This window comes from Asterias rubens, chromosome 17, assembly GCF_902459465.1.
Source record: "Asterias rubens chromosome 17, eAstRub1.3, whole genome shotgun sequence".
Taxonomy (NCBI): Eukaryota; Metazoa; Echinodermata; class Asteroidea; order Forcipulatida; family Asteriidae; genus Asterias; species Asterias rubens.
The window spans coordinates 6,747,964-6,800,642 of NC_047078.1; the positions used below are offsets into that span (position 1 = coordinate 6,747,964).

Genomic DNA, 52,679 nt, shown 5'->3' on the forward strand with positions numbered 1-52,679 from the left:
AAAAAAAATACCAGTTGATCGTACGGATTTTTCAAAAAAGAGGAGGATGAGGGCCTTACTATTTAATATTTACTCTTTTTTTTCAGGATGGTCGCTTGGTCATTCAAATCAAACAGGCCACTCATTCTTCAGTTAGAACCCATCGCAAACTTATTTTATATCTGTTTAATCAGAAAAATAAAAAAAAGGATGCGGCCCCAAAAAAGGATGCGGGCGGGAACGATAAACTGGTATTTTTTTTAATTTGGCCTTTAATCAGAAATCTCTGTCAACTTCTTTTTGACTCAACCAGTACATGTATGGTCCTCGTTTTCGAGCTGTTTCGAGCTTCGGACTCGAGCTCTAGTGTTTTTGATCAGCAGAGGGTGGGTTTGAGTACTTGTCCTGGCACTAGTGTTGTCGTACAGATGGGATATTATTTTAAAAGCTGTGAAGCTCAAATTCATACTCCCTGAGAATGCGATTGGGAAGCAAATTTTGACGTTTGATGGCTGTTTTTGCAGGGAATGTTTCGCAGGAGTTGCGGGCACAGCTCAACTGTTGCAAACTATTCGTTGCAAATTTGTGACATCAAAATTTGCTTTGCATTCTTAATCGCAGGAAGTATGAACCGGCTTTACCCTCATGTACCAGGATTGGCTGTGCATGTAAAATAACCCTGAACAAAAGCAGTAGTTATGTTTGAATGTTACAGAATCTTAAATTTTGAATTTTCTGTCCGAATCACAGTTTGCAGGTATATGGTTCCCACAAGGGATGACAGCTCAAGCCATGAGGAAAAGGGTGAAACAGAGGATGAAGAAGACGGGGAACCAAGCAAGAGGAGTAGAGCATCATGCAAGAAAGCCACACCTAATAAAGCAATGCCTAAAACTGCCACGCCTAAAACTGACATGCCTAAAGTAGACACACCCAAAGATGCTCGACCTGTTGATGAGGATAACAAGGAAGAAGTTGCTGCCTTAACAATGGCCTATCAGGTTGGACTTCTTTTAAACTCTTTTGGCCTTTGTAATTATTAATAAAAAAGAAAATCAGGATTGTATTGCCCTGCGGTTATAAAATCACTTACGTAAAAATAAGCAACAGAGTCGGTTAAGTTCAAAGTGTCTTTAATTATAGAGGGTTACACTTTTACGCCGTCTTTAACTTTGAAAAGTACATCGTTAATTTTTTATTCAGCCATTTACTAAACCTGGTGTTATAAGAAAATGAAAATTACAAGGCGCTGTATTTTTGACAAGGTGAGAGCGCTCTCAACATGAAGTTTCTCACTTCCGGAGGTATACACGATTCGTCCTAATCGTTTTAATAGGTGCTTTAAAAGAGGTGGGTTACAAGTTGTCTTTTTTCTGTGATGGATTTGATGTCTGTGGTGATAATGTGTTCCAGTCTTAAATAACCGTTTAGGGTATGTATGAATATATCCCAGGAAGTGACATTAATATGTCGAGAGTGCCCCCACATGGTTAAACAAAACAGCGCAGTGTGAAAATTTCCGTGGTTGTTATCTTTTTACATGAAATGTTTCTAAAATGCTTTAAACAGGTACTATCAAACGCTGTTGTAGGCTTCTGACATCGTTTGTATTGCCATTCATTTTTAAGAGCGATTACCATATTTTATGTATATACCTTCCCTCAAAGTGTCTTGCTCAAGGACACGAGTCATGACGGGGATTCGAACCCACAGTCTGCTGACTTGGTCTCTCCGAGTATGATTCGATCGCCATTCAATGTGTGTACACATTCAAAACATTGACTTTGACTCGTCTTGGCAAGCAGAACTGTTATTAGGTCCCATTCGGTTTGACTATTTTTGTTATCTAAGTAGGATTTGAAACTGTGCATGGTGGAACTACGACAGACATGTAGAAAGGTTTGCGGTAACACCATGTAATGACTATCTCGTTACCAGGTCACAAGAAAACAAGAAAGTCAAAGCTAAGCCAAGCTCTACAGATCCCTATGATAGTTCCACTGATGAGGAACCCGACAACAAGACACCAGACCCTCCAGTCTCTCCATCGTTGCCTACTGCTGTACCTGACCTGCCTGACTTCTTTGCTGGGAAGGTGTTTTCCTCTTTGGGATGTTTGAAGCAGAAGAGAGGAGGCAGTTGACAAGACTTATTGTAGCATTTGAAGGGTATGTGTACATGTAATTTGTCATTACAAAGTTTGAGTTGGGAAAGCCATATTGAAAAATCTATATCAGGTTTCTTGGCGGTGAGAAAAATTGCTGGAGAATTTATTGGGATCCTGGTGGGAGGTTGGTGGGATCATTTTATGGGAAGTTTGAAGCAGAGGAGAGAAGACAGTTGACAAGACTTATTGTAGCACTTGAAGGGTACAAGTGTACGTGTGATTTGCCGTTACAAAATATTTTAAGTTGGGAAAGGTCAATTTTATTATTATAAATGTTTTGTTTATTTCTAATGTTTTGTTAAATTATGATTAAAGGCAGTGGACACTATTGGTATTTACTCAAAATAATTATTGGCATAAAACCTTACTTGGTGACGAGTAATGGGGAGATGTTGATGGTATCAAACATTGTGAGAAACGGCTCCCTCTGAATTGCCATAGTTTTCGAGAAAGAAGTAATTTTCCTCGAATTTGATTTCGAGACCTCAGATTTAGAACTTGAGGTCTCAAAATCAACCATCTAATTGCACACAACTTCATGTGTCATGTGACTAGGTTGTTTTTTCCTTTCATTATTATCTCGCAAGTTCGATGACCGATTGAGCTCAAATTTTCACAGATTTGTTATTTTATGCTTATGTTGAGATACACCAACTGTGAAGGCTAGTCTTTGACAATTACGAGTTACCAATTGTATAGAAATGATGATTATGATTTGGTTGTCCTCAGGTGGTCACTTTGTCTTACAGTAATAGTTATTTATGTTACCCCTGTGGAAACATGTGAACATAATAACTTTTGGTCAGCATTTTTATATACTCTTTTTGTGAGGACTTTGGGTAAAGAAACGAGGATGGGCTGAGAAGGGAAAGGGGGGTTAGCCTGTTATCACTTCCTTCTTTTCTTTTGAAGTCAGAGTCCATGTTGATTGGTCTTTCGTGTGTCGGTCCAGGGATGACTCTGCCGCAAACATCTTTTATTGGCTTAGTTTGAATGATGCACCTTATCATCCAACACCGAAAGACAGTTCAGGTCAATTGTGTGGTCTGTTAAGTCTCTGATAACAACACAAAGCCTGAAACATGTTCTCCTTTGGTTGTCCCACATGGTTCCCTTCATTGCATACTTAGGTATTCCATTAGATGGAAGCTGTATTAAAATGTATTACAGACATTACACTCTTAAGTCATTAGTCAGATGTGTCTTTTTGCACCAACTGATAGCTCTATTCAGCATCTCAAGAACAATCTCATCTTAAAGCAATCCTATGTTGTTATGCTGATACTTTGGCCCATTGTCTTGTGGCAGAGATAGGGGAGGTAGTTTGGGTAGTTAGGGATAAGTCAATGCTGCTTGCATCATGGGCACGCTGGACCTGAACTGCAATCCGCAGAGCAGCGTCCAGAATCGTCACCCCCTGTTGTGGATCAAGCTTACCTGAATGGTGTGCATTAGTTTGATAGGGACATCCATGGCAGTATAGTATGGAAGTCATTCCAGTTCTTCGATGCCCTTTTTGCTCGTTGACTTCTCCAACTTTCCTTCAGCTGTCTTTGGCCTTTTTTGCGCTGCCTTTCCGTTTGAGAAGTTAACACCCTTTTGTGAAGTTCTGCCACTTTGCATAAGTTCTACAGGGACATCCATGGCAGTATAGTATAGAAGTCGTTCCAGCTCTTCGATGCCCTTCTTGCTCGTTGACTTCTCCAACTTTCCTGCAGCTGTCTAAGCCTTTTTTGCGCTGCCTTTCAGTTTGAGAAGTCAACGCCCTTTTGTGAAGTTCTGCCCCTCTCCGTCCATCACTGAGCTCCTTTTCTTTCAAGTGGGGAGGATGAGGGCCTCTTGTTTCAACATCTGTGAACTGGTCACGGCTCCGCAGATCATCATCCATACTAGGGTATCTCTGTTGTCCAGGTATAGAACTTTTCTGTACTCCTGGCTGTACTTCCCTATAATGATAAAAAGATTTCAATTCATTTAAATTTTTTATTGTCAGACAATAATACACATATACAGTGAAATTCCCTTTGGTTAGCGGGTCTAAAAACATTAAAATTACAAAAACGCACTAAAACCACATAAGGCTTACACAATAACAAATAAACAGAATCATCAACACTTTTCATACTGAAATACACAGTATTTAGAACTTTATTTATCAAATGCACGCGGAAAACAAAATTATATTATAAGAAATTACACCAATTTCATTTTAAAGAGAAAGCAGAGAAATCGATACAATTGTTGTTTTGTGTGCTGTGTCTTGTTTTCCCTACCTCCATAAACCAGGAACCTCATCATCTCTAATAAGGGATTCTTTCCAACCAATCTTGGCAAACTGCTGATGACCGTTCCCAGTTTGGCAGAGAAGGAAATGAAGAACAGGAACCCCCTCACCCAATCTGTGTTCCGGATTTCAACCTGTCGTGAAAAAGGCCAGCAACTATTGATGAAATTGCTGACTTGCTTGAGTCAACTTCAAGACAAGTGTATTTCTGACGTCTTAGGTGTTCCCTCTGTGCCAGAAACAAATTGTGCGCGACATCAGCAGTAACACCCTTCTTCCTTAGGTACAAGAGGTCTCCCTTGGGAATGGCCACTTCGACCTGGGGTCGTTTTCCTTTTAGAAGTTGAACAGTCCCGACTATAAAGAAAAATAATAAAATACAATACTTGAGAATACTTGTCTTTGACTATTACCAAATGCGTTTGGAGTTTTTAGTTGTTCAAAGAAATTTGTTTATATTTTATTCCACAAATGTCACATATTTACGGTTAAAGTCTAAAACCCATGAATTTTCATCCAATTCTTCAGGAACGGTGAACGGTGGCGAAAGATCCGAAATGGATACAATTGTGGTTTTGTGTATCGTGCCCCGTCCTCCCACTCGCCATAAACCTAGAACGTTACTGTCTTCAACTGGCGCCTCTTTCAATTGAATTTTGGCAAACTGCTGATGTCCAGTCCCAGTTTAACACAAAAGGCAGTGAAGTACCTGTCCTAAGGTGAGCCTTGGGCAGGTTCACTCTCCTCCGTTGGGGTGGATACTTCAATAACTTCATCTAATGAAGGTACCGGGATAAAGACTGGCGCACCTGGGTTGAGTGGGGCTGATTGTGGTTGGTCGATACTGCGACCTGTTACTCACTAACCATACGTCGTGTTTCCTCTTGCTCAGAGGTGACTGTTTCTTGGTTGGTTGATACTGCAGCCATTGTACGTCTTGCCGCAGTCTGCAACTCACTAACCATACGTCGTGTTTCCTCTTGCTCAGAGGTGACTGTTTCTTTGTTGGTTGATACTGCAGCCATTGTCTGTCTTGCCGCAGTCTGCAACTCACTAACCATACGTCGTGTTTCCTCTTGCTCAGAGGTAGCTGTTTCTTTGTTGGTTGATACTGCAGCCATTGTACGTCTTGCCGCAGTCTGCAACTCATTAACCATACGTCGTGTTTCCTCTTGCTCAGAGGTAGCTGTTTCTTGGTTGGTTGATACTGCAGCCATTGTACGTCTTGCCGCTGTCTGCAGCTCACTAACCATACGTTGTGTTTCCTCTTGCTCAGAGGTGACTGTTTCTTGGTTGGTTGATATTGCAGCCATTGTACGTCTTGCCGCAGTCTGCAACTCACTAACCGTACGCCGTGTTTCCTCTTGCTCAGAGGTAGCTGTTTCTTGGTTGGTTGATACTGCAGCCATTGTACATGTACGTCTTGCCGCAGTCTGCAACTCACTAACTGTACGTCGTGTTTCCTCTTGCTCAGAGGTAGCTGTTTCTTGGTTGGTTGATACTGCAACCATTGTACGTCTTGCCGCAGTCTGCAACTCACTAACCATACGTCGTGTTTCCTCTTGCTCAGAGGTAGCTGTTTCTTGCTTGGTTGATACTGCAGCCTGCATGTCGGGTGTAACTTGTTCTGGATTTAGTGGTTTCCTTCACCATCACATGAATTCCCTTGTATTTTGCTTCAATGACCACCGTATCGCCCACTTGCCAATTTGTTAACAAACTGTAGGTGATCTCTCTGGGAATGTGCATGCGTTTGACTATTACCAAACGTGTTTTGAGTTTTTAGTTGTTCAAAGAAATTTGTTAAGGACGTACATTGTACAGTTTATGGATTTATATTTTATTCCACAAATGTCACATATTTACGGTTAAAGTCTAAAACCCATAAATTTTCATCCGATTCTTCAGGAACGGTGAACGGTGGCGAAAGATCCGAAATGGATACAATTGTGGTTTTGTGTATCGTGCCCCGTCCTCCCACTCGCCATAAACCCAGAACGTTACTGTCTTCAACTGGCGCCTCTTTCCATTGAATTTTGGCAAACTGCTGATGTCCAGTCCCAGTTTAACACAAAAGGCAGTGAAGTACCTGTCCTAAGGTGAGCCTTGGGCAGGTTCACTCTCCTCCGTTGGGGTGGATACTTCAATGACTTCATCTAATGAAGGTACCGGGATAAAGATGGTGCACCCGGGTTGAGTGGGGCTGATTGTCTCCTAGCAGGAACTGGACGGAGAATTATAGAAATTATCATCAGATATATCGGAATCTAGGGCATGATCCATGTCACTCGGTGGCGTTGGGAGTGGTCTTCGCTGAGGACGTCTAAGGCGGGGCTTAGGCTGTGGTCGTTTCCTAGCGCTAGGTTCATCTTCACATGAGGGGACAAATCCACAAGGGAGGAGCATGTTGCGATGAAGTGTCTTTCGTGGACCATCATCATCGATCGGCTCTACTACGTAGACTGGAATATCTGGACTCAGTCGTAGTCGTACTCGATAAACTGTCTTACTCCACAGTCAGCAAGTTTGTGTGGACCCTTCAGACCAACAATGTTTCCCCCTGTCTTACTCCACAGTCAGCAAGTTTGTGTCGACCCTTCAGACCAACATTTTTCCCCTGTTTCAAGTGCTTGATCACAAACTCGTTTGTCATAGCGGGCCTTGTACTTCAGAGCGGTTTTCTCCATAGCAGCTGAGGCAAGTTCATGGGTTCGACGCATCCTCTCCTTAAGGTCAATAGCGTACTGGGCGTGGCTAGTTATACCTTGCTCTGTTGGCAATCCAAACTGAACATTGCAGCATTGATTATTGACCTTGGCATTAATTATAATCTCGACTGTTTTTTCTCTCTTTTTTTTTTAAGAATCATATACTTAGATGGTTTAGAGTCAGAGGGCATAACGGAAACCTTCTTTGGGGAGCGGTGAGCAGTCTTTCGATTCATCTTGTCCTCCAGATGGGACTCCGCCACCCTGGAGTTTGCTTAATTCATTTAGAATTCCTTCTTTGTTTTTCTTTTACTGTTGGTAGTTTTCGTATTCTCGAAGGAATTACAAAACTTTAAACGGAAGCATTTTCTAGTTGATTCTCATGATGACTGATAAATTGTCAACTCGACTCAAAGGCTGCTCAGACAAAAGTGATCAAGTCAGCACAGACCGGCTATCAAGGAATGCAAGGCACCGTCCAAGGGGTCAATTGGAGGAAAGGAGAGGCAAATCAAATGCCCAGGCCAGACTGGTGACAGATTGAGCACACAGGTCCCGCGACAAGCCCGCCTGACTGTCTAGCGGTAATAAAATATTTGAAGCACAAAGTTTTGGCCTCAAATTGAATATTATCACATACGACACAGAAACACTTTGGTTTGATCAACAGAGTGGCCTGAGTAGCCTTTTATTTGTTTATGCTGCAATGAGCTAAGCCATAACAAATGCTTGTATTTTATCAAACTTAACCAGATCTCCGGCAGTTGCCTGCCATCCGCAAGATCGTCTAAAATGTGTTTAATGCAAACCAATAAGCTGAACTGATTTTCGGTAGTCGCATCACCCGCGAAATCAAAAGTAATAAATAAAGCAATGAAAGCCAAACTGATTTCCGGCAGTTGCATAAATCCGCGAAATCAACAACAGTAAATCAACCAATAGCAAAAATGACCTCCAGCCGTAGCTAAATCCGCGAGGTCGCCAAAACTACTACTGCATACAGGTTTCCGGACGAGGCTGTACCGCGAAACCAAAAGCGTTAAAATAAAAGGTTTGCAAAGGAACTTGAAATTAAAGCAAATATAGCACAGTTAAATAAACAGCACACATTCCCCGGTTGTTGGCAAATTAAGCCAAAGCGCCTAAAATACGGTTCATCCCGTCAACGCAGAATACCATAGTTATAATAATGATAATACATTTAACAAAGACCCCAAAGTAGCAAATTATAACAGCTGAATGAATATACCTGAGGACTATTGAGGTGTAAACAATGAAATACCGCCACACGGTCATCGTGATGACCGCCGCCAAAATAGCCTCAAGATTAATTCAGTTGGGTATAACTTTTATGGAAATAAAGTGCGAAGTGCATCATTAAAATTAGAAATCAAGAAATGACAAGCTATGTTAGAAAGGTGGATGCCGTCGTGGATAAATAATTCACGATTTGACCACACTATTTGATGATGGTTAATGAAACCACCGGGCGAGGTTCTAAACAGACCACCCACATTACGATTGATGGCCCGTCTCGCCCGCTCAACCTTGTTTTGTTTGACCGCCCCAGTATAGGCAACTCGTGGTAAAATCTCAGACAAGAAAATTATGGCGTGCGGCAAAAGTTCTCTGGTGCCCGACAGCAACCGATGAATGTCATGCAACATGCTTTTCTTTGGCACCTTGCCGAGATCATTTGATCCCACATGAAGAATGATGGCGTCTGGATTGGAGTTTTCGCGAGACCACGTGTGTTGTAGAAAATCTCCAAACTGCTCAATGTGGAGTCCCCGCCTCCCGAACCATTGCACCTTCAAGCCGGGTATGAGTGAAGCATCCCTTACAGCTATTCGCGATGCCCAATGTACAAAAGAGTCGCCAATAACCCACACCAAAGGCTCACCGTGGTGTGGGGTTGCTCATAAAGGAAACAGAATGAAAGAAAACAAATTAAAATGGGGTTGTAATACTAAAATCAAATCCACACAAAAGCATTGACAAAAATAAAAACAAAAAACTGAGCAGGGGCAGGCTTTTTACAAAATAAAGCCGGGGTCAATACGAATGTCTTGGTTCACGACCAAACATTAGAAAATATGGGGACATGTTAGTAGAAGCATGCTTGTGAATATTACCGCAATATTGCGAAACTACATTAGCACAAAGTAGTAACCAGCAAAATCACCTATGGTTGAAATAAAAGAGTTATTTGGTCTTAGCACATCAACTACAGCAGCGATTCTAACGGCAACTGCACGTCTTAGCAGCAAGGCAGCTCAAAGTCAGAATGCATCAAATAATAAACAAACCTAAAATATTAAATATAATTGTAAACAACAAACAAACTAAATAAACTAAATAATAACCTCTAATAAAACGAGCAATCATAATTCAACCAAAGTGAATAAAAACCTATCAACTTAGAAATGCAAAATAAAGAAAACCAAAAGAACAAAGTTCAATGACCCAAAGAACTAATTGTGAATGTCCACTACACTCTTAGTAAAAACGACCTCGAAGACACTACACTATTACCCACACTAGGGACAGATTCTACCACTGACCACAGGATGTCATTATATTACATATTCCAAGAAACTTCCACTATTACAGTGCACAGTGTTGCCTTAGTAACCATTCACACACAGTGTATGTACACTCTGAACAAATAACCATGAATGAAATTCTATACTATGACTAAGAACAAATTAACTGTTATCAAATCAATGACTCTCAAAATAATCAACTTCAATCAAGAACATGAAAATGAAGCAAAGCAGGATATTAACTTAATCTTATGAAACCATTTTCCAAAACAATATTCACTGAACTCTCCCCTCCTAAAATCATGGCGTCCCGACATGGCACCCATAATTTTACACAACAAATTATGCAGGCAAAAGGCACGATTGAAGCAACGCTAAACTCTGCTTTTTAATTGCAAAGTGTTCTTCAATCAATTAGCTTCTGATTGACCCAGCTGACTGTACCCAAAGCGATCTGGTGGTCGTCGATTTCTGATGGGTCTGCTACGTCTCACTGGAGATCTGACTACTTCAGTTGTGGATTCATCTGATGACACAGGACTTTCGGTTGTAGTTGGTTTTGTCTCGGGGAAGGAAACAACGACTACATCATCTTCTTTATCAGGGCCTTTAACCTCATCTTGGGCGGTTTTCTGACTCTACACTCTCTGCAGATTCCATGGGTTCATCAGACTTTGACAATACTTCAATTGGCTTAAACTCAGGAGAATCTGGATTCAACTGGCCAATGAGATCACCATCTTCATTATTGGAACTCGAGCTCACAATAGACTTCCTTGGAACTGGTATCGGCCGTGTCTTCCTTTGAATTACGACGACTGATGAATCTGTCTCAGAATCGTGACTCGAACATAATAAAGGAAACTTGTACTGCGCCATGTCTGTCACAGGTGACACTCCTGGGGTAGGAGCCCTTACAACTGAAGGAACTAATTAAACAAAATAAACAGAAGGAGAAGCAGCTAGTGTGAAGAGGTGGGTCTTGAGTTGGTTCTTGAAAGTGTTGAAGGAAGTTTCCTTTCTGAGTTTGATGGGGAGTGAGTTCCATAAGGAAGGACCAGACCATACATATAATCATGAAACTTTTCGGTGACACACCATTTCAGAGCCAAAAACTCTAACTTGTGCGCTGGATAGTTAACTTCACTCTTTGACAAACCATGGCTTGCGTAGGCAATGACCATAAGCTTGCCCTCTTGCTCTTGGTACAATGCGGCACCCAAACCAGTCAAACTTGCATCAGTGTGAAGTACAAAAGGAGCACTGTAATCAACAAATCCCAGAACAGGGGCAGAAGTCAACTTCCCAATGATGGTCTCAAAAGCTTCTTGGCACTTCTTTGTCCATGAATCACCAAAAGGTTCATTGGCACTTCGAAAGAGAACTCGAGATTTCCTCTTTCCAATCTTGCGCCTCTTTGTGATATCATATGCAGCCGTCAGTTGGTTCAGCGGGCGGGCTATGGACGAGTAATCTTGGACAAATCTCCTGTAATATCCAGAAAACCCAAGAAAAAACTTCAGTGTCAGGGACTGTAACAAGGTTTTCTTACTAGTCCCTTCCCCCAGCCACGGAGCGGCGTCCCTGGCCGCATTTTGACAGCATGGCCAAGACGCTGATGTCGGCCACCACCTCCAACATCTTCCTCAACGTTGGTCTGATGTCTTTTGCTCAGGCGGACTTTACAACGAGGTGTTATGCGCTAGCATAATTGGTGAGGTTTGAGTCTCTGTTCTGCCAAGCTTCCGACCGCTGAAGATGTTTTTTCCAATCTCTTTTTGTTGAAGAAAATTAAGCTCAACATTCCGACTCATTTTTCAACTCTCAGTTGCATGCAATCCCAACATACAAGTAGTTCAATTCCTCAAAATACACGGCATACCAGGGCCAACATGGATTTGAAGTTTGAGTTGTTCTTAATAATAATAATAATTTTAAAAAAATTAAAAAAGACAACAAATAGAAATATAGAATACAAAAAGAAATTATACAATGAATAGTATAAGTCAAAACATGTTACGAGCTAAGTGTATGAGGATTTAAATAAATGAGTTTTCAGCAAGTTTTTAAAGTTTTTTTAACAATGGAAGAGCTAAATCATCTGATGTTATAATTGAATTGGTTGTCGAATGGGAAGCCAGTGAAGTTCCGTAGTATAGGGGTAATATGATCATGTTTTTTAGATATAGTGATAAGGTTTTCCCGAATGGTATTTACAGTTCTTAAGTAATAATATGTTGATTGATAGATCCTGCTGACTTGGTTATCCATGGATAGTGTGTTATCAAAAATAATTTCCAGAATTCCGCGCACATGGTGAGGTATGAATAGAGGAACTGTCAACGTGGATGTTATGATCAATGATTTTATGGCGATGATGTCTGGAATTTATCATGAGAAATTCTGTTTTGTGATGAGGGTTCTACAGGTTTTGTCTGAAAGCCTGAAGTATGGGGTTCTTTGCCATTAGACAAATTCATTGCTGGTGGTTGCAGTTTGTGGTATTTGGGAACTGTACTTGGATCAAAGGAAGTTTTAACTCCTGCCCCAATAGTAAATTCATTTTGAGGACGCACAAAATGCATTTTCTACTTTTGTGGGAGCCCTATGCAGTTTTCCCATCAAACTTTACGTTCTTCCGTTGAGTGGACTTGGAAAAACCCTTAACTGCTTGCTCAACTGTAATGCCACTTCAGTAAACCTTTCTGCTTTTGACACAACTGTCTCATTGCGAAGAAGTTCTTCGGAAGAACAGACAACAAGACGACCCTCTTCACTGTGCCCCAACGTCATCAACTGCACCCTTTCCATAATAATAAAATAATAAGAATAATGAAAACTTATAAAGCGCCCAAATCCACAAAGGTGCTCATGGTGATAAAAATACAAACAATAACATACAATAAAAAATTAAAAAACGTAAGCCCAAGTTGAGAAGAAATCTAGAACATGTGGTATAGATTAGAATACAATACAAATGCAATATTTAAGAAAACATCAAAAGGTAAAATAAAATAACAAAAACAAACTATTGACTCAAAATGCCTGTTTGAACAGATGTGTTTGAAGTTTTTTTTTTAATTTGTGTTGAAGAAACAGATGATTTAACTAGTGCAGGCAATTTGTTCCATAGACGAGGGGCAGCACGTGAGAAAAATCGGTCTCTCCATGAATGTTTGGATAGATGGGCTCAATAAAGAAGCTAGAATTGTTAGATCGAAGTTTGCGAGGAGGATTGTATGAGCTGAGAAGATCATCAATATAATGCACTCTCTAAATGTGAAAGAGTGAATAAACACTCTTCACATTTCGAGTGGTCCCTCAAATGGCTCTTTAAAAAGAGTGGTGGTTGTATCTTTCTGGCATTGCCAGTAGTGACACCTTTTCTTATTTATCAAGGGTTAGTTTTGATGCCCTAACATAATTTGCATCACCGTGTTTTGGATTGCCATGTCAGTATTAAAACTGGGGAATATTTCCAATATATTCTACTCTCGCTGTGTTAAGTTTGCAAATAAATTGTTACTGTCTGAACCATGTGATGCACCTCTGTAAATCGCTGTCTCTCTTGATGTGGAGTACATTTTCTTAATTATAACAATAATATCATTACCTGACTGTGGTTCGAAAGGTTGTTTGGGTTAAAGTACGGCTGGTCAGTGGGTTTCTTGGCAGTTTTATTGTCAGTTTTGTTGAGACTGTCGACGGAAGATGTATCTAAATTTTGGTCTTACCTACTAGGGATAATAAACAGTGCAGAACCCTTAAGAATCATTGACATTTTTGTAGAAATAAAAGTACTTAACTAACATTTACTTCACCTATGTCCTTTTTGGTCTTTGGGTGCCAGATAGTTGCCTGCAATGCCGCGTCATCGGTCGATGGGTGCCTTGGGTTGGGTTTTTAAGCCTTCATTAATTTCTTAATTTGCTTTCTCCTTATCTTTCGACAACTCCTTATCTTTCTTCTCTGTCCAAAATTTCATAGAGCTGCTTAAAATACTCAGGACTCTAATGGTAATTGTCAAAGACCAGTTTTCTCACTTGGTGTATCTCAACATGTCGGAGTTGTGAGATAACTATGAACGAAAAAAAAACACCCTTGTCACATGAAGTTGTGTGCTTTCAGATGCTTGATTGCGACACCTCAAATCTTAAACTTGAGGTCTCGAAATCAAATTCGTGGAAAATTACTTCTATCTTCAGAGGGAGCCGCTTCTCACAATGTTTTATACTACCAACCTCTCCCCATTGCTCGTTACCAATTGAGGTTTTTTCGCTCATAACCATTTTGAGTAATCCAATAGTGTCCACTGCCTTTAAGCATAAAGTACTGCTGAACAATTTTCTGCTAAGCAGAAATGAGCAGGATACCAGCCACAAACTGTACCTGTGACTTGAAAGTTTGGCTGGTAACCTTACTCTGGGATGCAACATTTTTCGTCCTCGACAACTTTTTTTCTGCTGATGCTGTTCTACGAAATTTGGCTCTGATCTTTACTGGCCGCCTCACCTGTGTGTTGGGAGGGCCGTAGGCTGTCAGTTCTTCCCCCTTTTGTTTGAGTTGTTGACACTCCTGTGTGATTTTCTCGTTAGATTCGTTCATAAAGTCTGTTTCAAACTTTGTTAGGGAATAGCCATTGATGATTCATGTTGCTTCAGTCGCCCAGGATACTTCATTGGGGTTGGGGGGGGGGGGGAGTCTCCGTTAGTCAGAACCTACCTCAAGCCTACTTTAAATGAGTCCAATAAATTGCCGGGAGAGTCCCCAAGCATCCACGTGTACCTTTTGTAACAAACAACACGGTATCGTCTTAGCAAAGCACATTTTCAATGAGGCATTTAACTGTTTGAGACATCTTGCCTTGTGAAACACAGCATTTTTCTGTGTAATTTCTTTGAAAAAATCTGTGTCTAGAGCATTGAAGAACAACCTCTTCCCAGACCACTGCCCTGCCGCTCATGTTACATAATTGCTAACATCACTATACGGTACAATGTATACCCTACCATTAAAACACTGCACAGAGATGGGCTTTCTGCACAAACTAGTATGCGAAATGTGGTGCAGCTGTTGTTTCTTACCACAAAATTAGGTATTGTACACATAATAATAGATTTACTTGTCAGGATGTTTGATATTATTCCTATGGTCAATCTTTATATGTACACAATACAACTTGTTCAATCTTGAAGGTTATAATTTGCCAAAGTGTAAAAACTCTGGTCAAATTGTATACTTTACTGTTCTACTTTGTAGTTAAACATATGTAGATAAGACATGACTATGTATGCATGGTGGATATATTACTAAGTACTGTTAAAGCTAAAGACACTGGACACTATTGGCAATTGTCAAAGACCATTCTCACAGTTGGTGTGTCTCAACATATGCATAAAATAACAAACCTATGAAAATTTGAGCTCAGGTGGTCATCGAAGTTGCAGGATAGAAGTTTTTAATTTGGCTGGAACCAAAAGTACAGTACATGTATATGAGCTTTCATCTAATTGCTGGAATCAATCTTAATTTCCAAAGCAATGTGTGATGGTGTCATAATACAAATCTCTGTGATGATATTTAATACTTTGTGAAATAAAATCTGGGAACAATGTTTTATTTAAAGGCAGTGGACACTATTGGTAATTGTCAAAGACTATCCTTCACAGTTGGTGTATCTCAACATATGCATAAAAATAACTAACCTGTGAAAATTTGAGCTCAATTGGTCATCGAAGTTGCGAGATAGTTGAAAGAAAAAACACCCTTGTCACAGGAAGTTGTGTGCATTCAGATGCTTGATTTCGTGACCTCAAGTTCTAAACTTGAGGTCTCGAAATCAAATTTGTGGAAAATTACTTCTTTCTCGAAAACTATGGCACTTCACTCAGAGGGAGCCGTTTCTCATATTGTTTCATACCATCAACCTCTCCCCATTACTCGTCACCAAGAAAGGTTTTATGCTAATAATTATTTTGAGTAATTACCAATAGTGTCCACTACCTTTAAAGCAGTTAAGTGTATACATATGTACTCTGTATTTTATTTTATTTTCCATGGTTATAAATTGAAAACACTTTGTCTTAAGGATAATAATAGAAATGTGTACTCATTTGTAAGAAGATGATTTTATATTTATCTTTGAATTGGATTGGGATGTAAGGGTTAGTATTATGTTAAAGCCAATGTCAGTGCAAATTTGAAATGTATTGTGCAACAAATAAATAAAATTAATGAAGACAATGCAAAGTAATGAAATAGCCCTGTCAGTTTCAGTTTGTTTGTGTTTTCCCCGTATGGCGTATCATTTTTCATTGCACCCACAAAGGTATTTTTCTCACAGTTCCTTTTACATTGATCATTGTTAGTTTCGAGTTAATTTCGAGAGATACAAATTGCTGCAGGTAAAACAAAAATATTTCTGTCAAACAAAAATATTTCAAGTTCAAACAAGGACCATTAAGGGACTATAAGGCTGATTTTGCCAAGGTCATCATAAAGCTGGTTTAGTTATAAGCAGAAAATATTGCTTGCCAAATTTCTTTGCTAAGCAAAAACTTAGTGGAGTACCAATCACAACAATGATTACTTCATGTAATTTTGGCTGGTAACCTACATGTATTTCTGTTATGGAATACTTTACTGTGCTTAAAGACACAGTCTTCTCACTTGGTGTATCTCAACGTGCATAAAATAACAAACCTGTGAAAATTTGAGCCCAATTGGTCGTCGGAGTTGCAAAATAACTATGAAAGAAAGAAAAACATCCTTATCACACAAAATTGTGTGCATTCAGATGCTTGATTTCGAGACCTCAAATTCTAAATCTGAGGTCTCAAAATCAAGAAAGGTTTTATGATAATAAGTTTTTTGAGCAATTACCATTCAATAAGTGTCCACTGCCTTTAACCAGTTTGTTGTGCTTGTACGGGCTCTGTGAAATAACGACCTGGTACCAAACACATTAGAGACTATAATTATGCATATAGTGGCCGCAAGCATTTTGTACAAAAACTGTCCAAAGCAGCCGTAAATGAACATTTTGACCAACTTGTGCTCCAACAGTGGTTTCAAAGAATAGGTTTGGGTCTGAGTCGACTCATAGAGCTATTGGTCTGACTTGATATTTCCAATGCTTGCCATGTTAACAAAGAATATTATATACACTATCTTGCATGCACCTGAAAATTGTGGTGCAAAAATTCAACAACAGGCGAGCAGGGTCTTGACATTATCTGCACCCATTACTTTGCAGATTTTGTTAACATAATATGTCTGTTCTGCATGAATTGCACATTTTTTCCCAAAAAATTTCGGAAAAGAAGATTGACCAAAGTTAGGCTACACATTATCAAAAAAGGTACTCTGTATATTTTACTATTATGTAGAACTTGGTGAAACAAAATTAGTGGAATTTTTACTCTATCGCTGGTGGAGCTGTACTTCCCCTATTATTAGCAAAAATGTTCGGTCACTGCGCCCTTTTTTATTGCAATCCTATAGACCTTTCTTTTGCAACGTCACAGCCCGAGTTTTTGCCAACCCAGATTGGAAAACTATGGAAAGCCATAAGTGCAAATCAAGAAAAGATCGCGTATTTTGGTAACAGTGTTACCAAATTTGTTGATTTTGTTTAAAACAAAACAATTAATTATGAGAGGTTTTTTGTTTAATTGAAAGTTTGCAGAAAATGTTGAATTTTGTTAAAACATCTGTTTTTACAATTTAGTGTTTTACTAACATTCGGCCGACCATGCCAACCAAGGGGGTTTGTTTATCAACAAAAGAAAGGTCTATTACGATAAAAAAAAACCAAGGTCACACAAGGGCGTTTCCCCTTACGTATACTTCAATCATGCTTCAATGACCTCTACCCCAAAAAGTTTACACAGGTTATTTTATGCATGCTGTGATACTACTATAGCATGACCATTAAAGAATATTATGAATACTGAAATGGAGTCTTTGACTATTACTACTAACAGTGTTCTGCTTTGAAGGTCAATGCTCAGCATTAAAGTGCTACCATCACTGGAATTAATTATACCAAAAGTTTACCGCCATGCAATAAATGAAAAGCCATGCCAAAATAATCGGCCGAAATCTCAGACTTGAAATCAAGTCTAGTACACACACAGGTGTACCACACCCACCCACACAACAAGTGCGGTCGTCGAACCCAGATGTTGGGATACGTGATCGATCCCTCAAGGTAATAACGTTTGTTAACCCACCTATAATGTGATCATGAGAACGTGTGTAGTCCACCTGCTGTTGCTGAATCAGAAAGTTGTTGATGCTCGGACGTGAATACACCTTGAAACTTTTCCACAACAGCTTCTGGCGTTTTCTTGCTGTAAATCCAGCGATATAGCGATCTTCAAAACAAGTAGGCTTCAGTAGCATTCCAGGTAAGTTTTATGATCAAATAAAGGCGCGGATTGAAATCAAATGAAGAAAATAGAGGGTCATTATATTCAAGAATCAAGCTATCAAAAACACTAACAAATACCATACGTGCTGCAAAGTTGGCCTATTTACTTATTTCCGGGTGTTTAACCACCACACAACACAAGCAATCTGAAACACATACATAGGCGCCGCGTACGTCGTGTAACTTCATTTTAAAACTACTGAACTAGTGTTAAAGTACATTCATAAATACCTCAGACAGTTTCGCTATTCCTATATTAGTGGAGAGCGCGTCACGTGGGTGTGTATAAAAACCTTTGTTTATGACCGGTAAAAAGTGTTAATTCACAGCATTCCCTTATAAGGAGTTGTTTACCCGAGGGCGAGGGAGGGCTTTACAATTTCATAGCTGGAGCTGGAGGGGTGTTGTGTTGAAGAAAATCATGTAACAATTATAATTTTTGCATTTATTTTACTTTTTGACCAAAAAGTTATGATGTTTTGACCGAAAAGGTATTTATGAATGGGAATCAAAGTGTGTTGAATCAGTTTTCAACTAGTGGTTTAAACCCGCCGAGGCCTGGTTCTTGATAATTTACCTCGACTTCGTCTCGGTAAAATTATCAAGAACCAGGCCTCGTTGGGATTAAACCACTAGTTGAAAACCTCTTCAGTATTTAATTCACCACACATTGATTCCCTTATTTAATTTAAGACATTGTAATGTTTGTTAGTGTAAGTTTGTATCATGACGAGCAAAATGGGCTGTCGGTGGATTCCAGAAAAACAGCAAAAAACCATTTCAACAGCTGGAAGCAATTTTTTAAATCAGGAGCCACAAATATTGTGTCGCTTCCCACTTGCAAAATGGCATTTGAAGTGTGCTTTCTGCTAATCCGCAATCCCAGAACTTGATATGATAGTTGGTTTGGTTTATTAAAGCGAGGGTATACTTTTGGTAATCGTCAAAGACCAATGATGATTGATGTAATCCATTTTGCAATCCAGCTGTACAGGTAGAACCCATAGTTGCCTACAGATGGTGAGACGCCCACAAAGTCTCAGGGATCTCATTGTCCGAGCAGAAGTCTCTCCCATTAATGATAATGTTAATCCCCCTCTACCACAGGGAACTTTTAGGTGTTCCAACATCTCCAATACTAATAGACAACACATCAGGGAATCGGACTCCTTCATCATCAACACCGATTTTACCACCCAAAAGACAAGGGGTCACCTGCACCACCACTCATCTCATTTATCTCATATCTTGCATTGTCTGTGGTGTTCAATATACATGTATAGGCTAGGTGAAACAAGAACTATACTCGGGAGGCGTTTCTATGGCCACAGATCTACAGTCAAGAGCCAAAAGCTGGATACACCTGTAGGACATCACTTCAATCTTCATAATCACTCAGTTTCTGACATGACATGACAGGGCATAGAGGCACTAGGCAACCACAGAGAGACTGTTAGGGAGAAACTCTGGATTAGACGCCTTCAGACCATTCAACCCCATGGTCTGAAAATCCAAGATATCCCCCTTTCAATTCAGCATGCGCTTCATTCACTAATTAGCTACCTTTTTCACCACCTCTTCCCACCCTTGATATTGTCCTTTGTGTTTCCATCTTCTTGTGGTCAAGCCAGTCCCTTCCCTTAACCCCCCCCCCCTTTGTCCCCCATTTCATTGTTTACACCTTGCTTTTTCTGTATGCTTTCTAACCCCATTCATGTATTTCCACTTCACTGCTTATGTTTCACTTAGTTACCTGTTCATGTTTGTTGCATTGACATTTAGCCTTCCAGAAACACTCCGTAGGGTCGAAACGTCAGGCCATTAACTATTTTTTGCAGTTATATCCTCGATCCATTTGGTTGGTAAGTTGTTTGCAACAGCTAATTCTATTTTCTCATCCATTATAAATGTTCCCAACCTGTGAAAATTTGGCTAAATTGATCATCAAAGTTTTTATAAAAAGACTGTAAAACATGTTTGTTTCATGGTTCACTTTTGATATGGCAAGTTGTATTCAATAACTAATATACCTTAAAGGATTTGGGTACTTTTTGCCACACAAAACACAATGTCCACAGGTTTACACTAAACCTACACAGTTTGAAGATAATGATAGTAGAAAGCATACCCTGAGGTGCTGTAGTTTTTGAGAAATTAGTAAAACAATGTCATGAAAATACCTTTTTACATGCTAAAATAATTTTCGTCTCATGATCACTGAGACGAAAATTGTTTTCATGGCTATTGTTTTACTCATTTCTCAAAAACTACAGCACCTCAGCAAGTAATATTTTCAGAGAAGCTTTCTACTATCATTATCTTCAAACTGTGTAAGTTTAGTGTAAATCTGTGGACAGTGTGTTTTGTGTTAGAAAAAAAACTATAGCCCCTCTAATCATACTCTATGTCCCCTTTTTGTAATTATTTGCAGGTAGGGATTTCCAAGATGACGTATTTCAGCAGTGACACTCCAACTATAGTTTTGAAGAGTATTTTTGCCAAATATGACAAGGACGGAAGTGGGTGCCTCAGCCAAGATGAACTGAAGGACATGGCACGGCAAGACTTTGGCATGACTAAGGCCCAGGCCGAAGCCTTCATCCTACTCACAGACAAAGATGGCAACCAGAAGATCAGCTTTGAAGAGTTCATCGAGTGGATTCGAAGCGGAGATCGTTTCTCCGCAATCGATGACAAGTCCAAATTTTACCGTCTGCAGAAAGCTATCACCTTGTTCAAGGAGTTAGACAAGGATGGGAGTGGTGTCTTGGAGAAGTCTGAAGTCAATTCTTTGCTTCTTTCCCAAGGGGGGAAACCAGAACATTTTGACTCTCATCTTAAGGCATTGGATAAGAGTGGAGATGGAACTGTGTCCTTTCCAGAGTTTCTTGATTATCTTAACTGGATTCCTAGAGATTAATTACAAGATTTTTTTATTCTCAGGCTTGACAGCTGCGCTTGGTGCATACTATGCACATTTCCACGGTTTAAAGGCACTGGAAACCTTTGGTAATATTGTCAAAGACCAGTCTTCTCACTTGGTTTAACTCAAAATGCATAAAATAACAAACCTGTGAGAATTTGAACTTAATTGGTCGTTGAAGTTGCGAGAGAATGGCAGAAAAATACCCTCGTCACAGAAGATGTGTGCTTTCATAATAATGTTTGAATTCAAGACCTCAGCTGAGGTCTTGAATTCAATTCAAGTATGTAAGTGAGAAACTACATCTTTCTAAAAAACTATGTTTACCTCAGAGGGGGCCATTTCTCATAATGTTTGATACTATCAACAGCTCTCTGTTGCTCATTGCCATAAGTTTTTATGCTAGCGATCGTTTTGATTAACTACCAATAGTGTCCAGTGGCTTTAACCTCAGCGTCCATTGCAATAACCTTTTTAGAAGTGAGTTCAATCAAATCTATTCGCATACATTCTATGCGCGTTGCTCATAATTTTTCAAACAAACCCACCATTGTTGGCATCATTTCATTTCTAAAAATAAAAAATTCTCATATTATTTTTGTAACTTTTCAAGCATTACTGCATTTTAAATTGTAAATATTAAGGAGCAAATGTGAACAATAGCCCGACAGACAATAAACAAGGTGTTTGACCAGAATCAAAGTTAGAGTCAGACTGAATGCTTGACGAAGAAGAACTCTGATGGGCCAATCAAATGTTTGGTTGCGAGAACGAAAATAAAATGATAGAAATGCACGCCCTTGATTTGTTGAATAGCTCCACGCAGAATGTGCTCGTGCTCATTCAACCAATCAAAGGCGTGCATTTTTATCGTAATCGTTTTCGTTCTGGTTATCAGCACCTGTGTGACTTGGCCTTTATTACTCGGTGATTTTAGCAACAAAGGAAGATTGCTCCATTTATAAGCCTTTTTGAGGTTTGGCGGACACAACGCTACAACACTATAAGGTTTGGGTAAAGTTGTGCGTATGACCATATAAATAGAATGTGTGTTATTCAGTGAAGTGCGCATTAATTTAGGATATGCGGCATTGACACCTAAACCTATTGACCACCAACATGGTGAGCGTGGAATCAGTGGCCGCGTGTGATGTGCGCGTATCACGTCCGCCATACCTCAAAAAGGCTTATAGGGGAACATAAGTGCGAATGAAACTTCTGTCCAAGCAGTTAGTTTCTACAGCTGTCAAAGAGAGAGAGAGAGCATGTTCAGGCAAAGACACACTAAAGCTGGTTGTACTCGATATGGGCTACAGTATAAAAAAAACATTTTGAAAGTACTTGTTATAAAATGAATGTACAAAAAAACTACATGTAGTTGGAAAGATGTTTTAAAAGTAGAATATTGTGATCCACAAAATATGCCTTGAGAGTGTTTAGTTTTCTTTTTACTTTGTGAACTTTCAAGGGCATGGCATATTGTAGTCGAAAATTTGGTTCAACAAAATGGTGGTACTAAGTTAAAGGAAAACAACACATTTTTAAGCATAATTAATTTGTGTGGCTCATAATTTTCTACTTTTAAAACATCTTTCAAACCACATTATTTTATTTCATAACAAAATGCTGTTGATAGACCATGCTGATTTTTATCAATTTTTATACAGTAAGATCATTTTAGGGTTTAAATATAACATTTTTATAAAATGACACCCAAAGTAGGAAAATCATGTCATAAACTAAAATAATATTTTTTAACGATGTTTTGTAATGCTCTGTATGCAAGTATGATGAGTTTATAATTTTGTATTAATAAATAATGGAGATGATTGACAATCATTGGTTGTGTGAAAATACAACAGACACAAATCCTGGATTGACTTTTCGTTATCTTTCAAGTTTGCATCTTGATTATTATGCCGCGATTTGTTTTCGCAGCCTTTATAGAACCTAGGTAAGGAACTGTTTCGGTAATTTGTCAAAATTAAACATAAAGTTTTCAAAAATACCGGTGGATTGTCTGTATATATATATACCTCTTGTAATATTTTAATGCTAAACACTTAAAGGCAGTGGCATTATTGGTTAATACTCAAAATAATTATTAACTAGCACAAAACCTTATTTTGGTAACAAAAAATGGGGAGAGGTTGATTATAACATTTTGAGAAACAGCTCCTTCTGGTATGCTCTGAAGTAACGTATTTTTCAAGTAAGAAGGAATTTTACAGAATTTGATTTAGAGACCTCAGAATTAGATTTGGAGGTCTCGAAATCAAGCATCCGAAAGCACACAACTTGAACTTTGTGTGACCATGGTGTGACAGTCGCTTTTGTGTCCAAGCAACGAAGGCCTTGACAAAAGGCTATAGGGCCAAGCTGTCCCGAGCCAAATCTGGAGACGAAACCGTGGTTTCGAAAAGGGCCGTGAAGCAGTATGAAGTGCGCCCTCAGTATGTGACACAACGCGAATGCCATAATACGTGTACACAAATATAAAGGAATGGAGGAAATTAGGGGTTGGTTGTTGAAGTTTTCTTCCAGTCCAGAGAAGAGAAGATGTTCACCACCGCAGGAAAGCCTCCAGCTTTAGTTGAAGGTAAAGTAAACTTCGTTGTTGTGAAAAAGGGTGTTTTTCTACCGCATTAGACCATGGTCATGGAGGTAACACATACGTCAGAACGTTGAACCTTTTGAGTTTTGTATGTTTGTGTCAATGTGCGAAACAACGCCACGCCCCCGATTTTTGACGGTGATTTTTGCACCGTTCTTTGGCCTATGTTTGCTATGATCTTGGGGATAACTTTCCGATCTTGGCCTTGGTGCCCCTTCTAAAGTGTCCCACATACTTTCATACAAAACTGTACAATCGTCAATGGAAGTGCCCTTTGCATAATGAAAATTGCTTTGGCCTCTCAAAGATTAAATTCCATCTTGACTGTACTTGCTTTAAATTTGGCCGACAGAGAAAGTCCAAGGCAAGAGTATTAAAGACAGAGGACACTATTGGTAAATGTCAAAGACCAGTCTTCCTACTTGGTGTATCTCAACATATGCATAAAGTAACAAACCTGTGAAAATTTGAGCTCAATCGGTCGTAGAAGTTGCAAGATAATAATGAAAGAAAAAACAACCTTGTCACAAGAAGTTGTGTGCTTTCTGATGCTTGATTTCGAGACCTCAAGTTCTAAACTTGAGGTCTCGAAATCAGATTCGTGGAAAATTATTTCTTTCTCGAAAACTACGTCATTTCAGAGGGAGCTGTTTCTCACAATGTTTTATACTATAAACATCTCCCCATTACTCAGAATCAAGAAAGGTTTTATGGTGATAATTATTTTGAGTAATTACCAATAGTGTCCACTGCCTTTAACTATAAATATAATGAATAGTAAACTTGCGGGAGTAAATCTCTTTTGAAGGAGTGGTGGCTCCGAAAAGAACCGGTTTGGTCTCGACGTTTCGAACAGTATACTCTGCTCGTCTTCAGGAGAAAGTCCAGTGGACCACATCACTAACTAATATAAGTGTTTTTATTTTTTTATTTTGTTCACACAGATAACACAAGGCAGCTGTGGAGCACCACTACATGAACTCTAATGGCTGTTTGCACATGTTTAGACCTCTGTGGTTAATACAGATACATGCATGCACCTTCAGTCATACTGTAAATGTTTGCAATGACACTTCATAAGCAGAATGGGAATTACATCTTTGTCATGTGAAGAACCCACCTTGCAGTCACACAAGTACTTTTACAATAAAGATTTGGAGAGAAGCTGCAAGTCAGTGACACCTCTTCTTCCTAGAGCAGCGTCAGGTGGTGTTAGGGCAGAGATAACTCTTAGTGACGACTCAGCCACTATTGTTTCACTGGTTTAAGTGTCCGATATGATGAACCTACATTCTACATGTAGCTCAGTGATCTTCGGACATAATAATGGAAATGAAGGGTCGATCTTTAACCACCAGTTTGCATTATCGTAAGATAAATGCAAATTATAGTAAATGAAACTGTTGATATTTTTGTGAGGAACATCAACTATGAAGAGAGCACAGTTTAGAACCCTACTTTATGTAGTTGTCTTTATGTACCTGATGACATTCTGTGTCGTTCTTCCCATTGCCTGCTGGAATCTTCCATTCTCTCGTTATTACTTTCATCACAAGAGAACAGAATCACTTGAACGAGCAGTCGCAAAGGATGTTGCTAAGGGTCAAGCTGCAGATACTTACTTTTCACAACTGAACCAGATTGAGTCTTTAGCATTTCATGCCGAGGCTTTACAGAGCTCTTCTCCCAAGTATGCGATAGGTATTATCACCGTCAAACGTCAATCTTCTGAGTTTGAGACATACCATCCACGATATCTTTCACGGGTTGTTGCAGAATTTGACAGATTATTGAAAATATCTAATCGAAAAGACATCATTCTGTTTATATGCAACGCTCAAACAGATCCAAACGACCATCAGGAGGCACAAAATCTTACCAAATACGTGACTTCAGTGGGGAAGATAAAAAACGTCCGAAAAGAACTTACCCCTTATTCCAAAATCCGCGAGCAGGAAAAGAAGGATTATGTGTTCTGCATGAATGAAATCCGGAAGTTCAATGCAGAATATTCAATCTTAGTTCAAGACGATGCCGTTCCTTATCCTCAATTCATCTCCAGGATCGATCGCCTTATGGAAACTCATATTGAAAACAAAATTACTAGGGGTCAGATTCAGCCGAACTACGAAAAATGGGTGGCTGTTAAATTTTATTTTCCTGAAAAGTGGCAAGGGTTCGGAAACGAAAGACCTCTAATAATAGAGTTTATTGCTGGTGCTTTATTTGGTGGAGGAGTTTTATATGGGCTGTGTAGACTATTTTGCAACTCTTACATTAGTTTTTCTCAGAGTACTGTAATATTTATTGTATTTTGCACGTATTGTGGTCTTGCAATGTTTATAGTTGGCAGGCCGTACCTAATGATGTTACGTAGGTTTTCAGTCGACTTGCATGGAGTCCGTGGGGCCCCAGAGTGCTGCATACCGGCGGTACTGTACAAGTCGAATGCACTGCCAGATATTCAACAACATCTCAAGATGATAACATGCACAGTAAAGAATCCCCTGGATGTTGCAATAAGTAGATTTTTTCAATCTAGGAATGAGAAGCAGTATTTAGTAATGCCAAACCTCTTCAACCACATTGGGTTGTTCTCATCACTTCATCCTCAAGCTAAAAGTCCGCATGAATTTATGGGCTAAAACCATAGAGTTCTATATAAGAACTAGAGGGCGCACTGACCTATATACGCGACCCGGCATGCGCGCAGGTGGCCATTTTCTTAATTGACAAAACTGGCATCGTACAGCGTGTTTGTGCGGCCATTTTGTAAGTTGACGAAACAGCATTGCGTAACGTTCAATAAACACGAACTCCAACGTGTGTTTCATATTAAAAGCACGTACAGAATGACGCGCGCATGTCTCCTTGCGATCCCAGCGCATTTGTGCAAGAAGCATCATCAGTGCGCCCTCTAGTTCTTATATATAACTCTGGCTAAAACTAACTACAACACAGTTATTATAAATAACTAAATCTTTGCAACTAGTGTGACTAGTGTCAAAGTCGCGCCTATTGAATGCTTAGTCGAAGGGCGACTACCGTTTTTCAACTTCTCGGTTACAACTTTTTGTAATATTTATTGTAAGCATTCTATCATTGATCAAGTACATTTGTTTCATTCAGTTACAGTATGCCAACCTCCTGGAAATAGTTTTTTAAAGAAATAATTCAAGTGCACTTATAATTTTTATATAAAGACCGTGTTAAAACTAATGGAAGATTAGCCATCCAAAACTATTAATGAAATACCAATTTCCATTTGGAGGATTGGGATACTGTGGGTGAAGGGAGGGGGGGGAGGGTAAACAACAGCCATAATATTACTCAAAATATTTTTTAGCATAAAACCTTACTTATTAGTAAAGAGTTATGGGGTGAGGTTGATTGTATAAAACAATGTGACACTAACGGCTCCCTCTGAAGTGACGTAGTTTTAGAGAAAAAAGTAATTTTCCATGAATTTGATTTTGAGACCTCAGAATTAGATTTTGAGGTCTCGAAATCAAGCAAATGAAATCATTTTTCTTTTATTATTGTCTTGCAACTTCAACGACTGATTTAGCTCAAATTTTTACAGGTTTGTTATTATATGCATATATGTTGAGATACACCAAGTGAGAAGACTGGTTTTTGACAATTACCAATAGTGTCCAGTGTCTTTAAAGAGTGCATAATTGATAATTAATTATGGCTATGGGAATGTATTGTGTAAATGTACAGTCTTAATCAAATTAATTTGTATTGCCAAAGTTTAGTTGGATTAAAGACTATTAAGTTTATCGAATAAAAGGCTGCAGTATGTTTTTGTTGTTGATGTTCTGTACATATTTATGCATGTTCGTTGATTGTATATAAACAAAGGCCTGGAATCTTTGAGAGGTCAAGCCCATTTTCATTTTATAAATGGCACCATTTCCATTTGGAAAGCACCAAGGCCAAGACCAGGGCCCAGTTTCATAGAGCTGCTAAGCACACAAATTTGCCTAGCATGAAATTTCTTCCCTGATAAAACAGAATTATCAACCAAATCATTTCCATTTGTTGGATATTGCTTGTTACTGGTATTCAGCTGTTAATTGCTTGTCCTGAAAATCACGTGGAAATTTTGGTTGGTAATCCTGTTTTTATCAAGGAAGAAATTTCATGCTCAGGAAATTTTGTGTGCTTAGCAGCTCTATGAAATTGGGCCCAGCTCTCCCCCATGAAATCGGCCGAGACTCTCAAGCTTTCCCAGGTCAAAATTCCAGTTGAACCTAGTTAACTGGGGTCAACTGGTTCAACTGGATAGTGATCAAACTCGTCCATTTTCCATATTAACCAACTGGTTTGGACTAGGTTTAACTGTGTTCAACTAGGTTGAAATTATACACCAGTTGGTCTCTGTCCATTTTCCATATAAAACCAACTGGTTTTAACTGTGTTTAACTAGTTTATCAACTGGTTTGAACTAGTTCCAGTTAAACCCAGTTTAACTAGGTTCAACTGGAATTTCGACCTTGGTTCTAGCCGCCCAGCAGAGGTCGTTACATAGACCTTATTGCAGATAGCAAAAATCCGACGTCCCGCAAAGGATTGTGGGAAATATTTTGCACCTCCAGTTATACGGTCGTCACGTAACGTGTTCTACAAAGTTTTTTTGTAAACAATAAGTTTGTAAACATTGACATTGTTTGTGGTGGACGGTCATGCTTCTGTGGCGGAAGACAGTTTCACCCACGAATGGGTGTACCTCCATGCTTTATTTAGCCAAGTCAGATGTGTAATATTAATATAAAAAACTACGACAAGAACGAGGGACTGTACATGTATTATTAGCTATGTTAGAGGTAGCGCGATATTGACATTTCCTATTCCTACCCTACACAAAAAAGAGGTTTTTCAAATTAATGTTGCTTCCACCTTACATACTGTCTGAGCTTCAAATCACTCCTGTAGGTCAATAAAACTCTCTTCTTTTATAATCCTTTTGAAAAGGGGCAAAAGTTTACCGCATTTTTTCACACATCAAAAAGATTCAGAGCATGGTCACCGACGCGACTCCGCGAGCGCAGCCATTTTGGAACTTTTTTGATAAATAATTTGGGTCACCGTTTTCAATTAATACCGCCCTCTCTAGACTTCTAATTGAAAAAATACCGCCATCTATTGACAGAGAGAGGTTTAGAAAGACCGTGGTGCTTTTTTCTCCGTCTGAATCGGTAAGAAAATAAGATTTTTATGTACTTTTTTACAATTTTGGGTCAAAATTTGATGAAACTTCATATTTCTAAGGAATGTACACATTCAGCGAATGCGGGGTATGCTGTCAAACCTATATCAGTAAATTCCTTGTTCCTTTCTGAGTAAGAAAAGTTGGATTTTGTTTTCGCGCGACGTTGCGCATAAATTTTATGGAAGTTTTATTTGAACCTAGTAGTTGGTAAAAATGTCATTTTGGAACCTCTGGAGTTGATATGCTAATATTAAGGTCAGAAGGTGAAGGTTCGCAAGGGCTGATGTGTTTCAAAATAAAACTTGTTAAAACGTCCATTAAAGTGACCAACAAATGAATTTCAGTTAATCAGCAAGTTTAAAAAATGTTTTTTCCAATTTAGAAAAAATCAACTATTTACTATTTTAGGCCTTTCATCATGCCCCCCCCCCCCATCATGCCCCACCTTTTTTTTTTTTTTCTCTCACCTTGAGGGGTTGAGCCCATAGGATTGTATACATGGTCTACATAATTTGAACTATTTCTTAGAAAAAAATTATGGTGTGTCCTCAGTCCCTGTTTCTTTTATCTTAAACCGATTTCTGTTGGATAGAAAATTGTCTCAATGCAAGAATCTCCAAGGACAGAAACCAGTGAAGAGGACGTAGGAAATGAATACTCTCCAAGGTCAGTCCCCGGAAGCAGTCTACACATATAAGCTGCTGGAAGATCTTCAAAAAGGAGATCTCATTGTTGAAACAACTACACTGGCTCCCTATCTCTCAACGAATCATCTTCAAGCTGATGCTCATTGTTCACAAAGCTCTTAATGGCAAGGCTCCTCACTATATTTCTGAACTGCTTCAAGTTTACACTCCATCAAGGAATCTTCGATCAAGTTCTATGCTTCTCCTCATTGAACCCAAGTCTCGACACTCATGGGGTGACAGGTCTTTTTCTTCAGCCACGCCATGCATCTGGAACTCTCTACCACTTAATCTTCGATCTTGTCTTTGTACCGCAAAATTCAAGTCTATTCTCAAAACTTATCTTATGTCACAGGTTTTCAATGACTAATTTTGTTGTGTCTGTTTTTCTTTGTGTTGTGTTTTGTTTTTGTTTTGTTTTTGGTTTTACTGCGCCTTGAACACCCAGCAGGGTGGATATGTGCGCATTACAAGTCTTATTATTATTATTATTATTATAAAGTATAATGCAAGGGGAGGCTATGGGTGCTGATAGCATCAGGAGGGAATATCTAGAGGCATTCCATTCACTAAAGTAGTTGCTTTTCCACCCTGGGTACAGTAGCGAAAAAAACAAACAGAAACAAAAATAAAGTAGTTATTCAAAAGAGAACTTTCAGTGGTTTGAACCCACAAAATGGATGCACCTTTGAAACTTTTGATTGAATTTTTTTATTCTATGCATCAAGAGCCTTAATCCAATGTAAATTTTGACTAAATGTAACTAAAAAATGAGTAGTATGGGTGGTTTTAACTTGTAAACACTTTGACCCAGTTCGCGACTAGGAAGAGTACCACTCGTATGGCGTCTTTTGGAAGGCATAACTCATTAAGGAAAGTACCTATGACAGTGGCGTTTGCTTCATTGAATTTCTCCTGAGGAGACCTTTAATTTGATGTATATAGTTTGACCATATTGGAAAAAAAGAAATTTTTACTCTAATATAGCTACATGTATGTACATACGTAGGTAGGTCCATTTCCTTCCTCCATGGTCCATGCATGTTCTTTTGACTTTGATTGAACACAAAATAGTTTAATAAAATATCAATAAAGCTTGTTTATGGTTTAATCATGACCGGGTCATGATTAAATCATCAAGCATGTCAAACCCAACAAGCTGTAGGCTACAATTTGAGTATTGTATAGGCTAGATTTATGTGTGATTTGTGGTAGAAACTAAAAAAGAAACATACATAGGCCTATTCAATTATATACTCCTCAACATTTTTTAGAGATGACAGATATTGATATTATATTCAGAATATAATATCAATATTCTGATAATGATACTGCTCATTAATTAGCTCATAGTCATATTAGTCATGACTGACTTTCAGGGCAGAGTGTTTGGTTATGATTTACAAGGCAAAAGATCATTCATAAATGCCTCAATCAGTTTCGCTATCTGCATTCCTGTTGTGGTGGAGAGCGCTTCACGTGGGGTCAGGGTGTTTAAAGTTAACGAGCGATAAAGACCAGCTGGAGCTGTTTATAACCGGTTGTTTTGGATATGTTTAGATGCATAATATGTGCTGGTCTTGGTGCTAGATGTTTCACCGATACGGGTGATGTTTGTGAGTTGGCCGCGCTGGGTGTGAAAGCAAAACAAGAAACGTCTTGCACCAAGACTAACTACGCACACACCACACAATGCATCCGAAAACTGTCTCAGTCATTAAAATGCAACACATGTCAGGTCATCAAATAAGATACGTAAAAGAGGAAACAAGGGCTGAACGACCACGACTGTTTTAAACGCCTTTTTAAGAACTTGTAACCACTCATTTATTCCCTTAGTTTTTGTCTGCTTTATCTTTCAGATAATTACTTGTGCATCAACATGCTTCGTGACAGGACTCATATTGGAAGCAGTTATTCTCCCAGTTCTGTGTTCACTCCAAAGATGTGATCTACTGTTGTTTTGTGGACTCGACCAACCACATCCTACTTCTTTTGCTGCAGGAGAGCTCATTGACCATCTTCTGAATTGACTAAAGGCTGTGTGTGTGTATGTGTGTCTTCATGCTCTTGAGGCCATTTTTGACTGATGACACGTAAATTGGCGATGAAAAGATAAATGTTAATTGCAGAGTGAACTGTGACGCAAGCGAAGGTATCGCAAATGCTTCTTAATATGCTGTGCGTGGCGTCCTGCGGTTGTAGGCTACAATTCTCAGAGAAAGTAGAATAATACAATACAATACAAACAATAACACTGTCCAAACGTCCATTTCCACTGTCTTGAAGAGTTTAAAGCTTCATTTATTCTGGTTACTTAAATCATACAATAATACTTCATAATGCAAAGATTTAAATAATACCAAGGGTTGCAATTGCAAAGATCTAGAGGGTTGTAGTTAACCGCCTCAGTACAGTCAACATGAACAATACCTGAGGCAAACAAGGGTAGATAATAATTGAGTGAAGTAAACTGCAATGTGTGCTATGTTACTGGAGTGTTAAAAACAGTACAGGAGATCTTGTTAATGTCATAATGTATTCCCTAATTTTGAACGATATATTGTGTATTTTGAATGTCTTTTTAAGCACGAGATCCAAGGCAATATCTATTGTAATCTGTACATGTATTGAGAATGTTCTCCTTTTTGGATTACTTTTGGCTCTTCCTCAAAGTTCTCAAATGTCAGAATTTTTTTCCCCACATGACAAGGTAGACTGGACTTCACTCAGACTCGACTGCACCTCAATAATTCTGTGTTAGCGAATGCATTTATATATCTTATCTATCACTTTTTCTATAATTTTTAATTGTTAATGACTAATGTTTTATCTTTAAATTATTCTAATATACATCATAAACTCTTGATGTCACTTTTTGTAAACTTAATAATTGTTACCGGACTTGTTGTTTGGTATTTTTTAATAAAACCAAAAGGAAACAAAAATAATGTGATTTTTGGAGAAGTTTCCTTCTCTATAAAAGTAAATTCATTGCCATACTTTTTCAATTTTAAAATGTTAATTGTCACAATTCAATATTTGTATCAATTGTTTTAAACTTTTCCATATTTCAGTATTTCTAACCCTATCGGGTCGATCCAGGTTGAGGTATAATGCCGTGTCCAAATTGGCGACTTTGGCTACAGCTACGGCTAGATCAGCGCGTCTGTCAGTGTTGAAGAATGGCCGTAGCTGTAGCCGAAGTCGCCAATTCGAACACGGCCTAACTTAGAGAGGTTTGCGGTGACAACATGTGAATATCTCTATGTGACTAGTGTTGGTTCCGAAAAGAACCGGTGGTTAGGGACTCCTATTAACGATTGTTATAATTTGTCCATGTTTCAGTCATTCTAACCCGATCGGGTCGATCCAGACGGCGCTGGAGCAGTTCTTCAGAGAGGAGGGTATAGAGTATGCCTGCGGAGAATGTGACTGCAAGCAGGCTATAGTCACGCATAAGTTCACTAAGCTACCAAGGTAATAGAATTTTTTGTTGGGATGTGTTTTTTGTGATGCTGATTGGAAGCTGTTTGTTGCTTTTTTCTTAGCAACTAGGCAGTGCATTCAGCTGAACTTTTACATGTGACTTATAATGTATATTTCTTTATAATTTTGCCTATAAATCAGCATTTAATGGACAAAACCCAATATGAGTGCCAGTGTCTTTAAAGATTGATAATATTGAAGAATTATTTATTTTTGTCATTTACAAAATATTGTTTTTATATTGGGTTATAGTAGCCCTATTTTGTACCTAGATTGAGGATTTATGTATATATATGTCTTGCCTTTTTAAATACCTTTGTTCATTGGTGTTTGTGCATGTTTTTTCATGCCCTGATGTCCATCTGTGTACTGTTTTTTTTTCACCAACTGTTACCACTGTGCAATTATCCTAGTATAATCCTAGGTAATCGAAGTAACAGAACAGCAAACCCTGTTTTTTTTACCTTCATTTTCCTCCTTGCTGAGAATTTCATGTTGTCAATAGTAATGATAAATTGGTATAAGAGTTGTCTTCAGAAAACCTTTTTCAATTTATCATCAATTGCAAAGCTTTTGATGGCAAATTGGTCCAATGGTGCTCAATCAAAGGTAGTGCTGTCTTTCATTTTCACTTTTTTTTTCTAAAGAATTGATAAATTTGTCTTCGTAAACCTGTTTAAATTCATCATTGTCACTTACAAAGCTTTCGAATGCAAATTGGTCCAATGGTTTTCAATCAGACATGTTATGTCTTTCATTCTCGCCTTTCCAAAAACCGCAACCTTACAAGCGGACACTGAAGATCGCACGAACTATGTCTCGAGTCATTCTTAATTTCTGCAACCGTTATAAATTATAAGTGGTGACTGATTGTTTTCCAATAAATCGCAGAGCAAACCAATCAGCTTACAGAAAACATTTTCCCAACATGTATTCTCCTGTCCTTGTTTGATTATTTGATCATTCATCACCTCTGTCCGACCTGTCAAACCAAATGAGTTTTCTGGACTTGATAGTGGGGCAATTTATCTTGTTCTTTCAGGGTAATTATCATTCATCTTAAGCGCTACAAATTTGACGCCTGACGCCTTCCAGTACTCCAAGCTCCGTCGCCGCATCCTCATACCCAGGTACTTGTCCGTCCACTACCACTGCACCAAGGAAACCCAGAGTCCAACCTTTCTCCCAAAGTCATTAGTCAACGGGACGTCATCTCCAAGGCCACAACAACTCAATGCCGAGAGAACTCAAAGGTTGTCCCTCACAGCCCCGTCGACGAGGGAATCTAATTGGTCTGCAAGGAGCGAGTCGTTTAAGCCCTCGCGCTTCAGTTTTGCGCCCTCAAGGAAGAGGCTGAACTATGACGACAACAGGTACTTAAATATTTTCTCATCATCGATGTGATTTCATGTCACTCAATAACTATTTATCTACCAGCCTAATCAAGTCAATGAGGTTAGGTTGGGTTTTTGTTTTTGGTGTTGCCATGCAAAGTTCAGAATGTAACTTTTGCACTGACCGTATGCGAAGCGTGATACATTGACACTCACAATACTCAGAGTGCAATATGAAAACTGTGATTGGGTTATCGCCTGATATCACACTCTGGTTTGATTGGATTATTAGTGCATACTGGAAGGTAATATAGTAGAAACAATAATACATGGCACCCTGAACTAAGATATTGACAAAATGGAGAGCCCGCCAACACAGGGTTAGCAGGCCTGTATGCTTTGTTTGTGAAAGGGCACCGGCACCAAGGCATTTTTCCCTTGGTAATGGTGCACCTTATGTGGAAATTGTAAATTACTGGAGCATTTCAAAGGCAATGACCAGAGGGGCAATCGCCCTCGTTACCTTTCGTGAAGTATAAGGCCTTGAGTGCTGGCACGTTAATTTGGAGTTCGATGGTTCAAATCCTGCTCCCGGAAACATTAAAAAATTTACCTGATCGGTTTCCCTTGTGGTTTATTATTTGATATTATACATGTACATTACAAGACTTAAAATTGTGGTTTTAATTGATCGTTGTTCATATTGTATACTTTTGTTTGAATATTGTTGAACGTTGATAAGGCATTAATTTATGTAAAATGCCTGTCACATGTCATTTGATTTCTTGTTTATGAAATGTTTCTTATTTTGGTTTGTAAATTTATAAACATATTTTTCCCTCAATACTATTTAAATGGATGCTTTTATCTGTCACCCTCATATTGAAATATGCTTTTTTCCTTCATTGTTTTCTTCCAGGTTATTTTGTTAAAATTCAAAACCCATTGCAGACTTCTAAGTTTTGTGTGTTTTTATCTGTCACCCTCATATTGAAACATGTATGCCTTTTTTCATTCATTGTTATCTTCCAGATGATTTTTTGTAATTCAAAACCCATTGCAGACTAAGTTTTGTTTGTTTTTATCTGTCATCCTCATATTGAAACATGTATGCATTTTTCATTCATTGTTATCTTCCAGATGATTTTTATAATTCAAAACCCATTGCAGACTTCTTATATGTTTAAGTTTTGTCCTTTCAGATGACTTCCTCTTTTGGGGTTTTGATTTTCCTCCTTTATATTTCACTTTCTGTGTACAAAAGTACAGGAATATTATCTTTTCCTCTGTTTTTCTTGCCTGGTTTTCTCTTTTCCTCATTTTTGTCATGGATAGTTAATACTAACATGCCTGGGGTTGATTTCACAAAGAGTTAGGACTCGTCTTATCTCGAGTTAGTACGAAACTCGTCCTAACTTAGGATAAATGTAAAGGTCTGCATGCTACAGTGCAGGTTTGGGACTCATCCTAAGTCCTAGGATTAGTCTTAAGTTAGGAAGAGTTTTGTGAAATCGACGGTTGGTATGTCTTGTGCTTCTTTATCAATGTTGTTTTGAGACTCGTATACGTAGTTTGCTTTCTATTGTAACAATCGCTTTGTGTATATTTGTTTATTGTTTTATGTTTTGAGTTGCGCAAATGTTGCCATATAAATGTCTCGTATTATTATTGATACTATAGTTTGGGTGTATTAGCTCATCAATTAGATTAGAATAGGAGCTTTTACATCTATATCCCCCAATTAGGCCTAGTTAGAGTGTAAGGTTAGACGTCACATTACATTGATACCACTGCTTATTAAGTTTTCTTCACTTTTAATACCTTTATACTATATCCGATTTTTGTTTTTGGCCTGTGGTGTCACTGTTGGTGAATTTATTGCCGCTTTGTAAATGATAAATAGGTTAAATATGCATATAATGGAGGTTAATATATTTGTTTTCAACCCTTACCTGACAATATGCAAACAATTGCGATAGTAGAATATATAGCAAGACAAGTTCTCAACTTAATGTAATCATGTAACCAGTAAGTAGATTATACACATGATGTTACGGTAAACCAAATATAAATTGAGAACAAAACATGTGACAATTTGTTAATTGATTTATTTTCTCCTCACTTTTTGTGGCAGTAAACAACCAAGGCAAACCATTCTCCTGGAAAGTAACACAGACTCAGACGATGACGAGACCAAAAAAGTCTTATAGATGAGTAAAAAAGAGTCGGAGAGAAAAAAGCGAGAGGCAGATGAGAGGTTTATTTTTTGTGTTAGCAAGGCAGGTTTAATACCTTGAATAGGAAGAAAGTATCTGTTTTAGAAAGTCAGATTGTTTTTATGTGGACATTAATTTTTTGCCAGCAACCCGCTTGGGCTTGGGATAAGGCTCTGTTACTTGAAAAACATTTTACTAATATTTGAGATTGCCAAAAATTTCAACTAATTTTAGTAATGAAAATGAGTATTTGACCCGCTGCATCATTGTCATTTAAGGCTGCTGATTGCAGCATTTGCCATTATGGGAGTAAAATTGCATATGAATTTTATGGTAGGCATTTAAAAATCTGTTTTTAATGGATTGAGTGTCACCTAATATGTTCACTAACTGCACAATCATGGAGGAATTCATTGTACAACACTCTCAAAATGGCGCAACAAAGATTTTCCTGATCATCAAATTTAAGTTCTGGTGGTTAGGTCATCGAAGTGTGTATTCAAATTCCGGTCGGGACACTATAAGTGGGTACCAGCTAGGGTAGAGGTTGATACTGTGTATGAAAAGCCCTTAGAGCATAGGGTTGCCCAGGTTGTATACCCCCAAGGGAGCTGAGACAGATTAAAAGAATGTTATGGCCAATTGACCAATGCAATAATGTAAAGCGCCTTGAGAGGGTTATTGTGAAATGTGCTCTATATAAGAACTAGTTATTACTACAAATATTATTATGACATCATGTCGTTTGGGTCAATAAGTTGTTTTATCATGTGTTGTATTCTTTATTTATTTTACTTATCAAATAATAAACCTCAAGGTAAACAGACTGGGCATTTTTTTCTTTGCTCAATCCCAATATTTTTTTTGTTTTACTGGTAGGAATCCTTGAGAAGATGACACTCTGAGATGTGCAGGAAGATGTGTGGGGAGGCAGCCCACCTGCAAGGCCTCCCCTGAAATGGCTGCTGAAGAGACACGAGTACATAAAGTGCCATAGAAGCTTTACTGAAATTAGTGAAATATGCCATCATCCTGCAATACACACATGGTAAGTTGCAGTCAAGTTTGTTGTTATTCTATCTTTAAATAAATTAGCTTACGACAGGGCCCAATTTTATGGCTCTGCTTACCGTAAGGACAGAATCAAGGTTACGGAGGTTACGACACGCGTATTTCACGGGGTAGCGGTGAATTTTGGCTTCTGCGCGTGCGTACTCCCTGTTACTAGGCATTCTACACTTACAAGGCTAGGGCAGAAACTCGGCGCTTGCTCGTAAGCAGAGATTCGTGATCGTTAGCACAGAATTCTGCAGTAAGTAGAGCCATGAAATTGGGCCCAGTACCGCTAACAAAAAAGTTTTACTGAACTCCTGTATTTGAGATTTGCGTCCAGAATTAAAACAGTTTTCATTTTAATGATTTTGTTGTGGCATGTTATGGCCACGTTTCTGCGACTGCCTAGCGCCAACTTTATGGTGTGTGCCAACCAATAATGTCTGTAGGTATGCATGAATATATTCAGGGTGTTTCATTGTCACCAATTGAATGATTTCACTGTTTTTCTTTATCAGAATGCCTCGTGCGATCATAACCCCAGCGGTGCGTTTTGGCGGTTGTAACCAATAATTTTTTTGGTTGAATTAGCCAACGGTTAATCACAGGCCAATAATCAAAATTTGTATTGGTTACTGTCGCCAAAACACACCTCTTGAAGTGTAACTTTGAAATATCCTATATTGCTTTTTTAAGTTAATCCTGTGATTGATCCATCTTATGGTGAAGACTATACAGAGCGTACTGTAAAAAGATGCATCAAGATAGAGCTATTGGTCCCCTCTCAATGTTTTTCGATCTTGCGGAATGCTAATTGCATACAGTTTTAGGTCATCATATAAAAGCATGATTCATTTGAAATGTTTTGCATCGAAACACAGGCAATTTGACACCCATGTACTTTAAACATAAATGTTTTTAATAAATGTATTAAAGGAGCACGTTGCCTTGGATCGGTCGAGCTGGTTTTTGAAAAGTGTTGTAACCGTTTGTTATAAAATGCATTGATCAGAAAGATGTTTTAAAAGTAGAATATAATGATCCACACAAAGTTGCCTCGAAATTTCGTAGTTTTCTTCATACCTTGTCGACAAACACCATCGGCCATTTATAGGAGTCAAATTTTGGACTCCCATAAATGGCCGACCGTGTAAGTTCACAAAGTAAAAGGAAAACCATGCAACTTCGACGCAAATATGTGTGGATCATTGTATTCTACTTTTAAAACATCTTTCCAACAATATGCATTTTATAACAAATGGTTACAAACGCTTTTTATAGACCCACTCGTCCGATCCAAGGCAACGTGTTCCTTTAATGTGTCAGCACTCTATACCAACTGAGCTATCTAGACCTATGTCGGTGTCCCTATTTTGTACATACATCGTTTTAAACTGTCGTGTAGCCAGGGATCATATATGACACAGTTGGTAGAAATGTCTACACGTTAATCTGGAGGTGGTTAGTTCGAGTCCCACTCTAGTCAATTTTGTTTTTCAACCCAAAATTGTTTTCTTTACAGGTCTAAAAGAGAAATGACAAGACAAGCACATAAGAAAATGAGATGATGGAAAACCTCTTTAGTTGTTTGTGTTCTGCTCAGATGTTGCCTAGCGACAAGGGATGCTCAGGTAATACTGCTCAGAATTATTATCACAACAAATCCTTATGTAAAAGATAAATCGAACATTGAAAGGGGCAGCAGTGTAGACCGACTCATGAGCAGGCCTGGAATTTCATGTTGGAAGGGCAAGGTCATTTGCATTTTGCAAAGGGCACTTCAGTGGGAAACTTTTGAAGGCACCAAGGCCAATACATGGGGCAATGGAGACCGATGGTCTCCGTAGCAAGCATGTTATTCCAGGCCTGAGTGCAGATGCTATAGGGAAGGTATTTTGATGGTGTTTATATAAAACCTTTGATCAAAGGTAATTGCATCAGAACAACCATGTCAAATCTGCATGTAGATCCTGCAAATATTACAAAAGTGCCCCATGCGAAAACTGTGCAATTTGGTCCATACATTCTCGTTATTTTAACCATGTCTGATGGTGTATACAAAAAAAAGTAAAATCTTATTTAAACTAGCTTATGTTGGCCAACTTACAAACGCTCGGAACAACTCAGAGTATCCATTTTTTTATGGTCAGTTGGCCATATTATTTGAACCGGGAAATCTATTGTGCTGCATGCACAGGCTAGGCAGGCACCTATACCGTGCGATGCTTTGAATCCCTCATGAAAAAATATGGAGGGTACTTTAATCTCCCTTTCTGGGGGATATTGTGTAATTCCGGATTCCAGACCTTTTGTCCTTAATTTACAAATGATGGAGCAGGTTGCCATCACTGTATTTGGCTCAATGAGAGGTTGTCCGAATGGTAAATTATTAGTATTAGATTATCACCCTTAGCCTTGGCCAAGGTTTTGCGATTAAGAGTGAACTCATACCTTTTTTTTAAAACACAAAACAGAAGTAAGTTCATTATGTTTCCATAATAAAGCTGAGGGGGTGGAAAGTCTCGATTACCTACAGAGGTGAGGTAACCAATAATTATTTCTACTAGTTATTTGTTTTTCTTTGATTTTTTTATTATCTTGCAGTACTTTGATAACATCTTCTCCACATTGGGAGAGATTGAAAGAGAACAGGTGATGAGGAGGGTGACTCCAGGAATGCGGCCCCATTACAATGTGAGCATGAGGCGACCACGGACACATGTTTATGCCAGACTGCAACACTGTACTAATGAAACTCAATGCATGCATCAAGGACATTCACCAAAGAGCCACTGCAAACAAGATGATGCTTAATGCTGCAAAGCATTGGTTCTTCATTTTACATCAAGATTTTCACAACAGCCACTTCCAGTCATTTCCATCACGGTTGGTGATGTGAAACCACTCAACGAAAGCCAGAAATCTCTGTGCAGTCATGGATGAACATCTACATGTATCACCGAAGGCCCATGTCTCTACCCTATATGCCGCTCTTAAATTACTGTCATCCAAAGATGTTTTAAATTTAGAAAATAATGATCCACACAAATACACCTGGAAATTGTTTAGTTTTCCTTGGCCGTCTTGAACTAACATGATCTGCCATTTTGTTGAAGCAGTAGTTTGACTCCCCAAAATGGCAGACCATCATAGTTCACAAAGTATTTGGGAAAACCTCACAGTTTTTAGGATCACTTCTTCCCTGACATGTAAAAAATTCCGAGATTAAATTTTGAATAGTCTACCAACTAGTAGTTTCAAAACTAGCTAAACTTAAAACGAGGTTTTCTCGAAAAAGACATATTTTGCTGCTTTTTTGGCCCTTCGTGAAATTGCTGACAATATGATTGAAATTAGAAAATAATTTTCCACAAAAATATACCTGGAAATCGTTTGTATTTTCTTGTAACCCTCTTGAACTATAACACAACCTGCCATTTTTGTTGAAGCAAATTCATGACTCCTCAAAATGACAGACTATTTTAGTGCACAGTATAAGTATTATGGAATTTTTGACTCCACAAAACACAAAGTAAAAGGAAAACCACACAGTTTTGAGGCACCTTGGTGTTGATAATTACACACAAATCTAAAAGCAATGTGTCTCTTGAAGAAGGTTTTGATGACTTTGTGATTGAAATTGTTGAAATTTGAGATGTGATGAATTTTCAACAAGGTTTGATAAAAAGTACTGAGTACGACTTTTTATTGTTGAATTATCCCCCATGCCTAAAGGGGACACGTCGCTTTCGAGTTGGGTGTTACTGTTTTGGGCTTTAGAAAGTGCTTGCTGTGAAATGGATATGGTTGAAAATATGTTTTAAAATAAATAAATAAATGATCCACACAGATAAACATGTACCTGGAAATTGTTTGGTTTTCTTTTTATACTCTCTTTAAGTAACATAGTCTGTCATTCTGTCGAAGCAAATTATGGACTCCTAAAAATGGCGGACTATTTTAGTTCACAAAGTAAAAAGAATTTTTGACTCCACAAAACACAAAGTATAAGGAAAACCACACAGATTTGACGCACCTTTTAGTGTTGATAATTATACACTACTTCCAAAACATGTTTCCAACCAAGGCCCTATTTCATAAAACTGTTAGGCATGCAGAAAACACCTCTTGACAAATTTATTTGCTATGTTATTTTGGGTGGAAACCTGTTTCTGTTAAGCAATACTTTTCTGTGCTGAGCAAGTTGTTTTGCTTTTATGCTTTATTTAACTGGGCCCATATTCATATCATACATGTGGGCAATTCCACACTAATGGACCAAAGGGATAACTTTGTAAGACAGGCATCTTTTTTTGTTAACCACAATCCTCATCTGCTTCTGAATGTACACAGACCAAAATACATGACAACAAACTTAATTTTGTGACTATCCAACATTCCCTTTCCATGTCGCACTTTTTTGCCCATTAGTGTGGATATAATTGCCCATGTACATGTAACAAATAATGTCATAGTCCAAAGCGTTAAATCTAACAGCAATGTTTCTCTTGGAGAAGGTTTTGATGACAATGTGATCGAAATTTGAGATGTGATGAATTTTCAACAAGGTTTGATAATAAGTACTGAGCCTGACTTTTTAATGTTGAATTACCTCACATGCTTAAAGGGACATGTTGCATTTGGGTTTGGTGTTTTGTGCTATAGGAAGTTCTTGCTATGGAAAGAATAGGCCTACATGGTTGGAAAGATTTTTCGATTTTTGAAAAAAAATGACCCACACATAAATATACCTTAAAATTGTTTGGTTTTCTTGTTATACCTTTCTTGAGCTAACAGTACAGTCTGCCATTTTGTTGAAGATTATTCTGGACTCCTCAAATTAGCAGACATTTTAGTACACAAAGTAAATGGAAAACTTTGCAGTTTTGAGGCAAATAGTGTGAATGATAATTTTAAAACATGTTTCCCAATTAGATTTATGTCCACAAACACTTCACAGTCCAAAGAGCCAAATATAAAAGCAATGTGTTTCTTAAAGGTTTTAATAAATAATATTATTGTTGAAAATTGAGATGTGATGAATTTTTACAAAGACAAATTTTGATTTGTGTACTGAGCCTGACCTTCTAATTGAATTGGGTACATTATACAGTTGTTGCAAGCTGTGACGGGTCCTGGCGTTTTGTACACCCGAGGGGGGAAATGGAATCCGAGGCGAAGCCAATCAAGTAAAGCAATACTTATAATGAGAAATATTTCATAAAAATTAAGAACCATAAAAATATGTTTGGGCTATCATTATATTTAAAAAAGAGGTATGATAAGATACAAGTAAAATTCCCCTATAATAAATAGTAGAAATTTTCTTACACAAACTGCAAAGGAAAGTTCATTTTCTAACATTTTGTTTCAGTTCACCTGAATTATGCTTTAGAAAGATGTCTTTTTTAAACGGTGATTATTATTAACTTCTGAGATAATGTCAAAAAATCATTCTCATTGTTATTTTAGTTTTGCACTTAGAAACTCATTATTAAGCATTCCACCAAGTATCCACTATAGAAACAGTTAGTCTACGATTTGTTGTAAAATGTTACATCTGTAATTCAGTAATTGCTATTTAGCCTATTAATATTATTTGTTAAAAAAACCAAAACAGATTAAGTATTTGTTTGGTGTTAAAATTTAAATTGAGCGACGTTAATAAAATCATTTACCAAAAATTTGAACTTTGTGCATGGAGTTTATTATTATTGATGACTTTTTTCCTCAAGCAGACTTTAACTTATATTCTTTCCAATACAATAATTAAGCCATTACCGAAAGAATATTTAATTTCCACAAAGTATCCACCATAGAAACAGTTAATTATTTTCTGGGGGCGACTTCGTAAGGGGGTGACATTGGCCGGGGGCGACATTGTCAGTAGGCTCTACTTTATATTCTTTCCAATACAATATTAATTGAATACACATTGTACTACCGCAAGAATCCTTACTTATTTTCTGGGGAGACTTTGCCAGGGGGCGACATTGTTTGGGGCGACATTGTCAGGGGGCAACTTTGTAACGACCCGTGCGATGAGCCGGTTAGGGGGAGACTTTGCAGGGGGCGGTGGCGAGCTTGCTGGGTGGCGAGATGATGACCAGCATTCCTGAAGGTATACCTGCAGTCTACACAGTATCAAATCCATGACAAACCATAATACACCATTTTTATTTGCTTTTGAATTAATTGTGGCCATGGATTTGATGAAGTTTTAATCAATAATGATGAATAAATACAATGTCAAAGATTTTATTTATGATGTGCTTATTCATAGAGCTGAGTCAACAGAAAATAATATTGCTTCAAAATTTACTGCTTAGCAAAACTGAACAGGGTCAGTACTTGTCACAAATTGTACACGTCTTTGGCATACAATTTTAGCTGGTAACCTTGTCTAGTAAGCTTATTTGTTTGTGCTTGGCTACTTTTTGTGCTTATCAGCTGCTTCAAGAAATTGGGCCGGGGTCAAACCAACAGAAGCAAAGAGGCACCGCAGTCTACCCGCAGTACATTAATAAGTCTCCTTTGTGATTTTTCTGCGCGAGTTGGCGTGATTTTTCATGCGTGACCTCGGTTTGAATACTAATTAGTCCAAAGGGCTTCTGAAATTCAGTCTTTTTCGGCCTTATCTGAAAAGTATTGACATAAATAATGTAGAAGTACACTGAAATGGAAAGCATATCTGTCGTGTTGTATGAACAAATGTCTTGTTGCGTTTGAGTTGAACCGCTTGTTTTTAAACATGACGACAGATATGCTCTTCGTTTCAATTTACTGGTACATTTAAATATTTTGGTTGAGACTTTTCAGAAAAGGCTGAAAATGACCGAATTCCACGAGCCCTTTTGACTAATTAGTATACACATGATAGAGGTCACGCATGAAAAAACGATGCGTATCCCTGCAGATAAAATAACAAAGGAGATTAGTGTACTCCTGCGGGTAGACTGTACTGACCGACAAGACTTAATTCTTCGACGACCGACTTACTTGTTTGTCTCCCTCAACGTTCATTTACAAATAGCAATTTCGCGCCAATTCAGAAAGGCTGACCAAGCACTGAAGTAAAGGATTTATCGCTAGCGGTGGAGACGGAACTTTAACTCGTTGTAATTGATGAAAACAAGGTTTATACGGAAACGTTTCCATATCATATGTGGTAACCCTTCTTCTCAGGTAAGAAAACAATTCAGTGGTTTTGGAGTTAGTTAACGCTAGATAAATTGGTGGCGACATGCGGAAAATTATCATGAGGGTAAAATTTAATAAGTGCTGGCACAAGTTGTGGCAGTTGCACTGGCACTATACACAAAAGTTTCCGTATGGTGCCACCACTTTTTCATTCGATATGAAATATGCCGCAATGGAATGTGAATCTGTTGAAATAAATGGCTTGTTGCAGGTAAGATTTTTAGTTGTGAAGCTTTGAAAATTTTCCGCCCCAGAAACGGGCCTTAATAATTAGGACTCTGTATCTGTGTACAGAGGAAGAGTCCTAATTAGGGCTATGGTCCCCTGTGCTTTTGTTGTGGTGCCCTCACTCTTCAAGGTTCCAATACAAAAGTACATTTTCCCCATAGAAGTGACCCTTACCAGACCAGGGCCCAATTTCATAGAGAGAGCTGCTTAAGCAGAAAATATTGCTGAACAATTTTTCTGCTAAGGGGCTAAGTAGAAATGAGCAGGAAACAATTTGTTCGTGTGACATGGTATTTTAGCTGGTAACCAGAGTCCAGTTAGCATAATAATTTGTGCTTAAAGACCATACAAAATACCCCCCTTCAGCCATCTACATTTAAAAGATCTGTATTTTAGTACCTTACCTTATTCCTAGATTTTTACACTCATCTTGTATTTGAGAAAAAAACAAAATTCGCAACATAAGGGCTTCCCCAAACACGAGCACCTTTCACCGATGGTGGCAGCAAACATATTGCCAAAAATAGTGATGTGTCTGGACGTGTGGTTTCTTCGGGTTTATTCGCTGCCGCCTGCACACGACCCGCTAGTGCACAGCAATGGTCTGGTTGCCAAGCAATGCCCCTTCATGTACTTAGTTCATCTCTCCATCTTTTGTTTTGTCTTGCTCTTTTTCGTAAAGGATTCCAAAGTACAGTGAACGGCAAAAGAGCGCCTTCCAGATGCGCAAGGAGGAAGAGGGGTCGGTCTTCATGGCCTCATTCCAAGAGAAACAACTGCTACTTGAGGAGAGGAAAGAAAACAGTAAGTAGAGACCTGCATCATACTGCCATCATATCGGTCATGTTCAATGTATCCAATAACAGTATTGAATGCTAATACAGAGATACCAACATACACGATTTGGGCGTAGCAAATACGATTTCGAGCCGTGACTACGACGCTACGATAATACTCAATAAAACACGCTAAACAAGCCGCCCAATATAATTTTATTAAATCGTACAATACATGCAAGTAACTAATGAACCATTAAGTGGAAATAAAAATTAAGAAAAATATCAAAACAATTGTAACAGAAAAGAAAAATAACACTTTTAATTTTAGAACGCAGTGTTGAATAATAGCGGCGAATTCACTCGACCAATGTACGTGTCTCGACATAATGATTGTTGTGTGTCATCCCGGGCCCCCGCTGGCTGGCCGGTTGATTGAGTGTGCATTTTTTACGCTAGTGCATTTCTGCAAGATCGTACCCATTGATCTCTATTACACGATGGGGAATAGTGCACACGTGCATGGGGAATGAGGTTGTGTGTGAGCTAACGTGTCACAGTAACCTCATTCCTCATGTATCCACTATTATTGTGCCCACGCTGGCTGTACATGTACTTCATCGAAGCTTGGCAAAAAAAGTACGAAATAATGGCGACAAAAAAAGGAGACCTTCTGAACAAAAACACCTTCAACTGAGTGGCCTGTGAGGTCTAAGCTAGACAGTTTCCATGTTTTCCTACCAGTAATTGTAGCGCCGATGTCCAGACAATGCCCAAAATACGGACACATATTTTTTGCCCAAAATCCGGACACGTTTTTTTTTTTTTTTTTTTTTTGTTCTCTCTCCCAATAGCTTGTTGTGCGTTTCTGATCATTAAAACAAAAACATTTAAGTAAAACCACCCTTTTTCATGTTACATTTAAGTAAGGCCACCCTTTTTTATGTTTCCTTTTTTTTTTGAAACATAGTCAGAAGATGAGGGAAATCAGGGTTTTTTTCAATTTTTTTTTCACTGGCCACTATAAACATTTGTAGCTGTTCTGTTGATGCATACAGGTAATTGTTATTTCACAACAATGCCTGAAAATGAGCTAATTAGCACTGTAGTGAGTAATAGAAAGATCGGTTTAGGGAGCCCAAGCTGCGCTCGCCCAAGCTGCGCTCGCCCTTGACATTTGGGAGATGCTACTCTTTTTTAAAATAAATGTTGGCATCTCTGCTAATACTCATTGTACACAAAGGAACCAGACCATACATCTTCCAGCCTTGGTTTGGTTACATTGATTTCCATGGAAGAAAATCAAGATGGCCACACCATAATAAAAGTCTGTTGTATCTTACAATTTCATTATTGGCCTGTGGACATCCATTTCAATTTAAAACTGTGTGGAAATATTTGAGGTTTCTTATAAGTCTGTTCAATGAGAGGCGTCCTTGGGTCTCATATTTCAAACATAGCGCTCCAGGCATGCAACTCTTCCGCCGGTCCGCGGTTTACGCATTTTAGCGCTTTGCATCCTTTGGAAAAGGCGCTTTATAAATTCGGTTATTATTATTAATTATTATTATTATTATTAATTATTATTATTTATTATTATTTATTACAGCTGTTGCTGTTGCTGTTGCTGTTGCTGTTGTAGTATCAGTTGTGGCATCAGTTGTGGCATCAGTTGTGGCATCAGTTGTGGCATCAGTTGTGGCATCAGTTGTGGCATCAGTTGTGGCATCAGTTGTGGCATCAGTTGTGGCATCAGTTGTGGCATCAGTTGTGGCATCAGTTGTGGCATCAGTTGTGGCATCAGTTGTGGCATCAGTTGTGGCATCAGTTGTGGCATCAGTTGTGGCATCAGTTGTGGCATCAGTTGTGGCATCAGTTGTGGCATCAGTTGTGGCATCAGTTGTGGCATCAGTTGTGGCATCAGTTGTGGCATCAGTTGTGGCATCAGTTGTGGCATCAGTTGTGGCATCAGTTGTGGCATCAGTTGTGGCATCAGTTGTGGCATCAGTTGTGGCATCAGTTGTGGCATCAGTTGTGGCATCAGTTGTGGCATCAGTTGTAGCATCAGTTGTAGCATCAGTTGTAGCATCAGTTGTAGCACCAGTTGTAGCACCAGTTGTAGCACCAGTTGTAGCACCAGTTGTAGCACCAGTTGTAGCACCAGTTGTAGCACCAGTTGTAGCATCAGTTGTAGCATCAGTTGTAGCATCAGTTGTAGCATCAGTTGTAGCATCAGTTGTAGTAACAGTTGTAGCATCAGTTGTAGCATCAGTTGTAGCATCAGTTGTAGCATCAGTTGTAGCATCAGTTGTAGCATCAGTTGTAGCATCAGTTGTAGCATCAGTTGTAGCATCAGTTGTAGCATCAGTTGTAGTACCAGTTGTAGTACCAGTTGTAGTACCAGTTGTAGTATCAGTTGTAGTATCAGTTGTAGTATCAGTTGTAGCATCAGTTGTAGTATCAGTTGTAGCATCAGTTGTTAGCATCAGTTGTAGCATCAGTTGTAGCATCAGTTGTAGCATCAGTTGTAGCATCAGTTGTAGTATCAGTTGTAGTATCAGTTGTAGCATCAGTTGTAGCATCAGTTGTAGCATCAGTTGTAGCATCAGTTGTAGCATCAGTTGTAGCATCAGTTGTAGCATCAGTTGTAGCATCAGTTGTAGCATCAGTTGTAGCATCAGTTGTAGCATCAGTTGTAGTACCAGTTGTAGTATCAGTTGTAGTACCAGTTGTAGTATCAGTTGTAGTATCAGTTGTAGTATCAGTTGTAGCATCAGTTGTAGTATCAGTTGTAGCATCAGTTGTAGTATCAGTTGTAGTATCAGTTGTAGCATCAGTTGTAGCATCAGTTGTAGCATCAGTTGTAGTATCAGTTGTAGTATCAGTTGAAGCATCAGTTGTAGCATCAGTTGTAGTTTCAGTTGTAGTATCAGTTGTAGTATCAGTTGTAGTATCAGTTGTAGTATCAGTTGTAGTACCAGTTGTAGTATCAGTTGTAGCATCAGTTGTAGTACCAGTTGTAGTACCAGTTGTAGCATCAGTTGTAGCATCAGTTGTAGCATCAGTTGTAAGTACCAGTTGTAGTACCAGTTGTAGCACAGTTTGTAGCATCAGTTGTAGACATCAGTTGTAGCATCAGTTGTAGTATCAGTGTAGCATCAGTTGTAGCATCAGTTGTAGCATCAGTTGTAGCATCAGCTTGTAGCATCAGTGGTAGTATCAGTTGTAGCATCAGTGTAGCATCAGTTGTAGCATCATTGTAGCATCAGTTGTAGCACCAGTTTGTGTACAGTTGTAGCATCAGTTGTAGCATCAGTTGTAGCATCAGTTTAGATCAGTTGTAGCATCAGTTGTACAACTTGTAGTACAGTTGTAGCATCAGTGTAGCATCAGTTGTAGTCATCAGTTGTAGTACTCAGTTGTAGTATCAGTTGTTAGTATCAGTTGTAGCATCAGTTGTAGCATCAGTTGTAGCATCAGTTGTAGCATCATGTGTAGCATCAGGTTGTAGCATCAGTTGTAGCATCCAGTTGTCGATCAGTTGTAGCATCAGTTGTAGCATCAGTTGTAGCATCAGTTGTAGCATCAGTTGTAGCATCAGTTGTAGCATCAGTTGTAGCATCAGTTGTAGTATCAGTTGTAGCATCAGTTGTAGCATCAGTTGTAGCATCAGTTGTAGCATCAGTTGTAGCATCAGTTGTAGCATCAGTTGTAGCACCAGTTGTAGCATCAGTTGTAGCATCAGTTGTAGCATCAGTTGTAGTATCAGTTGTAGCATCAGTTGTAGTATCAGTTGTAGCATCAGTTGTAGCATCAGTTGTAGCATCAGTTGTAGCATCAGTTGTAGCATCAGTTGTAGCATCAGTTGTAGCATCAGTTGTAGCATCAGTTGTAGCATCAGTTGTAGCATCAGTTGTAGCATCAGTTGTAGCATCAGTTGTAGCATCAGTTGTAGCATCAGTTGTAGCATCAGTTGTAGCATCAGTTGTAGCACTCAGTTGTAGCATCAGTTGTAGCATCAGTTGTAGCATCAGTTGTAGCATCAGTTGTAGCATCAGTTGTAGCATCAGTTGTAGCATCAGTTGTAGCATCAGTTGTAGCATCAGTTGTAGCATCAGTTGTAGCATCAGTTGTAGCATCAGTTGTAGCATCAGTTGTAGCATCAGTTGTAGCATCAGTTGTAGCATCAGTTGTAGCATCAGTTGTAGCATCAGTTGTAGCATCAGTTGTAGCATCAGTTGTAGCATCAGTTGTAGCATCAGTTGTAGCATCAGTTGTAGCATCAGTTGTAGCATCAGTTGTAGCATCAGTTGTAGCATCAGTTGTAGCATCAGTTGTAGCATCAGTTGTAGCATCAGTTGTAGCATCAGTTGTAGCATCAGTTGTAGCATCAGTTGTAGCATCAGTTGTAGCATCAGTTGTAGCATCAGTTGTAGCATCAGTTGTAGCATCAGTTGTAGCATCAGTTGTAGCATCAGTTGTAGCATCAGTTGTAGCATCAGTTGTAGCATCAGTTGTAGCATCAGTTGTAGCATCAGTTGTAGCATCAGTTGTAGCATCAGTTGTAGCACAGTTGTAGCATCAGTTGTAGCATCAGTTGTAGCATCAGTTGTAGTATCAGTTGTAGCATCAGTTGTAGCATCAGTTGTAGCATCAGTTGTAGTATCAGTTGTAGCATCAGTTGTAGCATCAGTTGTAGCATCAGTTGTAGCATCAGTTGTAGCATCAGTTGTAGCATCAGTTGTAGCATCAGTTGTAGCATCAGTTGTAGCATCAGTTGTAGCATCAGTTGTAGCATCAGTTGTAGCATCAGTTGTAGCATCAGTTGTAGCATCAGTTGTAGCATCAGTTGTAGTATCAGTTGTAGCATCAGTTGTAGCATCAGTTGTAGCATCAGTTGTAGCATCAGTTGTAGCATCAGTTGTAGCATCAGTTGTAGCATCAGTTGTAGCATCAGTTGTAGCATCAGTTGTAGCATCAGTTGTAGCATCAGTTGTAGCATCAGTTGTAGCATCAGTTGTAGCATCAGTTGTAGCATCAGTTGTAGCATCAGTTGTAGCATCAGTTGTAGCATCAGTTGTAGCATCAGTTGTAGCATCAGTTGTAGCATCAGTTGTAGCATCAGTTGTAGCATCAGTTGTAGCATCAGTTGTAGCATCAGTTGTAGCATCAGTTGTAGCATCAGTTGTAGCATCAGTTGTAGCATCAGTTGTAGCATCAGTTGTATCAGTGTAGCATCAGTTGTAGCATCAGTTGTAGCATCAGTTGTAGCATCAGTTGTAGCATCAGTTGTAGCATCAGTTGTAGCATCAGTTGTAGCATCAGTTGTAGCATCAGTTGTAGCATCAGTTGTAGCATCAGTTGTAGCATCAGTTGTAGCATCAGTTGTAGCATCAGTTGTAGCATCAGTTGTAGCATCAGTTGTAGCATCAGTTGTAGCATCAGTTGTAGCATCAGTTGTAGCATCAGTTGTAGCATCAGTTGTAGCATCAGTTGTAGCATCAGTTGTAGCATCAGTTGTAGCATCAGTTGTAGCATCAGTTGTAGCATCAGTTGTAGCATCAGTTGTAGATCAGTTGTAGCATCAGTTGTAGCATCAGTTGTAGCATCAGTTGTAGCATCAGTTGTAGCATCAGTTGTAGCATCAGTTGTAGCATCAGTTGTAGCATCAGTTGTAGCATCAGTGTAGCATCAGTTGTAGCATCAGTGTAGCATCAGTTGTAGATCAGTTGTCGCATCAGTTGTAGCATCAGTTGTAGATCAGTTGTAGCATCAGTTGTAGCATCAGTTGTAGCATCAGTTGTAGCATCAGTGTAGCATCAGTTGTAGCATCAGTTGTAGCATCAGTTGTAGCATCAGTTGTAGATCAGTTGTAGCATCAGTTGTATCAGTTGTAGCATCAGTGTAGCATCAGTTGTAGCATCAGTTGTAGCATCAGTTGTAGCATCAGTTGTAGTATCAGTTGTAGCATCAGTTGTAGCATCAGTTGTAGCATCAGTTGTAGCATCAGTTGTAGCATCAGTTGTAGCATCAGTTGTAGTATCAGTTGTAGTATCAGTGTGCATCAGTTGTAGATCAGTTGTAGCATCAGTTGTAGCATCAGTTTGTAGCATCAGTTGTAGCATCAGTGTAGCATCAGTGTAGATCAGTTGTAGCATCAGTTGTAGCATCAGTTGTAGCATCAGTTGTAGCATCAGTTGTAGCATCAGTGTAGCCATCAGTTGTAGCATCAGTTTGTAGCATCGTTGTAGCATCGTTGTAGCATCATGTTGTAGTATCCAGTTTTAGTTATCAGTTGTGTACCATTTGTGCATCAGTTGTGTCATCAGTTGTAGCATCCAGTTGTAGCAATCAGTTGTAGACATCAGTTGTAGCATCAGTTGTAGCATCAGTTGTAGCATCAGTTGTAGCATCAGTTGTAGCAATCAGTTGTAGTCAAGTTGTAGCATCAGTTGTCGCCATCAGTTGTTGGTTAGCATCAGTTGTAGCATTCAGTTGTAGCATCCAGTTGTTAGCACATCAGTTGTAGCATCAGTTTGTAGCATCAGTTTTAGCATCCAGTTTGTCGCATCCAGTTGTAGCATCATTGTAGCTATCCAGTTGTAGCCTCAGTTGTAGCATCAGTTGTAGCATCAGTTGTAGCTCAGTGTAGCATCAGTTTGTAGTATCAGTTGTAGCATCAGTTGTAGCATCAGTGTAGCACAGTTGTAGCATCAGTTGTAGTATCAGTTGTTAGCATCAGTTGTAGCATCAGTTGTAGCATCAGAGGGTGCCTGAATACAAGCCACATCCAGAGACATCATCCCATGTGATGAAGCGCACCA

The 52,679-nt window shown here is 38.7% G+C and overlaps 2 protein-coding genes and 2 long non-coding RNA genes across 6 annotated transcripts in view; all 4 read left to right on the forward strand.

The window, feature by feature from the left end:
* LOC117301448 overlaps positions 1 to 2,404 on the forward strand; it is a 2,721-nt gene extending 317 nt beyond the window's left edge. Inside the window, exons 2-3 of the long non-coding RNA XR_004520313.1 lie at positions 730 to 980; positions 1,918 to 2,404. This is a non-coding gene — a long non-coding RNA (uncharacterized LOC117301448). The remainder of the gene's footprint in view (positions 1 to 729; positions 981 to 1,917) is intronic.
* Positions 2,405 to 17,931: 15,527 nt separating this feature from the next.
* On the forward strand, positions 17,932 to 21,333 carry LOC117301493 (calmodulin-like protein 11). Its single transcript, XM_033785515.1, has 2 exons — positions 17,932 to 18,095; positions 20,550 to 21,333. Exon 2 carries the CDS (start codon positions 20,565 to 20,567, stop codon positions 21,036 to 21,038), a length of 474 nt encoding a protein of 157 aa, XP_033641406.1. The 5' UTR covers positions 17,932 to 18,095; positions 20,550 to 20,564; the 3' UTR covers positions 21,039 to 21,333.
* A 2,185-nt stretch (positions 21,334 to 23,518) lies between these two features.
* LOC117301832 (transmembrane protein 246-like) lies at positions 23,519 to 27,110 on the forward strand. Its single transcript, XM_033785828.1, has 2 exons — positions 23,519 to 23,640; positions 24,600 to 27,110. The coding sequence occupies exon 2, from the start codon at positions 25,086 to 25,088 to the stop codon at positions 26,298 to 26,300; it is 1,215 nt and encodes a 404-aa protein (XP_033641719.1). The 5' UTR covers positions 23,519 to 23,640; positions 24,600 to 25,085; the 3' UTR covers positions 26,301 to 27,110.
* Positions 27,111 to 31,570: 4,460 nt separating this feature from the next.
* On the forward strand, positions 31,571 to 40,735 carry LOC117301449. Of its 3 annotated transcripts, none has more exons than XR_004520314.1 (7): positions 31,571 to 31,609; positions 32,908 to 33,039; positions 34,091 to 34,421; positions 36,517 to 36,639; positions 37,478 to 37,646; positions 39,174 to 39,282; positions 40,256 to 40,735. It is a non-coding gene; the product is annotated as an uncharacterized LOC117301449 (long non-coding RNA). The 3 variants fall into 3 exon arrangements; XR_004520316.1 differs by lacking the exon at positions 31,571 to 31,609 and adding an exon at positions 31,615 to 31,655; XR_004520315.1 differs by lacking the exon at positions 31,571 to 31,609 and adding an exon at positions 31,673 to 31,714.
* Positions 40,736 to 52,679: the final 11,944 nt, after the last annotated feature.

Coding starts and splice junctions, on each gene's coding strand:
- LOC117301493 (XM_033785515.1), top strand. CDS start 20,565: ATGACGTATTTCAGCAGTGACACTCCAACTATAGTTTTGAAGAGTATT.
- LOC117301832 (XM_033785828.1), top strand. CDS start 25,086: ATGAAGAGAGCACAGTTTAGAACCCTACTTTATGTAGTTGTCTTTATG.